Source organism: Schistocerca gregaria, chromosome 1, assembly GCF_023897955.1.
Source record: "Schistocerca gregaria isolate iqSchGreg1 chromosome 1, iqSchGreg1.2, whole genome shotgun sequence".
Lineage (NCBI taxonomy): Eukaryota > Metazoa > Arthropoda > Insecta > Orthoptera > Acrididae > Schistocerca > Schistocerca gregaria.
In genome coordinates this window covers 140120366-140192454 of record NC_064920.1, presented here as the reverse complement: position 1 = coordinate 140192454, position 72089 = coordinate 140120366, and the positions used below count along the sequence as shown (strand labels likewise).

Below are 72089 nucleotides of genomic sequence, written 5' to 3'. Positions count from 1 at the left end.
CCAGAGACCGCTGACAGTTGTAGAGAGTCGTAATGTGTAATAGGCAGACATCTATCCAGACCATCACACAGGAATTTCACACTGCATCAGGATCCATTGCAAGTACTATCACAGTTAGGCAGGAGGTGAGAAAACTTGGATTTCATGGTCGATCGGCTGCTCATAAGCCAGACATCGCGCCGGCAAATGCCAAATGACACCTCGCTTGGTGTAAGGAGCGTGGAGAACCTGGACAGATGAGGGGAAAAAGGGGGGGAGGCGAGGGGGGGGGAACCGACGGATGGAGATGATTCATAAGGGGGGAAGGGCAGAAGTGAAAGGGAGTGGGCAAAGGCAGTGGAGGGGAATGCAAAACGAGTCCAGGGAGAGAAGGGGGCAGAGAGAGGATAGGTGGGGAAGAAACAGTATGGAAGGGGGAAGAGGGAGCTCAGCAAAAGGACAGAGGAAGGGACGGCGGGTGGGGATCAGAGTTGATAGGAGGGATAAATGGAGAGAGAGAGGGCATCATCCGGGAGGGGGAATCAACAGAAGCCACCTTGGGAAAGGAGATGAAGGGTGTAGAGTTGGAGGGTAGGGGAGACCCAATGGTGAAGGCGCAGTAGAAGGCAGAGGTTAGAGAGGAGAGTAGGGGACGAGGGGGACCAAGGTGGTGGATGCAGATATGCTTGAGAAATAGGAGCAGATGAGGGAAAGGAATCAGGTCATAGAGGATCTGTGTGGGGGATGGGAGGCATATACAGAAGGCAAGGTGGAGTGCATGGCACTCGAGGATCTGGAGGGACATATAGAATTTGGGGGGGAGGGGTGGATATCCAGGCAGCACTGGCATAACAGAGGATGGGACAGATTAACGATTTGTAGGTGTGGAGGATGGTGGAGGAGTTCAACTCCCATGTCTGGCCAGAGAGGAGAGTCAGAGTTGGTTGTGGGCTTTGGGTTGGATACAGTGGAGATGAGGGATCCAGGTGAGGTGATGGTCAATGGTGAGGGATTTACTTCTTCTCTGATGAAGGTATTTAAGAGAACTGTGTTTAGTACCTCAGCTTCACTGGCGCTGTCACCTTTGTTACCTCGTGGAGAACGTATTGATTGCATATTGCTTCTGGTGTACTTAATATGTTTGACCAGAATATCTTTGGGTTTTCTGCTAGACTTCGATACTGAGTTTCTCTATGGCAACTATTACCCCAGATCACGTAAGAAACAGATTGGACAATCGCTTTGTCTAGCAGGCAGCCCTTGTCAGGGAATGGCCACTAGGGGGCGACAGCATCACACCCTTACTGATGGCACCAACCACTAGATGGCACTCCGTTCTCTCAAATATGTGGCAACATCGTCCGAACGCGTGCAGTCACTTGCAACCTGATTCGTTCCAGAATATGACTGTGAAAATGGCAGTCCAGGTCCTCAGCGACTCTGTTGCTGCAACTATCGGAACTTGTGTAACGACTAAAGAATTGCAGAGTGATACAGCAGAGAAGACAGCTACTTTCGTAGAACGTATGAACAGTTTGTTTGATGTGTTGGATAGCAGGACAGCAATTGCCTCTAATCCATATAGGTATGCATTATCCGAACAATGCCCAGTAATAATGGAAACGCTACAGAATGCAATGGATGTCTTAAGTGCCATAAATAAGATTTACAAAAAGACAGGCAAAATAACGTCACCACCATGCTGTAAGGGTTTAATAAGGACTGTTAATGCTATTGCTCAGATTTTTATTGAGGAATAAAATGTCGGCATTAAATTTTTACTGAACAGCAGATTGAATCATCATACTCTTGAGAATTTATTTTCCGTGTTCCGTCACAAATGATGCTACAACCGTAATCCCAGTAGTTAGAACACTGAGGTGGTTGTTCCAAAGAAGCACTATTAACTCATTAAGGAAGCCTTCTGACGCTTCAAATTGTGAGACTCACAACATGCAGTTACTGAACAATTGTGTGCTGAAAAAGGTGGGTGATGAACCTCAGCTGTTGGAGAGCTCTGGAAACTGCGGAATCCCGAATACCCCTGGTCCCTCTAGGGAAGAAGAAGGGAGTACCGTCTAGGCTGGCGAGTATTTTTCTTACTCACAGCAAGACCTTTCCTCTGAACAGTGTTCATTGGCATATTTTTCTGGCTACTTAGCACACATATGCATCGAAAGGTATGGTTGTTTGAGATGTAAGGAGACACTTACTTGTAGCAGTTACCTTCAAGAAAAGAGGAAATTATTTACTGTCCATAAAAAAATACGTAACTAGGAATTTTTGTCATTCTTCAGTGGGACTCAACGCTCACGTTGTTGAGTTTAGCAATATTTTTTTACAGTTTATTTATAAGAGAAATATAATGTTTAGGGTTGTTAACTACATGAAATCAAAACTTGAAAACTTTCACTGGCTCGACGATGAGGAATGTGGAGAACACAGATTTTTCATTTTGAATCATCTTCTGAAATGCAAATTGTATTAGAGCTGCAGAACAATGTTCAAAGACAAGTTTAGTAGAAATGTCTCAAAACTGAAGGTTATAAAAAATATGTAGTTCATTCATATTGTATTTAAGTGCCAAATAAAAATTCTCCTTTAGATTCCACAAATAAGATTCGTTGTCTTTCCTTGATCACTTTACCACCTATAATTAGAAAAAAGGAATGTTTTAAATCTGAGCAAAACAGTACTGATTGTGACAGTAGTAGATGTGCTGATCGCAAAATAATATGTTTACCGTCTCAGAATTTTTTTTTATTCGGGATATTTAAAGTCTCACAATACTTATTTTTTTCGTAGATATCCTTGTTAAGTTCGTACATGAAATGATATTCGTTAACTAATAGTAATCAAATGTTAAATGTGGTTGTACTTAAGAAGGCCTACAGAAATACTTACAAAGAAAGCAAAATCTGTTTCTTAAACTTATTTACAGTCTCAATGTGAAAAATTTATTGTCGTAATAACTCACCTATTCCCATTTCATCCCCATCGATGCGTGAGTCGCCGAAATGACGTCAAATCGAAAGGCTTACACTCGGCGAAAGGTGTACCCGACGGGAGGCCCTAGTCACACGACTTTTATATTTACCTATTCCCTATACATACTCTATGCAAAATAAAGATTTACGTCCGTAATGTCAGGACACGAAATCCACTGCTCGATGCGACTATATTTCAAAGCTGTTGAGAAGATTTTAAAAGCTTTCTAATGTTAACCTGCAAGTGTAGGTCTTTTTACCACCATAATCCATATCAGAAGAGCTATATAACAAAGAGAAGACAGACGGCATGGAAGGTGAGTGTGAAAACTATGCGACTGCAATGCAGTCTGCATTTAAATAGAAACAAGCGAGAAACGTTTGGTGTTACTTTTCAGCTGTGGTCGAGCTGTTCTAGGCGCTTCAGTTCCGAACCACGCGGCTGCTACGGTCTCAGGATCGAATCGTGCCTCGGACATGGATGTGTGTGATCCCCTTACGTTAGTTAGGTTTAAGTAGTTCTAAGTCTAGGGTACTGATGACCTCAGATGTTAAGTCCCATAGTGCTTAGAGCTATTTGAACTATTTCAACCGGTTTCCCACACTAACTCACAGGATCTATCTGCTTCAATTTCATTACGAGACAAACTCCTTGTGACGGCAATAAATACTCCACCACCAACTGTGGTGACACAGTTAGATCCTTTATAAAAATTTCAGCTGAACTTATTTCCGGCTTTAGACAGCTTTCCGTGCGTGTAACGATTTGAGGTTCAGTGCTTTCTATTAGCGCTTGGAGCTCTGGTACAACATGGTTGGTGACGCTGTGACCGCAGCCGAAATGGTAGTGCAAACGCTAAAAACCTGCAGTGATGATTGGCCCAATGATTATCTACACACAGCAAAAAAACTTTTGCATCACCTCGATTCAAAGAGTTCCAGAACCTGTACAGAAAATTGGAGCAGAGATCAACATAAACATCATTTCCGCCCTTTTTATTGCTCGTGAAAACCACAAATTGCATCTTGTATCATTATATAGCGTGACCTTCAGAGGTGGTGGCGCAGATTGCTGTACACACCGGTACCTCTAATACCCAGTAGTACGACCTCTCGCATTGACGCATGTCTGTATTCGTTGTGGCATACTATTCAAAAGTTCATCAAAGCACTGTTGGTCCACATTGTCCCACTCCTCAAAGGCGATTCGGCGTAGATGCCTCAGAGTGCTTGGTGGGTCACGAAGTCCATAAACAGCCCTTTTTTCATTTATCCGAGGCATGTCGATAGGGTTCATGTCTGGAGAACATGCCGGCCACTCTAGTCGAGCGGTGTCGTTATCCTGAAGCAAATTATTCCCAAGTTGTGCATCATGGGGGCGCGAATTGTCGTCCATTAAGTCGAATGCCTCGGCAATATGTTGCCGAAATGGTCGCACTATCGGTCGGAGAACGACATTCACGTATCGTATAGCCGCTACGGCGCCTTCCGTGACCTCCAGCGGCGTACGTCGGCCCCACATAATGCCACCCCAAAACATCAGGGAACCTCCACGTTGCTGCACTCGCTGGACAATGTGTCTAAGGCGTTCAACCTCACCGGGTTGGCTCCAAACACGTCTCCGTCGATTGTCTGGTTGAAGACATATGGGACACTAATCAGAATTTTCCTCTGACCAACTTTACAATCAAATATCTTTTGTCGGGATATTTTCTGTCAGTAACGTCTGCCTGATTTATATCGGCTATTTTAAGGTCCTCCTTAATCACAGCGATCCTTTAAAGTGGTACCAACTGCATCCCTATAAAAGACGTACAGAAACCTACTCTAGATTCTTGGAGCAGTTTAGAGTTTTTAGGGTGAAAACAATGCAGTGTCCACTAGTGATAAGCACTTACTCGTGTTTCCTCGCGGGATAGTGGCTCCGATACCATTACCTAGTTTTTTAAATACTACTTACGTGTACCCACGAGGGAACACGAGTAAGTGCGTATCACTAGGTGACACTGCAGTTTTCATCTACAAAAACTCTGAACTGATAAACTGTTCCAAGAATCTGTAGTAGGTTCCTTTATGTCTTTTTAGGGCTGCATTTGTTACCGCACGAATACCATAGTTATTCTCACCCCTCGAATATGGTCTTTCATAGATGCGGTTGGTCTTTAGAATGACCTCCTTGTATTTATCTGCATAATATTCATTCGTCGCTGAGTCGGCCGCACATTCAATTGTTACACTAAGTTATATAAGTAACCTCCACTCCTCCCCCTCTTCCCCCCCCCCCCCCCCCGCCCGAAAAAAAACTTGTTGCATTTGATCGTAAAGAACACGGCCAACGTCGTAACCAGATTTCCCAGAAACTTTGCTCTGTGGAAGAAGGATCAATATAAGCGAAGAAGTGTCTTGACTTATTCATAGATACCCCATAGCTTACTGCAGCTAAAGTTTTCGAGTTAGTTTATGCGCCTTTTAGCGAGCAGATAGTTCAACCAAATTGTTGGCGCAGTGGCTAGCGTTGCGACCTTATATTTTGGCCCCGTGTTCGAAATACGATTATTACTTTTCTTTTAGTTTTTCATTTATCTACCCATGTCCGCAGAAAACTTCTACACGACATTCACTCATCAAGTAAAGGCTGACGCAAGGGAACAGGAAGATAGAGGTTCACAATACTTATAACGCTATTGCTTTTGCACGCGCGCGCGCGCGTGTGTGTGTGTGTGTGTGTGTGTATCTATTATGAGAAAAGTGGGCAATGACATCAGGGTTATAAACTGATTGTCAGCTAACGACATAAATTGGACAGACTAAAAAAATTGAACGATGTTTCCTATCTCTCAGACTCGGAAATAGTAAAAATCAATTATTGAAATAACGTTGTTCTTATTAGTCCACTAATTGTACGTCTGGTGGATACATTTAAAAAAAGAAAAAGAGACAATAAATGAATGATATAATTATTTGAATTTATTTTCGGTGAAATTCCGGTTCTATATCTTGATTCACAATCAATTACAAACAACAGTTTTCGGTAAGGTGAACCGTTATTCTCGGTTTGCCTCGAAATTCTGGCAAACGAATGAAACCATCAGCAATGTTAACGACGTTTCTTTCTCGAGTGAGATTCATACGAAGAAATGTCACTTTGTCAAACGTGCTCATGGTGTTCGTAACTTCTACGATTAGAATGTTTTTATCATCGGTGTAATCAAAGGGAAAGCACCAAATCCTATGAAGAATAAACATAGAAACAAAATACACTCCTGGAAATGGAAAAAAGAACACATTGACACCGGTGTGTCAGACCCACCATACTTGCTCCGGACACTGCGAGAGGGCTGTACAAGCAATGATCACACGCACGGCACAGTGGACACACCAGGAACCGCGGTGTTGGCCATCGAATGGCGCTAGATGCGCAGCATTTGTGCACCGCCGCCGTCAGTGTCAGCCAGTTTGCAGTGGCATACGGAGCTCCATCGCAGTCTTTAACACTGGTAGCATGCCGCGACAGCGTGGACGTGAACCGTATGTGCAGTTGACGGACTTTGAGCGAGGGCGTATAGTGGGCATGCGGGAGGCCGGGTGGACGTACCGCCGAATTGCTCAACACGTGGGGCGTGAGGTCTCCACAGTACATCGATGTTGTCACCAGTGGTTGGCGGAAGGTGCACGTGCCCGTCGACCTGGGACCGGACCGCAGCGACGCACGGATGCACGCCAAGACCGTAGGATCCTACGCAGTGCCGTAGGGGACCGCACCGCCACTTCCCAGCAAATTAGAGACACTGTTGCTCCTGGGGTATCGGCGAGGACCATTCGCAACCGTCTCCATGAAGCTGGGCTACGGTCCCGCACACCGTTAGGCCGTCTTCCGCTCACGCCCCAACATCGTGCAGCCCGCCTCCAGTGGTGTCGCGACAGGCGTGAATGGAGGGACGAATGGAGACGTGTCGTCTTCAGCGATGAGAGTCGCTTCTGCGTTGGTGCCAATGACGGTCGTATGCGTGTTTGGCGGCGTGCAGGTGAGCGCCACAATCAGGACTGCATACGACCGAGGCACACAGGGCCAACACCCGGCATCATGGTGTGGGGAGCGATCTCCTACACTGGCCGTACACCTCTGGTGATCGTCGAGGGGACACTGAATAGTGCATGGTACATCCAAACCGTCATCGAACCCATCGTTCTACCATTCCTAGACCGGCAAGGGAACTTGCTGTTCCAACAGGACAAAGCACGTCCGCATGCATCCCGTGCCACCCAACGTGCTCCAGAAGGTGTAAGTCAACTACCCTGGCCAGCAAGATCTCCGGATCTGTCCCCCATTGAGCATGTTTGGGACTGGATGAAGCGTCGTCTCACGCGGTCTGCACGTCCAGCACGAACGCTGGTCCAACTGAGGCGCCAGGTGGAAATGGCATGGCAAGCCGTTCCACAGGACTACATCCAGCACCTCTACGAACGTCTCCATGGGAGAATAGCAGCCTGCATTGCTGCGAAAGATGGATATACACTGTACTAGTGCCGACATTGTGCATGCTCTGTTGCCTGTGTCTATGTGCCTGTGGTTCTGTCATTCTGATCATGTGATGTATCTGACCCGAGGAATGTGTCAATAAAGTTTCCCCTTCCTGGGACAATGAATTCACGGTGTTCTTATTTCAATTTCCAGGAGTGTATAATAAATGTATGACATTTATTGTGAATCTAAGCTGTAATGTTATGTATTGCACTATCTCTATAAGGAACGTTCGCGTTGTAGCTTCTTCGTAAATGGGTAGATATGTGAAAAAAAAAAATTATAAAAAATAAAATAAAATTAGAAAAAAATCAGTGAATACCGAACACACGGCGCAAAAGTGAGAGGTCGCAACCACACTACCACAATTTCAGCTGACTCCATCGACATCTAAAAGGCATCGATATTACGCTGAAACTTTGACCGCCGTTTTCTCAGAAATGGTAGAGTATCTACAGATAAGTCGAGACAAGTGTTCGCTTATTTTGATTTAACTTCCACAGAGTTATGTTTCTGAGAAATCAAGTTACGGCATTTGCTGTGTCCCCCTCGTTAGAGCTAATTACTGCTGCCTCAACCATCGCGCGCAATTTTTGTTACTGCCGCCATTAGACTGCTTACAATCGCTGTACAGCGCAAACCACTGTTATTGCCAGTAGTCAGCACTACAATCACACACCTACAGGTATACATATGCAAATAAAAGTAGACTAACAAGCAACTGGTCTGCCTGCAGAAGCGATATATCGAATGCTGCGACTTACCTGTTTGCTGAGCGTAGTCCGAGACGTATCAGTAATTTTCGAGCTAGCAGTCTCTCGAATATATTCGCTGTGGGTTTAAATTCTCTGTCATTCATTTTTTGCTGTCTTTCCGGGCATCGGCACAAGATTTCAAAGTTATAGATTATTTTAATCAGTAACAGTAGTATTGAGAGAGAGGATTAACACGGCTAGCACAGAGCCACACAAAGAGGGTACATATACATACTGTGTTCACTTTGGCACTGCAGTACGATCTCTGACTTCTGTAAGTAGGCTCTTAGGTTTTTATATTGGTAACGCCACGTAGCGCTCTGTATGAAAATCACTGGCTGTGCTGTGTGCAGTCTGTGGCTCGTTTGCATTGTTGTCTGCCATTGTAGTGTTGGGCAGCTGGATAAGCGCGTAGCGTTGGGCAGTTGGAGGTGAGCCGCCGGCAGTGGTGGATGTGGGGAGAGAGATGGCGGAGTTTTGAAATTTGTAAGATTGGATGTCATGAACTGATATATACATTATGAGTTTTGAACACTATTGAGGTAAATACATTGTTTGTTATCTATTAAAATCTTTCATTTGCTAACTGTGCCTATCAGTAGTTAGTGCCTTCCGTAGTTTGAATCTTTTATTTAGCTGGCAGTAGTGGTGCTCGCTGTACTGCAGTAGTTCGAGTAACCAAGATTTTTGTGAGGTAAGTGATTTGTGAGACGTATAGCTTAAAGTTAGTCAGGGCCATTCTTTTGTAGGGATTTTAGAAAGTCAGATCGCGTTGCACTAAATGTTGTGGTTGGCAGGAGAGCCAACCATATTGCTAAAGGAGGCCGAACTGCACGCGTTTTAGCTCACGCATACTGGCGTGAGGTCTAGAACATGGCAAGGGAATTAGAATTGAGAAAAATGGACGTAGCTGGTGGAATACTTAACTTTAATCCATTAATGGAGAACGTCGCTCTTTATGGTACATGATTCACAATATCAATAGTACGGATACTGGCGCCTTGCTAGGTCGTAGCAAATAACGTGGCTGAAGGTTATGCTAACTATCGTCTCGGCAAATGAGAGCGTAGAAGTCAGTGAACCATAGCTAGCAAAGTCGGTTGTACAACTCGGGCGAGTGCTAGGAAGTCTCTCTAGACCTGCCGTGTGGCGGCGCTCGGTGTGCAATCACTGATAGTGGCGACACCCGGGTGCGACGTATACTAACGGACCGCGGCCGATTTAAAGGCTACCACCTAGCAAGTGTGGTGTCTGGCGGTAACACCACACTAAAAATATTGCGTGTCAGTTTAAGCACAGTCATGTATAATTTTTCTAAGGGGACGTTTCACTTCAAATGACAATACTGTCTATGTATCGACGAGTTGATCAGTTGATCGCAGACGAGGCTGTCTGATTTCTTCTCAGTATCCACATTGTGCGACTACGTTAATTTCCAAGTATGATTGGCTATCGAACGCGCGGCCTCTAACGATCGAACATGGGACTCTATGTCGACCGCACATATCTGGCGGCGCGAATTGCGGTAAATTTTTAGTGTGTTGCCATTGGAACATAGTTCATCGTTTTCGGTTCTGAACAGGAATGAGTGAATGCGTTGCAGTTTCGAGTGCGGAAAATTCTCACACAGCGAAGTCCAACTCCTTGGTTATGTTGTGTGGAAACTTGTTTGAAATTTTGTTGCACTTCGGATAACAGACATTGTGTAGAATCCCATATACTCAACTGTTGAAACTCATCAAGAACGGTGCGGGTGCCGATTTTCCTTTGCAGTCGTACTGCGCTCATTGTCACAAAGGAACATCTATGAGAAAGAGCACATGGTGCGATAGTGGCAAGTTTCCATCGAGAAGAGCATCATTTTAGTTTCTTGTTGGATAGGAGACAGTACCTTACAAGCGACAGCTTCTGAAACACAATGGTCCACGAACACTGTGTGCGACTGTTACGGTTACGGTCGATAAGTCGGTGACGCCTTAATCACGAAATAGAGTGTTACAATCTGTGGACAAAATAAGGTTGTCTAGACAGACGAATCTCATGTATGTACTGAGAATCGTCACGTAGAATATGCTGTAATTAGATGAATGAAGACCACTAACTTCACTGGACGATAGTTATTCACGCACTTGCATGTACAACAGCGTGGAGCGAAGTGCCTCCGGCCAGAACACATACATTTTATATACAGCTACAGAACATTCCAGTACAGTGGTGCTTGACATTTGTGGATGCTTCTAGAATGTACTCGAACCGAATATAGAAATTAAAATTGTACAGTCCAGGCCAGTTTTGAACTCACGACTCTCCATTCAACAGTTTAGAGTAATAACCACTACAGCAAGGTGCTACTCACGCGGGAACCTCCCCGTCGCACCCCCATCCGATTCAGTTATAAGTTGGCACAGTGGATAGGCCTTGAAAAACCGAACACAGATAAATCGAGAAAACAGGAAGAAGTTGTGTGGGACTATGAAAAAAATAAGCAAAATATATAAACTGAGTAGTCCATGTGCAAGATAGGCAACATTAAAGAGGGGTAAGTTCAGGAGCGCCGTGGTCCGGTGGTTGGCGTGAGCAGTTGCGGAATGAGAGGTCCTTGTTTCAAGTCTTCCCTTGAAATAAAAGTTTAATTTTTTATGTAATCAACTTCGCTCCAAAATTCCAGGACATGTTCAGATTTGCTTGGACATATGCAGGGTTTGACGGTCTATAGACGGAGAAATTTGAAAACGTTAAAAGCATATGTTTTGACAGAGAACAGGGAAAACTGTGAGACTGTAAAACTGTTGCACTCATTCGTTGCAGTTTATGTGACAAACTCTTATGTTTTCATCACTTTTTTGGGAGTGATTATCACATCCACAAGAAAACGTAAGTCAGGCAAAGTAGAAGAATCTTTTTACCCAGTCGCCAAGTGTACAAGTTAGGTGGGTCGACAACATATTCCCGTCATGTGACGCACATGCCGTCACCAGTGTCGGATAGAATATATCAGACGTGTTTTCCTTTGTTTTGCTTATTTGTTCATAGTTCCACACAACTTCTTCCTGCTTTCTCGATTGATCTGTGTTCAGTTTTTCAAGGCCTATCCACTGTGCCAACTTATAACTAAATCTGAGGGGGGTGCGATGGGGAGGTTTCCTTGTCAGCTGATTGTAAGACAATATACCTCAGACGACGACCGTTGAGGAATGAAGTTGAATGAAGTCGGTGGCATTGAAAGAGAGTCCTGCAGGTGCTTCATATTTAGAGTTATTCAAAACTTCAATCTCTCTGATAAAGACACGAAAATGATAACGACGGTTTTTAGTCAAACAACACCTTAAAGAAATAAGGATCTCAGCATGAATTGGAGTTGAGAATCGTTCTATATAATTTCTGTCGTTGGACGGTTCATCTGTCCACACAAAGCATATCGAGCGCTTGTGGAAATCTCTCAAATCGTCGATAAAGAGATAGGAGTGTACAGGAGATATGGAGGAGCAGTACCTCCTCCAATTCCTATGTTGTTGTTGTTGTTATGGTCTTCAGTCCTGAGACTGGTTTGATGCAGCTCTCCATGCTACTCTATTGTGTGCTAGGTTCTTCATCTCCCAGTACCTACTGCAACCTACATCCTTCTGAATCTGTTTAGTGAATTCATCTCTTGGTCTCCCTCTACAATTTTTACCCCCACACGCTTCCCTCCAATACTAAATTGGTGATCCCTTGATGCCTCAGAACAAGTCCTACCAACAGATCCCTTCCTCTAGTCAAGTTGTGCCACAAACTTCTGTTCTCCCCAATTCTATTCAATACCTCCAAATTAGTAATATGACCTACCCATCCAAACTTCAGCATTCTTCTGTAGCACCACATTTCGAAAGCTTCTGTTCTCTTCCTGTCCAAACTAGTTATCGTCCATGTCTCACTTCCATACATGGCTACACTCCATACAAATACTTTCAGAAACGAATTCCTGACACTTAAATCTATACTCGATGTTAACAAATTTCTATTCTTCAGAATCGCTTTCCTTGCCATTGCCAGTCTACATTTTATATCCTCTCTACTTCGACCATCATCAGTTATTTTACTCCCCAAATAGGAAAACTCCTTTACTACTTTAAGTGTCTCATTTCCTAATCTAATTCCCTCAGCATCATCCGACTTAATTCGACTACATTCCATTATTCTCGTTTTGCTTTTCTTGATGTTCTTCTTAAATCCTCCTTTCAAGACACTGCCCATTCCATTCAACTGCTCTTCCAAGTCCTTTGCTGTCTCTGACAGAATTACAATGCCATCGGCGAACCTCAACGTTTTTATTTCTTCTCCATAGACTTTAATACCTACTCCGAATTTTTCTTTTGTTTCCTTCACTGCTTGCTCTATATACAGATTGAATAACATCGGGGAGAGGCTACAACCCTGTCTCACTCCCTTCCCAACCACTGCTTCCCCTTCATGTCCCTCGACTCTTATAACTGCCATCTGGTTTCTGTACAAATTGTAAATAGCCTTTCGCTCTCTGTATTTTACCCCTGCCACCTTCAGAATTTGAAAGAGAGTATTCCAGTCAACATTGTCAAACGTTTTCTGTAAGTCTACAAATGCTAGAAACGTAGGTTTGCCTTTCCTTAATCTAGCTTCTAAGATAAGTCGTAGGGTCAGTATTGCCTTACGTGTTCCAATATTTCTACGGAATCCTATGTTTCCACTAATTGAGGTTGCATGGAAAAATTGACCATCCTGATACTCTATCGATATTTCTGATTGACGCAGCAAGAGTGTACCGGGGTTATAGGAAAAAATGATTCCTGCCGGTGACTTATACAACAAGAGGAATATTGCGAGAAAAAGATCTGAGTGACGAGGAAAGTTACTACTTTCATTGGTAATTAATTGTAACTTAGTAAACGTTCGTCTTTTGTCGCTGCTCTAGTGAACGCTGTACGGTATTCATAGCTCGCACCACCAGAGTCGTGTGGTCGCGTAGAGTCGCACATCCGATATGTGTCGTTAGATGTCCTTGCATTCGATAGGCAGTCATTTTTGGAAATGGATGGAACGATATGATCGATATTCGACAAACAGACGTGAACACAGTGGCTTTTTTGCCTTGTACGGTGCTTGCTGAAAGGACAGTGAGGGGTGTGCGGAACCAGGTGACAGAGGAGGGTGGTACGCTGTGACGAATTGCCGACTGTCCAGCTTCGTTCGGTGTTGGCTCTAATACTGCAACAAGTGTGTACCAGGGTGCGTCGACGGCTGTAGTGACACACAAACCACTCCGTTTGCTTCCCCTGTGCAGAACGAACAGTAGTCTTATATGGACCCGAAAGTCATCGTTGACGTGCGTAATGGTAGCATGTACAGCTTTATGACAAATCATTTTCTATCTGTTGCTTTAACACAGGACTGAAAACACCACGCAACGAGAGTTTCATGGACAACTTTTGCCTGATATTTCCCATAGCTAGATAAAAATCGGAACAGCGACAAAATTACCAGTGTTCAATGAGTAGGTGATTTATCTTTCATTCTACACTCATGCTCATAAATTAAGGATAATGCTGATACAGGGTGAAACAATGCTTTGGTGGAAGGTTTGCTGGTTTAAATCACCTCGGGGTATGACCATGCGGTGCATTTGAGCTGCGGTCGTCGTACGGTGGCGCTGGCAGCATTCCGCAGGTGTGTCGGTGCAGATTAGAGGACGGCAGTGCGAAAATAGACGTTTTCAGACGTCCTAACGGTGATTGTTTTTTGAAAAAGGCTGAAAGAATACATGTTCGTAACGTTTTGGGGGTAGAATACTAGGGCGACTGGAGGCTGGTCACACACAGCAGGTCGTAGCACGGGTTCTCCATGTGGTACAAAGTGTGATCACAAGATTATGACAACGATTCAGCAGACAGGAAACGTGTCCAGGCGCTAAAGTACGGGACGTCCACAGTGTACAACACCACAAGAAGACCGATATCTCACCATCAGTGCCCGCAGACGGTCACGAAGCACTGGAGGTAGCCTTGCTCAAGACCATACCACAGCCACAGGAACAGTTGCCTCCAGACACACAATTTACAGACGACTGAACAGACATGGTTTACTCACCCGGAGACCTGCAAGGTGCATTCCACTGACCCGTGGTCACAGGAGGGCCCGTAAAGTCTGGTCTCAAGTACACAGTACATGGTCATTGGAACAGTGGTCCCTGGCTATGTTCACGGACGAGTCCAGGCATAGTCTGAACAGTGATTCTCGCCGGGTTTTCATCTGGCGTGAACCAGGAACCAGATACCAACCCCTTAATGTCCTCGAAAGGGACCTGTATGCAGGTCGTGGTTTGTGGTGTGGGGTGAGATTATGATTGGTGCACGTACGCCCCTGCATGTCTTTGACAGAGGAAGTGCATCAGGTCAGGTGTATCGGGACGTCATTTTGCACCAGTATGTCCGCTTTTTCAGAGTGCAGCAGGTCCAACTTCCTCCTGATGGATGATAACGCACGGCTCCACCGAGCTGCCATCGTGGAGGAGTACCTTGAAACAGAAGATATCAGGCGAATGGGATGTACTCGGTCGACGTATCGCTGCGCGTCTTCAAACCTCTAGGACACTTCAGGAGTTCCGACAGGTACTGGTGGAAGTATGGGAGGCTATACCCCAGCAGCGGCTCGACCACCTGATCTAGAGTATGCCAACCAGTTGTGCGGCCTGTGTACTTGATCATATCCCATATTGATGTTGGAGTACAAGCGCAGGAAACAGTCGTGTTTAGTAGCACATGTGTTTCTGGACGGTGTTCTCAGCTTATCACCAATATCGTGGCCAATACTGTGGACTTATAGATATGTGCCGTGTGTGTTCCCTATGTGCCTATGCTATTAGCGCCAGTTTTGTGTGGTGCTATGTTGTGTGGCACCACATTCTGCAGTTATCCTTAATTTATGAGCATGAGTGTAGTTGCAAACATATTTATGTGAAAAATTTACGTTAAAGTACTTAAATACACAACTAGCTGAATTAACGGATTTTTTTCCACTTAAGTCGGCTACTTCTGCCCTCTCAGAAGCGCTCTTTCTCTAATAACTGGTGACCGATTCCATGCACGACTCCAAGCCTTCCAAGAAAAGTTTATCTTATAGAATAGTAACGATCTTCAATGTTAGGTCGAATTAGATGTAAACTGCCCTCTGTCAACCAAACGATAAAGATTTTCTTGAGCAGCTCGCGAGTGCGTACATTAATTGTTCATTAAATTACCGTACTAACTGTGCGAAAAGGTTTCGCTTAAGGATCTCCGAAGATCTTTCTGTACTTGCTACCATTGTTCATACGAAGCTAATTTTTTATACAGTTTCTCAGCTCTAATATTGAATTCGTACTTATCTCAATAAAACATTACTTCTCGCACAGTCAGTGCGGTAATTTGATGAACAGTTAATTTACACACTCACTAATTGCACAAGAAAACCCCTATCATTTCGTTGGCACACTGCAGTTTAGTTCGACTTGAAACATACAAGTAATACCCGAGTAATACGTTATTCCGACGTAATAAAGGTGAAAACATTGTACTTGACAAAGGTGATGTCTTCACAGCAAAGCGAAAGGTTACTGGGTTGGTCGTGATTGGGTCGTATAAACAATTGGTTCGTTTCGATTTGTCCTCTGCCTGCGTTACATCATTGATGTCTTACTTTATCAGATCACTGTGGCTCGGGCAATAAAAACTCATTCAGTTAACTACACTCAAGCAAGTAACTTACTTACGTTAGGTAATAAATTAATTTATCATGCAAAGCATATATATCGAAGTTGGTGGTATTCTACACTACCGGCCATTAAAATTGCTACACCAAGAAGAAATGCAGATAGTAAACGGGTATTTATTGGACTAATATGTTATACTAGAACTGGCGTGTGATTACATTCTCAGGCAATTTGGGTGCATAGATCCTGAGAAATCAGTACCCAGAACAACCACCTCTGGCTGTAACAACTGCTTTGATACGCCTGGGCATTGAGTCAAACAGAGCTTGGATGGCGTGTACAGGTATAGCAGCCCATGCAGCTTCAACACGATAGCACAGTACATCAAGAGTACCGACTGGCGTATTGCGAAGAGCCAGTTGCTCGGCCACCATTGACCAGACGTTTTCAATTGGTGAGAGATCTGGAGAAAGTGCTGGCCAGGGCAGCAGTCGATCGTTTTCTATATCCAGGAAGATCTGTACAGCATTATCCTTAGGACGTGTAAGATTTCGCAGCGATCGAATGAAGGGTAGAGACAGGGATTGTAATACATCTGAAATGTAACGTCCCTGCCGTCAATACCAACAAGAGGTGACCGAGACGTGTAACCAATGGCACCCCATACCATCACGCCGAGTGATACGCCAGTATGACGATGACGAATACACGCTTCCAATGTGCGATCACGGCGATGTCGCCAGAAACGGATGGGACCATCATGATGCTGTAAACAGAACCTGGATTTATTCGAAAAAATGACGGTTTGCCATTTGTGCACCCAGGTTCGTCGATGAGTACACCATCGCAGGCTCTCCTGTCTGTGATGCAGCGTCAAGGGTAACCGCAGCCACGGTCTCCGAGCTGATAGTCCATGCTGCCGCAAACGTCGTCGAACTGTTCGTGCAGATGGTTGTTGTCTTGCAAACGTCTCCATCTGTTGACTCAAGGGATCGAGACGTGGCTGCACGATCCGTTACAGCCATGCACATAAGATGCCTGTTATCTCGACTGCTAGTGATACGAGACCGTTGGGATTCAGCACGGCGTTTTGTATTACCCTCCTGAACCCATCGATTCCATATTCTGCTAGCAGTCATGGGATCGTGACTAACGCTAGCAGCAATGTCGCAGTAAACCGCAATCGTGACAGGCTACAATCCGATCTTTATCATAGTCGGAAACGTGATGGTAAGCATTTCTCCTCCTTACACGAGGCATCACAATAACGTTTGACCAGGCAACGCCGGTCAACTGCTATTTGTGTATGAGAAATTGGTTGGAAACATTCCTCATGTCAGCACGTTGTAGGTGTCGCCACCGGCGCCAACCTTGTATGAATGCTCTGTAAAGCTAATCATTTGCATATCACAGCATCTTCTTCTTGTCGGTTAAATTTCGCGTCTGTAGCACGTCATCTTCGTGGTGTAGCAATTTTAATGGCCAGTAGTGTAGTTTTCCCGGATTATCCACATTTGTAGTCCCAGAGACAGATTTTCCCCTATGTTACTGTGCTGATATTCACACAGCACACTTTTACACGTAATTAGTCAAATTCAAAGAAAAATTAGGAATAGTTTTAAAAATTTACATACGAGTTCGGTTCAAAAAATTCCAGAACTTTGTGCACAGAATTTTTCTACCTTTTACTTATTGTGCGTGGTCCTCTTTGAAACACTATCCTCCACGATCGATACACCGCTCGCAACGCCGTTTCCACTTCCGGTAGTAGTCTTGGTACATCTCTTGCTGGATCACGCGAAGCACCGTCCGCGAGTTCTCTTTTTGTCTCGTCTATCGTTGCAAATTTTCGTTCTTCCAACGGGGTCTTTGAGTTTGGAAGTAAAAAAGAAAAATAGTCTGCAGTGGCCACGTCTGGACAGTACGGAGAATGAGGAAGCACAGTGATTTCGCCTTTTGTGGAACAGTCACGCACCTACACGAATGAATGTGCGTTATCGTGGTGCAAAAGCCATGAGTTGTCTCGCCACTTTTCAGGACGTTTCCTTCTAACAACTTCTCACAAGCGTCGCAACACGTTCCGCTAGTACCATCGATTAACTGTTTGTCACTGTGGCACGAATTCATGTTGAACCAACCCCTCAAAGTCGAAGAAACCTAGCAGCATGCTTTTGATATTTGACCTGACCTGACGAGCTGTTTTTGGTCTTACAGAACCGTTCTCCAGCCATTGTGAAGACTGAACCTTAGTCTCAACATCATAACGGTAGACTCATGTCTCATCATCAGTTATGTTCTCTTAAGGAACATCTCGTTATTATTTGCGCGATCCCGGTCTAGGGCTGTGGGACTAACTTGGCGGCGACGCGATGCATTCCAAGTTGCTGTGTCAGGATTTCAAGGCTTGATCCAACTGCACGAACAGTTTCATTGACGTTCCCGGCATGCACGTCGTCGATAGACGTCGATGGGTGTCCTGAACGAGGATCAGCTTTAACTTCCGGTTGTCCATTTTAAAACCCTCTGAACCATTCGTAGCACCGAGTACGGCGTAACCACTATCGCCGTAGGCTTCCTGCATCGTTTGGCGTGTCTCTGTAAAGGTTTTCTTGAATTTCGCACAAAATTTAATGCAGATGCGCCCCTCCTCTAACTCTGCCATCTTCAAATTCGCAAAATGTGCTAAACAACATTCTACTCAGTATGGCATTTCGCTCCAACACACTTTTGGAGCAAAATTACAAATGTTCTGGAATTTTTTGAACTGACTTCGTATGAGAGACACTCTGATCGAACGTATTGGCAGCCACTTTCTTTGTCCTGATTTCTAGCAACCACTGGTGATGTCTTCTGACTCGCACACAAATCGAAAGAGATCCCACACGAATACAACCAGATTAGCGCTTTGGATTGCAGCATGTTGAGAGTTCTCACCATATTGCCCTCTCATAGTGTAGCTGTAACCATTTTTGTTGCGTGAGATACATGATCTGTGGCATGAAATGTATAGTTTCATCAACATGTATCTTTGCCGCTATTACAGTTTCACAAAGTGGAGTTTCAATAACGTAATGATAACTTAAATCTATGACTAGCTGCGTAAGTAATTCACATTTAGTGTTTCGTTGATCACTGCATGTAAATGATACTTTTTAGTAGTTTCCATTTTATATGAGGTCTATGATAACTGATTTGGAAAACAAAATACATAATACAGCTATACCTGCTCAGGGAGCTACATGGCATTCTTTCGTGAGTATTGGCCCAAAGTCAGTAATCTTTGTCATGAACTAATTCCTTGTGAACCAGGAAGCAATAATGTCTGCTGATTCATACTAATGAGCAGAATAAATTTTTTCTGAACTGTTCTTCAATAATAAACAGTATGTAAGTGGTCTGAATTGCATTGTAACGCCTTACTGTAACAAAGTTCGTCACAATGGCAAGACCTTCATGTCTTCTATATCACACTATACGTAACCAAACCAAAAGATGTTCGATATAGGCAGTATGTAATTCGATGGCACCCTTTAACGCATGGTCTGTATCCACTATTCATAACTGTGAAACACTTGTGCTTGTGTTGGCCCGCGGTTTCTCGGTATCGCCACGCAAGGGGCTATGAGATACTTGGTTTAATTTTCTGCCACGAACTGTGGATCATGGGCAGCTGCTCCGCCATGGGAGCACACTTAACGACTCTCGCAACCACATCTCCTCCTCTTTCCTTTTTTCTAAAACAAATACCATCCTAAGTATTACAGTAGAGTTTAGAACTCTTACAATCATCTGTATCTCCATTGCTCTGATCCCACCTATCTTTCCCCTTGCCAATATCATCTAAATGTACACTCTCCCAAAATTGTAACGGTGGCTCCTAATTCTTGATACTCATGTAGTTCATTTTCCTTTCGCATCCGGTTACGCACTTCCATTAGAAACTTTAACCTGTTTGACAATTTGCCATGCCGCCCAAAACAGCCACCTACTTATCCTACTCGTCTCATACCAAGCAAACCTCGTTTCTCAAGTATTTTCTGGTCTCGAAAATATGTCGCACCTATATGGATGTATACCTCCAACTCTACAACTACGTGATCGTAGCACTCACACACAGTAAAATTTCAGTCACATCCCACTAGTCGACAATGAAATTCGTCCTGACGAAGACCCACACTACCGCTATAATCAACCATTAATTTCAATAAAGCATCACACTCTCTCATAAGAGTTGGTGACTGTATGCATTTTATGCATCTCCTCTGCACGATGTGATTTTAATAAGTGAGTAAAAGTTTTTGTACTTGTAATACTTTGGCAATTTTCATGGTTACTTAAACCTATAAATGTTTTTTCTTCTGTCTCAGTTATGTTACTAAGTTTTTTGCTAATGAAGGTGTCTTCCTATTCAGTTGTATTTTTGAATCTGATGAAGGTATATTTAGATATACCGAAACCGTGCTCAAGGACTGCAATATATCTTTATTCTCCAACTGTTTGGCTGTTATCATTTACCTTGAAGATTTTCAACTGTTGCTGCTTGAGCCATGTTTAAAATTTTGAAACACTGAAGACCTACGTCCCTGACCTGGTGAAGCTGGTGTGCGGTCAGATGACTCCAAACTATTGTTGAAGCGCCAATACTTGGCTATGGACGTTTTAATGTTTTATGTGTATGCAGCATTTTCTTCCATTACAAGGATTCGATCATAGTATCCCGGGTCACACGGGACAGTTTCTCCATCATCATGTCGACGAGATATCGCCTCTACAAAAATTGAGAATAACATAGAACTCTCATGTGTGAAGTTAAAAATGAAACTCTATAATCTGTATAGCATAACAACAGCATAGGAGTAGGAGTAACATTGCTCTGTACACTGTTTTGAGACGTTTCATAGTTCATAAAATTACTTTTGTATTCAAATATATTTGGTTGAGTCATTTCTACAAGCACTGAGGTGCTCACACAAAATCGGAGAGAGAAGTTCATATATTGTCTCAGAGATAAAGTGTTATCTCTGGGTCTGCCGAGAGCAGTCGTAACATGTCTTAAATTTTTCAGGTCGAACACTTGAAACTCAGGCCGTGGCACCACACACACATTTGCACTCTGTCTTGTATGATGGATGTCTAGCGACAGCACCAACCATTACCCAGTGAAAGCGTCTGTGCTGACGTGTGGAATCAGGTGCCATTCGTCCGAGCTGTCGAAGAACCGCTCATGATTCTTGCAGGCGACACCCTGGAAAAAGATTGCAAACGTCAGTCACTGAGTTTGGTAACAAGGCGATTAATCATGCTAAGAAGGTTAGGTAAACAAACTCTACTGGAAATATTTTGAATGACTCGTAGAGATCATATATAAATTTAACTGAAAATTTTTGCTCCAGCTAGATACCAAGAAAATATCGTATAACCTCTGTGTGCACCTCTGACAGGTAGTTCGTCAATTTACATAGAAACCATCGTTGAGTGCAAAGAGAAGGTGCTTCCGAGAAGGCGTTTAAGTTAATAATTACCTTTTGCTACACTTTATATTATATTGTAGTACATAATTCGCCGGTCCTTTAACGTCTTTAATAATATACTACCGTACAGAGATAGTCGCATGTTAATAACCTGTAGAGCGCAGTTCTGTTGTCAGACATAAAAGGTATGATGAAAGGTTAAGAGCGAAGTGTGTAGCCTTTATTAATATATTTTAGCGTTGCGGCAACTGAGGTGGAAATACTCTGACAGAATACATTAGCCTAGGTAACACATTTGAATCACTAATATTGCAAGATTATAAATTAATGCAAATTTGAAATGCTGGTGCATGGATAATTCCCATGCAATTCCTGGTGCGTAGAAATATGGTACGGGTGCAATCGACGTTGATGAAGCATTCTCAACACCAACCTTTTGGAGAGTCCCGATTCTCACGCAATTTGCCTGCTACTGATGTGCGGATTAGCCGCGACAGCAGCTGAAACACCTACTTGGGCATCATCATTTGTTGCAGGTCGTGGTTGACGTTTCACATGTGGCTGAACACTTCCTGTTTCCTTAAATATCTATCTAGCGGGCCAACCATAGCGCAATGTGGCTTCCCCTTTCAAGCTAGACGAGTTTCGTTCTTTGTAGTTTTTTAGTTTGATGCTCATTTTGTGAGATATTTCGCCCGGTCACTATCAATGGACCACCCTGTATACACACCAATTGACGAACACTTTCAGATGTATGTGGTGGCTTTAAGAGCTATCTACGTGGTAAATTTCTCAAGTTCATCTCTTTGAGTGCTGAAAAACCATGTCTCCTACGCGGGGATGAGAATGTGATGAGAAATATACTGTCATGGCAGTGACTGTGTCGCGGAATCTTCCCGCTTGTGTAGGAATGTGATAGGAGGCTCCCTCTGTTACAAAGACTCTAGTTTTTAAATTCCGATTCAAAGCTATGGAAGTGGATTGCTCGCGTTTGATCCTGATCCTGAATGTTAACGATGCGGAAGAACATTTCAAAAATCGTTTGGGAGTGTATATATTGCGCAGGGCCGTAGTTTTGTTGGAAAATTTGTTACTTATGAAAGGGAGTAACCTACATAACTTCACTGTACTTGAATAGCCCAGACAGTCGTTTGAGACCTATGTTACACACGATTGATTACCAGGTATTTTTTTCTTCGTTGGCGAATTTCATTTCGTAACTAGAGTGGAGTCTACATGCATGTATATGAGACGGGTGAGTCTATTTTCAATGGAACATTTGTTAATAGCGAGAGGAAGTGGTTCAAATGGTTCAAATGGGTGCGACCACTATGGGACTCAACTTCTGAGTTCAACAGTCCCCTAGAACTTAGAACTACTTAAACCTAACTAACCTAAGGACATCACACATACATGCCCGAGGCAGGATTCGAACCTGCGACCGTAGCGGTCGCGCGGTTCCAGACTGTAGCGCTCGGCCACCCCGGCCGGCGTGGGAGGATGTACCACACATAGCATCACTGTACTTAAATATTCCTGAGAGACCTTTGGAGGTTAAGTTACACGCATATCATTCCTCTGGGTCACTGGGTACGTCTTTTGCTTCCTAAGCAAATTACATTTCGTATGGAAGTATATAGCATGGAAGACCGTAGTGTTAATGGAACATTTGTTAATGGTGGAAGGGAGTACAACACACAGCATAACTTTACATAAATAGCCCTGTCAGACGTTTGGTAACTATGTTACGGACATATGATTCCATTCCTTGACTTGATGGGCTGTATTTTCATCGTAAGCAGATTATATTTCGAAATGAGGATGGCGTCTGCATGGACGTATATGACATGGAAGATTCTAGTTTTAATGGAACATCTGTTAATGATTGGAGGGACTGACTGACGTTTGGAGACAATCCGACAGTATTTGACTAATAACATTTTTTGTATGCTTTGAATTTCACATTTATTGCATGCAGCACCTGTCGGAGTAGGTACACCATCTTGCAATGAACTTTCGTTGATCTTGAGTGACCGAAATCATGACCAGCACATCTCCATATCAATGTTCCCACTGTCTCAAGTAAAACAATAACACAGATCTACTCTCGATGCACTGTAGCACATGCCACTACCTGCAGACCATGTGTGTTCACGGCACTTCGTTGCTTTATAAATATGTCCTGTGACGATTCTTGAGCTGTTAATTTTAACGTAGCAACACCAAGCACAGTGGGAATTGATGCACTGACACTGCTGCTGTCGAGGACAGTAATGCTGACACAGAATGTATCGTACAGCTGTTTGCTGCCCCAGTTTGCTGCTCAGCTTCCCCCACTGTACTTGAATGTACCATACTATACATTCTCAATTTGCACTATAACCTTGACGCCATTGTCAGCTGCTATCCCAACATTAACATGCTTAGGAGAGGATTTCTTGGTTGACCGCATCAGATTATCAGAGGACTAATGACTCAAACGGATTATAATAGAAAGGTAAGAGACGTATTTCGTGATGCACCTGTTGATGAATTTTATACTTCGATTTGAAATTTCTTTCCCGAGATAATGATGCAGCAAACGTAAAATCCGTGTTGGTCGTATACTGAAGAGGTGCACCTACAGCCCACTGCTGGAGTATTCTAGTTGTGAAATTCTCTTTAAATCGATCGAATATCTGCTTATTTATTGTCAGGTATTTGTCATATTAAGTCTCTCCTTTAAAGATATCAGTGTCCCACAATATTACTCCTTTTCGGGGCTTTGTTGCTGCCTTCTGTGTCAACAGCAGGGACCAAGCCAGACTGGGACAAAGGTCTCTCGTTCGGAGTTACAAAAGAGGGGACAGAGAGGGATTTGAGAACTGATGGTCCTTTCCGAGACGCCATTTTTACTGCTCCCTAGTACTAAAAAGAACCAGAAACGAGTGCTGTTCTGCTTGTTACTACTGTGTAGACGTACATCAGAAATAATTTCTTGGCGATATAATTTCTTATTGAATCACAAAGGCTGACCCACATTCAAAAATGATCAGCCAATAAATTGAGTGAAATTATCTCATCTTCTAAAATAAATGTGCTTCTTTATTTGATAATCATTTGCACAACACTCCTTCTTAAACGATAATACTACATTTTCTTTTGCCTCTGAAGCAATAATGCCTGTCAAGAATAACTAAAACAAAAAAAAGGAAATGGATTTTAAATGTATCGTTATTCTATAGCAAAGAAAAATAAGAAGATGTGCGACCTAAATTTTTGCTCTGGTGTACAGGGTGGAACCACTACCGATCGTGCAATACCACTGGTCGAAAATTTGAACAGCATCCAAAGCAACAGAGAGTACTTATGCTTTTCAGTCCTCCTGTTTCGCGTTGTCTGAGTCGTGATCATAGAGGGATGCGACGTTGACATGTATGTGCATAAAATGTCATAGCGTTCTTTTTGGACCATGCAGTTCACCAACACCATCCGTGGCACCTGAGAACAATTGTTGAGCGCCTTAAACATGTATCTGTACGCACAGAACCGGTGATGAGAGACTTAGGCACCTGCAGGCAGGCAAAGTTGCTGTTCCTGCGCCTGCTAGTAAGCCATCCAGAATCGGAGTGATGTCAAAGGGGTTGCCTGTCTGCAAGCATGTAAGGCTTCATTACAGGTCGTCTCTGTTCAGCTACACTTTTAAAAGTGGTGAGCAAAGGCGGATAGGTGGCACAGATGGTACTGCCAAACTGGGTGGTCTTAGAAGAATACCTTGTCATTTTTTTCATGCATTTGTCAGCGTTGCACACCACTGTAATCACAAGACAGGAGGGCGCAAAACAGGGGGACTGAAAAAAACATAATCACTCTTTGCTGCCTCTGATCCCGTTCTGATTTCGTCGAATGGTTTTGAACGGTCTGTAGTGGTTCCTCTCCATACACTATAACAGAAACTGTGGTCGTATTTGCTCCAATCTGGGGCGACCATGTTCACTGGCGTTGGGCGTTGCTGGGCCACAATGTCCTCCGAAAAGAGTTCAATCGTCCAGGGGGTCAGCTGTGTCAAAGTTTATCAGTAATGTGGTCCTGTCACTGTTCACACTGTGAACTGTCGTTGCGTGGGACTCTGTGCCTCTACGAAAGGGGTGGTTTCACTGATGTACTATATGTCAGCCCCTAAGGCCTCTTAGTGTCCATTCTGAGCTGCGATGTGTGAAATGTTTTCCTCGGTCACTCACAATAAAACAGCGTGGTTTTAGCGCTTGGCATTACTGTCCTGACCTCCATCGCAGTGGAGTGAATGGAAGGGGTGAAATATGGACAAGAGGGAATGATACGTCGACGGTGGTGTTGGCAGTATCGTGATAAAATTTGGTGCCAGAGTGGGAACCTTAGACCTCACAGGAGCTGAGCTGTGACCTTTTCTACGCAAGTGTCGACACCTTCCCGATTGAAACGTTTGCGAAACCGAGGGTGATGTCGCAAGACGCCATTCTTTTGGAGTACTACAGAGGAAGGTTGTACACATTTAAAAAAAATGGTTCAAATGGCTCTGAGCACTATGAAACTTAACATCTGTGGTCATCAGTCCCCTAGAACTTAGAACTACTTAAACCTAACCAACCTAAGGACATCACACACATCCATGCCCGAGGCAGGATTCGAACCTGCGACCGTAGCAGTCGCGCGGTTCCGGACTGAGCGCCTAGAACCGCTAGACCACCGCGGCTGGCGTACTCATCTTTGAGTCAAATTTCGAATGTATACGTCGCAACGGGAAATTATTACGGCGTTTCGAAAAAGTGATCCTGTAATTGCTTTGTGCAGCGAAGCATCGTGGTCCGAGGTTTTTCGTCTTATTCACTGCAAAGCTACACATTTTCAGGCGACCCATTTTCCATACCCCATTCATACAAAGAAAATTCCTAGTGAACATTACAATTTGAACCAGACTAATGTCGACTTTTCTGGTGCAGTCCGACAATCCTTACGAAGACTGTTTATTACTTGTAGAGTCGCTTAGCTAAGAAGAGGACCCTCACCGATTTGGTACATTTGACAGGATGAGTAGGGAATTACTAGGACATATATAAACAGAAAGTCGCAACTTTTAACCGTTTTCTAGAAAATCGAGTTCGAAATTTTTAGGTTGGCTTGTATGCTTCGTATTGTTGCTAGTAATCTAGGATTCCGCAGCCGAGTGAATAAGCTTTTTAGTTTCATAAGTACAAGGTCTGTGGATCGAATCTCAAATGGTTCAAATGGGCTCTGAGCACAATGGGACTCAACTGCTGTGGTCATTAGTCCCCTAGAACTTAGAACTACTTAAATCTAACTAACCTAAGGACATCACACACATCCATGCCCGAGGCAGGATTCGAACCTGCGACCGTAGCACTCGCACGGTTCCGGACTGCGCGCCTAGAACCGCGAGACCACCGCGGCTGGCTGATCGAATCTCACTGACAGTACTTTTCTTTCATTCTGACTTAATTCTAACGACAGATAAGCGTGGCATTCCTGAAAATGACTGAGAACCATTTACAAATGTAAGCCAAATTTGTTTTGCTGTTGATATATTAAATAAATAATGCATGTAAAAAATTATTTGTTCATTACAAGTGCTGTATACCGCAGTAATTGCTCTTTTGCATGTTCCGATGACCAGTATCATCCAGATTGGAGAAGTGCTCCACAGGTTACACACTGTACGCGTCACAAATGTGGATAGTAATATAAATAAAGAGACTGTAGTGATTTGATTGAAAGATCTTGTGTATCCTTTTCCTATTTCCAATCTCCTTACGAAATTCTTCCCCTGTTTACGAGATAAAGATTCTGAAAATAATAAATGAATCTTTAATTGCGATTATTTGCAAAATAATAATAAAACTTTTGTTAGAATAACGTGGGTTAGAATTGCGTGGGGACGAAAGAAAATAAAGAAAACAAGTGGCAGGAGGAGATTCGAACCATGGACCTCTGGCTTCCGAAACTAAGCGCTTAACTCAAGGCTGCTTAAAATAATAATAATAATAATAATAATAATAATAATAATAATAATAATAATCACCTGAGTACACCATGATACAACGAATTTTCATTTGCGTGAAGTATTGAGGTGGTGCTGTAAGTCCGGAATATATATATGAGAATCGTATAGGAATACCTCACATAGTGGATTGTAATATTAGAGGCATAAAAGTAGATGCATCCGCTGAGACTCGAACCTAGGCCTACAGCGTGACAGGCGAACATTTTACCCCTTTTTTTCTTTTCTCCTTCTTGAAGCGGGAGGAAAGAACGAACACAGACATTTTCAAGCTGGGTGGAGTCAAGGTGGGCATGGGTCGACTCCGGAGGCCAGTCACTGAGCTGGTCACTCACGTAACACTGGCCGTTTTTAATTTTTATTTTTTTTAGTTTTGCTTTGAAACCTTACAACGTGCTAGTCAAAAAAGAACGAAACAGAGTCGACGTTAATCCTACATGGGTTCTGCCACTGAAAAGACAAAAAAAAAAAAAAAATCATTTACAACTGTTGCATGCAACAATTTTTGTTTAGATTTTATTAATTAAAAAGCAAGACAAACAGGACCACAAAAATTGACTGTGTAACAATACACCTGAAAAGGGACCGTGACGAAAATACCAGAAAGACCGATTCATCCATCACTTTTATTTGGTTTTTACCAAAAGCAGGACAACAGGAATGAAACATCGGAACAGATAAGAGATTCCACACATCATCCAGTTCCTCGACGATTACATACGAAGTACAGCACATTCGCAGAAAGCGCGTTATAGCGTGGCACCCATTGCCATGTCCAGTGAGCCGTAACAGTATGCTGGTAAAAGGAAGAAGCATCCGAGTCATACCACCTCTCCACCACGTAATGAACATAACGCCCGACAACTCACATAATTTTACTGTTCATTGAGCTGGAAAAGAGCGGTGGATCGGTAGGCTGGAGAATCTCACCCGAGATTGCCATTTCCGTCGTCCTGGAAAGAAAGGCCAATTGACGGCGAAGCCAAATCTAATACCTGTGTCCGCAGGCGAACAACCGATGATATAATATATTTGCTTCGTGACAATGAGCGCATAGGTAGAAATGAAATGTCGTGTGACGAGGGCCTCCCGTCGGGTAGACCGCTCGCCGGGTGCAAGTCTATCGATTTGACGCCACTTCGGCGACTTGCGCGTTGATGAGGATGAAATGATGATGATTAGGACAACACAACACCCTGTCCCTAAGTGGAGCAAAATCTCCGACCCAGCCGGGAATCGAACGCAGGCCCTTCGGAAGGACAGTCTGTCGCGCTGACCACTCAGCTACCGGGGCGGACAGCGCATAGGTTAAGATCACTAAGACCAATGCAAGAAAGTTGAACGTTGGTGGGGACGAGACTATGAACGACTTGGTAGCATGAGAACGCCAAATCCATCGACAGTGGCTGACGTTGGAGCAAACAACCTTCCAATCGGTCTCCGGCGAGAGGGACTCCAAGGAGGTAGGGAGATTTGGAAGCAAATTGGAATTGTAAGTGATTGGGGGACGCGAAGACACGTTAAAATAGTGCCTCAAAGAAATAAACCAGACCCCTTGGTCCGAACATCAGGGAGGCCAAAACCTCATAGCGCTCCCGAAAAATAGAGTTTCACCAGATAAACGTGACCGATAATCTTTGTAACTTTTGCGATAACGTCACAGGAAGGGGAAAATTTGTACAACAAAATAGGACTTACTCTACACATAAGTTTGCGAGGTCTGAATCGTATTAATTAACGAGAGGGAGCACCCCTTGCGTTCAAGGATCGCTCCTTCAATCCTGTCCATAATGAACTTCATCGAACAACGATCGTTAATAATACCCAACGAACGATGATGTGCGACCGTCACAGCCCGTGAAATCTTAACCGCGTCAAATCCTCAGTAACTGAGTAATCGAGATTTCTGATCGTTAACCTGCGCTCCCGTAAGGCGACAAAACGCTCCAAAAACGCCTTTGATCATCCGTATGTAGTCATCATGAGTACGAAGAAGTATCATAACGTCACTGATATGCGCGCGGACGATAAACCTTTCTCCCAATACGGACGGGCCACCCAATCGAGTAACTATGGACCGCAGTAACGATTCCATAAATACCACGAATTACGACATAGATGGGGGACTTCCCTGTAGGACACCTCGATGCACTTCTGGGGGGGGGGGGGGGGGTAAGAAGATCATCCATGTCAATAGACGCCTGAGTACCAGTAATTAGCTAGCTGAACATCTGTCGTGCAGCACCATTAAAACCAACAGCAGTCAACACCCACAACAGAAAATCGTGTCTAAATCGGTCAAAAGCATGATTAAAATCAATAAAAAGTGAAGATCACTGCACAGTAGTGGAAGCAATCCAGATGAGATCACGACATTCACCAACAGCTTGAGTATTAGGGGCCGCACAAAATATATAAGCACGCGTGAAATTTTCAAACTTGATTTTATGGAAAACGTTTGAGAGTTGCGTCTTCCTCTTCACTTATCATCAAGTGCTAGTCATACCCTACACAACCGGCCAATATGAATAAAATCGGTGATGGGAAGTTCATACGGTCCCCTTCATAGACAAGAGAGGCGAAGAAATGGTAACAGATCAGGAACTATACTGGTATAATTGTAATGACTAACTAGGGAAGCCTCGAAAGACGTGAACGACAGCGATTACACCACCATCCACCTTCCATTAAGATACAATGGTCTTCAGAAATTATGATTTATCGTAAAAAAAGTCAGGAACATGATAAAAGAAATAGTTGTAAAAGTTCATCCTCTGCTGCCACAATAATGCTGCATAGAGCTACCCAGTCTTTACCAGTGGCGCCATAATCCTCTAGATTTATTTCCACATAGTCTTCAGTTGGTGCTCTGAAAGTAGAGCAGACAACTGGAACAGCCAGAATGGTCGAATGACTCCTATAAGGACGAACTGCAGCAATGGATATTTGGTGCATCAAACTCGGAGGTGTCCCAATGGTTAAAAGTTAAAAGATTGTTGACGAGTTATTGATATAGGATTAAGACATCGAAGACAAAGTTTATGGATCAGCAGGTCACTCACATAAGACCTGTTTCTTCTAGAACATATCGTTTTTATATGAAATGAGGTAACTGAGACCTATAAAGACGACTGGTAATCTTGGTACGTAAGCAGTCGTAGAATAAAATGCAATCTAGCCAAGACTATTTTGGTCCTGGGACGCAACGAACCGTAGCGAACTCGTAGTGTCTTCTTTTAGTTTTTGTTATTGTCGGTTACATACAGGATTGCAGTATGGCCTACAGATCAAGCCCTCTGCCAGTATTATATGTTGCTGAAAATGGAGGGGCGACAGAGGAGACTCTTATTGAATAAACGAAAAGAAGGAAGATGAGGGATTGCTGCCCCGTCGTTGAAGAGGTCATTAGAGACCGAGCACAAGCTCCAATTGATCAAAGACTGACAACGAAGTAGGCCGTGTCAAAGTACCATACCGGCATTTGTGCTGAGTAACTAGGGAAATTACGGAAACCCTAAACCTGGATGGCTAGACGGAAATCTGAAACCCCGTCCCCTAAAATATGAGTACAGTGCCTCATCCCTGCTCCACTTAGCTCGTCTGTACCAATGGGTTTCGATTTTTTAACAGAACACATCCGAACTGTAGGACTTTCACTGCCTCGATGCCCTTGAGAGAGAAATATTCGCCTCAACAATTTCGCTGAGGTCTGGTGTGAGAGCAGTGGAGATGCAGACTTCCGTTATAGACAGAAGTATGAGGGCTGTGGTCATAGGACTTATGGCCGTTGGAGAGTGCTGAAAGAGAATAATCTATATGCGTGTAGGTACAAGACACCAGCGCTAGCACCTTCTGGCTTCGCACCTCGTGTGGAACCTGTGTAGTGAGCTGTTCATCATAATGCTACTGAAGCTGTCTTTCTTTCTATCTCAACACACACACACATACACACACACTCACTAACTCACACCCACACAAACACACACACACACACACACAGACAAACACACACCAGCATCTGAGGCATAATGTGTTACTTACACGTTCCACTGTGATTCAAGAGAATGTGAAGATCAGACAGTCTGAAAGCACAGTACCGCGACATTCGCATGTGGCATAAATCCAGCAGAAACCTTCAGACTGTGGTAAAACCTATGTTCACCATCACAGTAGCGACTCCTTTAAGATTAAAAGCATGCATCTGTGGTGTTTGGAAAATAGGACAGAAATGGTGGGATGTTGAAGTTACGGATCTCGGCTGGCTCCACTGGCAATTCCGACGGCAGATAGAGCTGGGATTAGGTCCACGTCAGTTAAGCAGTTTTGACATAGGATGAAAATTGATCTGAACGTTTTGCGCCAACAGCTTAACGATGTATATAATAAAGTCTCGATAGTTCATACACTGTGAGTTACGCAGCCTCACGTTATGTACACAGACTCTCACTTTAATACAATGGTGTGCAATACTTAAAGGCGAAAGTAACTTTCGCATCATTTACAAGTAACATACCTCATGAAACTTTGAGCATACATAGAAGGAACTGCTACATCATAATACAGAAGGTAACTACATGAAATCGCAATCAGTGGAACAGAAACCGCCTTTTATTAGAGGGCAATAAAATACTGAATCACCACGATTACAATGGTCCCCCGAACATTATAAAAAGAGAAGCATGCTTATTAACAGGCTATGTAATCACCACAAACGGGAATGTATGCTCTGCAACGTGCTCCCGTCCTGGCCACTAGTTTGGTGCGTAGTTCCTGTGCCATTCCGCCATGAGCGCTGTTGACAACCGCTCGGCGTTCGCTGATGATTGTGAACCTGCTGCAGTATGTGTTCCCAGCGCACACGACACGTACTCGATGAGATTTAAGTCAGGGGAACGAGCAGGCCAGTGCATTCGCTGAATGTCCACTCGTCGCGAGAGCTCCTCCACCTGAGTTGCTCGATGCGGTCGTGCATTGTCATCTACCCTACTGGCCATTAAAGTTGCTACACCAAGAACAAATGCAGATGATAAACGGGTATTCATTGGGCAAATATATTATACTAGAACTGACATATGACTACATTTTCACGCAATTTGGGTGCATAGAACCTTAGAAATCATTACCCAGAACAACCACTTCTGGCCGTAATAACGGCCTTGATACGCCTGGGCATTGAGTCAAACAGAGCTTGGATGGCATATACAGGTACAGCTGCCCATGCATCTTCAACACGATACCACAGTTCATCAAGAGTAGTGACTGGCGTATAGTGACGATCCAGTTGGTCGGCCACCGTTGACCAGATGTTTTCAATTGGTTAGAGATCTGGACAGAACCTGCAACATGCGGTCGTGCATTATCCTGCTGAAATGTAGTGTTTCGGAGGGATCGAATGAAGGGTAGAGCCACGGGTCGTAACACATCTGAAATGTAACGTCCACTGTTCAAAGCACCGTCAGTGCGAACAAGAGGTGGCAGAGTCGTGTAACCAATGGCACCCCATACCATCACGCCGGGTGATACGCCAGTATGGCGATGACGAATACACGCTTCCAATCTGAGTTCACGTCGATGTCGTCAAACACGGATGCGACCATCATGATGCTGTAAACAGAACCTGGATTCATCCGAAAAAATGACGTTTTGCCATTTGTGCACCCAGTTTCGTCGTTGAGTACACCATCGCAGGCGCTCCTCTCTATGATGCACCGTCAAGGGTAACCGCAGCCATGGTCTCCAAGCTGATACTCCATGCTGCTGCAAACGTCATCTAGCTGTTCGTGCAGATGTTTGTTGTCTTGCAAACGTCCCCACCTGTTGACTCAGGGATCGAGACGTGGCTGCACGATCTGTTACAGCCATGCGGATAAGATGTCTGTCATCTCGACTGCCAGTGATACGAGGCCGTTGCGATCCAGCACGGCGTACCGTATTACCCTCCTGAACCCACCGATTCCATATTCTGCTAACAGTCATTGGATCTCGAGCAACGCGAGCAGCACTGTCGCGATAACACAAACCGCAATCGCGATAAGCTAGAATCCGACCTTTATCAAAGTCGGAAACGTGATGGTACGCATTTCTCTTCCTTACACGAGGCATAACAACGACGTTTCAACAGGCAACGCCGGTCAACTGCTGCTTGAGTATGAGAAATCGCTTGGAAACTTTCCTCTTGTCAGCACGTTGTAGGTGACGCCACCGGCGCCAACCTTGTGTGAATGCTCTGAAACGCTAATCATTTGCATGTCACAGCATCTTCTTCCTGTCGGTTACATTTCGTGTTTGTAGCAGGTCATCTTCGTGGTGTAGCAATTTTAATGGCCAGTAGTGTGTAAATCTAAAAGGGACGAATGGACGCCTGAAAGAACATGCATGAAGGAGTACAGTGTCACGATAACGTTGGGCAGTGAGAGTACCCATACTGTAACACCTGGACCTTCAAACCTACCATGTCCGGTATCATTAAGCGGTTCCACCTCTTGGCAAATAAGGATGCAAAATGCACCCAAGAACATTGTCGAACTAGATGGTTTTGGTGGTCCAGGTGTTGAAGTGTGGGGATGCATGATGTCACATGGGTGTATTGACCTCCAGAGGTTTGAACAGTGCACACTCAACGGCCAACGTTTTTGTGACACTGTTCTTCTCCAGGCGTGCCTTTTCAGGGTTGCATTCGGCTCTAACTTCAGTTTTGTGGGTGACATGTGCGACCACCTGGAACAGCGCAGGTGGATGAGCTCTTGGAGTGAGAGGATATTCTTCAAACATACTGGTCCGCACGTTCCCCCCAACTTAAAGCGTGTGGGACACGTTGGAAGGACCTACTGCAGCACCTCCACACGCGGAAGCGACCTTCCAGGAGTTGTAGAGGAATTGAACGCCCCACCAGAAGCACACCCTAACAACCTTGCATCCGGAATAGGACTGCCATCCATGGCTATCACAAACCCTATCGAGAACCTTTTGCCGGCCGCGGTGGTCTAGCGGTTCTAGGTGCTCAGTCAGGAACCGCGCGACTGCTACGGTCGCAGGTTCGAATCTTGCCTGGGGCATGGATGTTTGTGGTGTCCTTAGGTTAGTTAGGTTTAAGTAGTTCTAAGTTCTAGGGGACTGATGACCACAGATGTTACGTCCCATAGTGCTCAGAGCCATTTGAACCATTTGAGAACCTTTCACCACCTTTTGCAGCGTCCAGGGAAACAACATGAATCGCGGTGACTTCAGAGTAGGTTTTTGCTTGAATAGAAGTGTCACTCGTTCGTTTCAATCTGTATTTCAGTTACCTTCTCTACTCTACTGTAACAGTCCTTTCTATGTGTGATCCAAGTTTCATCGACCTATGTTACTTGGCGAATGTTACTTTCGCCCTTACGTTTTGCGTACCAATATATTTGACATATTGTGTCAAACCTTTAACGTAAAATGATACCTCTTAATGAGCATATTATGATAGGATCTTAAATTTTTAAATTCGGCAAATGATTATATGAAATACCGAAACTCCATTTTCTTTGCCTCTGGAACTCATTAGATAGGGAAGCTACGACTGAGATAGGGTCATCCCGCAGTTGTGAAACAATCTATGTAAATTGAAATGAAAGGAACCATACCGGCGCCCAACGGAAGGGGTGGGGGCGCAGGGTCCGCAACACGAGCCCTGGCCATGATGTCCCGTTCCCAGGATCCAACTAATGCGTAGGGAACGTGCAGTAGAGGGACAATAAACATAGTTTATTTATTTATTTTTCTTTTCGTTCTTTGTTTTTTATTTTTATTTACTTATTTTCGTTATTAATACCATCGAGAATATCAGCAAACCGGCGTCACGCGAGGAAGACGGCGCAGCAAGACGTCAGACTAATTGAGACTACCGACGTATAGTATTTCCGAGAAGAAGATTTCGAATACCAGTGATTATTCGGTTCTAAGTATCAAAGAAGCGAGGATCAACTTTTTATGACAGGAACACTGGGATGAACTGTGCATGCAGGGACACCTCAGCTCTGGGGTGCGTTAAAGAAGGCACTGCAGAGGACAGTGGAGGAAAAGTGTCTGCATTTTGGTTTGCGGACAACCGCACAATGGCGTTCATTAACGAACTGCCAAAAGTCAAGGACACATTCCTCGGCATCAGCAAACAAGTAGTGTGCGGCGTGTCCACAAATCCGCCTCACAGAGTTCGTTTTCGCTTGCGGGAAGTATCCCGCGTCCGGAAAGAGAAGCAGTTCAGTAGGTATCTGATGAGGAGTCGCACGGGTAATTACGGACAACATCTGTCGCACCAAGAAACAGACACGTCTTATCGATCTGCACACCAGGCGGTGCCCGCCTGTGTCCATAACGTCACAGTCGACACACAACGGGGTGTCTGCGAGGTGAATCCTGTGAAGGAGTGCATACTTGCTTCCCATTGAAAGTGAGGTACCACGCAGACTGGACGTTGGCGTCAAGATTAGGAGCGCACACCGATCGCCAGACGGCACGCCAGTCGACGTGGGGAAGCTTCACTTCAACCACAATCGGTGACCTGCGCTGCTGAAGGAAATAATAAATCGCGCCGGCGTTACCACAGTACGGACGTAGTTCAGTTCAAGGAAAAAGTGGCGGACGTTGGCGAAAGCTGGATAGGCGCCGAGAGACAGTGTGAGGTGCAAGGACCTCAGCAATAGGCTGGTAAGATACATAGGACTATGGCGCCAGGAGGTCATGTGAGAGCCAATGAAAAGGGCTACCGCTCTGTCAGGCGCATGATACAGACCTAAATCGCCCCTGCACAGCGGGAGGGTGAGTGTTTCGTACCCTATCTTGAATAGCAAGCCACGGCAAAAACGAACGAAATGCCGCTAACACGCGGCAGGCCATTGGTGGCGGGATAGGAAGTGTCTATGCTACTTGGGGGTACGTGAAGCCAAATATAGATTTACGTATTCCGTGCGTTGCAGAAGATCGAGTGCTCGTAAACGGCGGCCTGGAAAAGTAGACCTCGGCAGCTGAGGGCAATTGTCCGTTGCAGATCACTTGCGAAATCGAGTCCTAAGCATCGGGGAGGATCAGCTACACGCGAAGGAGCGGGTAGGTGGTAATCCGTGGCAGTGACTCCTTGACCTCAGCACAGGTACGAAGACCCATCATGAGTCAAGACCAGTGCTTCAGAATCCATGGTCACCTAGAGATATGGAGGCCGCATAGCATCAATTCCATGGCGAATGCATATAACAGTGCAGAGAGCGGGCAACCTTGACGCACTGATCGACGGGGCAATATGAGAGGAGTAAGACGGCCAATTATAGAGTACACCAGACGTACCTCCACTAAGGAGACGCATCACGACGTCGACAGTAGTATCAGGGCAGCCCATATTGCGGAGCATCCCTACCAAGAAGTCGTAACTGGTTCTATCGAACGCCTCACCTGCAGTCATGAGCTGCCAAAGGTCCAGGTATACGACAAGCGTGAGCGAGAGAGACTGTGTCCCGATAGCGGCAAAGGGCAGTGAGGAAGTTATTGGTACCTCCCAAAGATGTTTGACGGGGGAAAACCACGTACTGCACTGTCGATTTAAGCCTCGCAGCCAACAGCCGGGTAAAGGTCTTTGTACAGCTGTTGAGTAACGTTCAGTGCGGTAATCGCATATCCGCGAGGTACCCAGAGACTTGTGGATGGGAATAAGAAAACCATCGAGGGAACCGTCTGGCATCGCAAGAAAATTGACGAATTTCCGTCCACACTGGCGAAGGAAGAGGACGAAATGTCCGATAAAACCCCAGTGGGAGGCCGTCAGATCCAGGAGACCTGTTCGTAGAACCCGCCTGGATAGCGTCATTATCAATGTCCTCCGTGACGTTAGGAAACCGATCCACCGTAGTATCTTACTAGGCAGCAGGCGTAACCACTGTGCCATCCGGGACACAGCGTTAGCGCAACTGCACGGACTGTCTCGGTACGCCTCACCGGCCATCGACACTCCCACCGAGCGACACCTATCCACAATCCGTGTCCATTATACTCCTTCCGCTTAGTGTGCCGCTGCAGCTGATAGCAGTCATCTCCCTTCAATTTACATAATATATAAAAGATACAGTGTTATGGAGTCGGAAAAATGTTTTCGAAATACCTTGTACGGAATAAAATTAAACGTGAAACAATTTAAATACATAAATAAATAAATACGCTACTGGCCATTAAAATTGCTACACCACGAACATGACCTGCTACAGACGCGAAACGTAACCGACAGGAAGAGGATGCTTAGATATGCAAATGATTAGCTTTTCAGAGCATTCACACAAGGTTGGCGCCGGTGGCGACACCTACAACGTGCTGACGTGAGGGAAGTTTGCAACCGATTTCTCATACACAAACAGCAGTTGACCGGTGTTTGCTGGTGAAACGTTGTTGTGATGCCTCGTGTAAGGAGGAGAAATGCGCACCATCGCGTTTCCGACTTTCATAAAGGTCGGATTGTAACCCATCGCGATTGCGGTTTACCGTATCGCGACATTGCTGCTCGCGTTGGTCGAGATCCTATGACTGTTAGCAGAATATGGAATCGGTGTGTTCAGGAGGGTAATACGGAACGCCGTGCTGGATCCCGACGGCTTCGTATCACTAGCAGTGGCGAGATGACAGGCATCTAATCCGCATGGCTGTAACGGATCGTGCAGCCACGTCTCGATCCCCGAGACAACACATGGGGACGTTTGCAAGACAACAAACGTCTGCACGAATAGTTCGACGTTTGCAGCAGCTCGGAGACCATGGCTGCAGTTACCCTTGACGATGCATCACAGACAGGAGCGCCTGCGATGGTGTACTCAACGACGAACCTGGGTGCACGAATGGCAAAACGTCATTTTTTCGGATGAATCCAGGTTCTGTTTACAGCATCATGATGGTAGCATCCGTGTTTGACGACATCGCGGTGAACGCACATTGGAAGCGTGTATTCGTCATCGCCATATTGGCGTATCACCCGGCGTGATGGTATGGGGTGCAATTGGTTACACGTCTCGGTCACCTCTTATTCGCATTGACGGCATTTTGAACAGTGGATGTTGCATATCAGATGTGTTACGACCCGTGGCTCTACCCTTCATTCGATCCCTGTGAAACCCTACATTTCAGCAGGATATTGCGGCCAGGTGGAATAGGTCCACAGACAATACGCCAAACTAATAAAAGATTGACTGACGTCACAACCAGTATACACATCACTTAACTGAGTAATAGCAATCAGTTTGTCTATAGACGAATATATTTTACCATGGGTATAAAATTCTTATTTTTTAACAATTTTAGATTTTGCACGAACTTTAGGATCATTTCATGGACAATCAATGTGAGACCTTTAGGCTGACTGGTAATACCTCTCCAACCACCAAAATAAAACTGCGGCCTCGTACCATAGATTTGAGGTCCGTCATTAAGAACAAATAAGTAATCATTAAAACCAGCTGCATAGTGACTCAACCTCTCCTCTGTATTTTTCTTTTTTTCATTAAAATGTTTAACAATTAAATGTGCCTCGTCTGTCCCTGACGTTTATCAGCTGCTGTTTTCAGGAACACTGAAACTTGTTCAAAATCTTCAATACACACTTCAATAACTACACTGGGTACTGATTTCTCAGGATTTATGCACCCCAATTTCGTGAAAATTTAGTCACATGTCAGTTGTAGTACAATATACACTCCTGGAAATGGAAAAAAGAACACATTGACACCGGTGTGTCAGACCCATCGTACTTGCTCCGGACACTGCGAGAGGGCTGTACAAGCAATGATCACACGCACGGCACAGCGGACACACCAGGAACCGCGGTGTTGGCCGTAGAATGGCGCTAGCTGCGCAGCATTTGTGCACCGCCGCCGTCAGTGTCAGCCAGTTTGCCGTGGCATACGGAGCTCCATCGCGGTCTTTAACACTGGTAGCATGCCGCGACAGCGTGGACGTGAACCGTATGTGCAGTTGACGGACTTTGAGCGAGGGCGTATAGTGGGCATGCGGGAGGCCAGGTGGTCGTACCGCCGAATTGCTCAACACGTGGGGCGTGAGGTCTCCACAGTACATCGATGTTGTCGCCAGTGGTCGGCGGAAGGTGCACGTGCCCGTCGACCTAGGACCGGACCGCAGCGACGCACGGATGCACGCCAAGATCGTAGGATCCTACGCAGTGCCATAGGGGACCGCACCGCCACTTCCCAGCAAATTAGGGACACTGTTGCTCCTGGGGTATCGGCGAGGACCATTCGCAACCGTCTCCATGAAGCTGTGCTACGGTCCCGCACACCGTTAGTCCGTCTTCCGCTCACGCCCCAACATCGTGCAGCCCGCCTCCAGTGGTGTCGCGACAGGCGTGAATGGAGGGACGAATGGAGACGTGTCGTCTTCAGCGATGAGAGTCGCTTCTGCCTTGGTGCCAATGATGGTCGTATGCGTGTTTGGCGCCGTGCAGGTGAGCGCCACAATCAGGACTGCATACGACCGAGGCACACAGGTCCAACACCCGGCATCATGGTGTGGGGAGCGATCTCCTACACTGGCCGTACACCTCTGGTAATCGTCGAGGGGACACTGAATAGTGCACGGTACATCCAAACTGTCATCGAACCCATCGTTCTACCATTCCTAGACCGGCAAGGTAACTTGCTGTTCCAACAGGACAATGCAATTCCGCATGTATCCTGTGGCACCCAACCTGCTCTAGAAGGTGTAAGTCAACTACCCTGGCCAGCAAGATCTCCGGATCTGTCCCCCATTGAGCATGTTTGGGACTGGATGAAGCGTCGTCTCACGCGGTCTGCACGTCCAGCACGAACGCTGGTCCAACTGAGGCGCCAGGTGGAAATGGCATGGCAAGCCGTTCCACAGGACTACATCCAGCATCTCTACGATCGTCTCCATGGGAGAATAGTAGCCTGCATTGCTGCGAAAGGTGGATATACACTGTACTAGTGCCGACATTGTGCATGCTCTGTTGCCTGTGTCTATGTGCCTGTGGTTCTGTCAGTGTGATCATGTGATGTATCTGACCCCAGGAATGTGTCAATAAAGTTTCCCCTTCCTGGGACAATGAATTCACGGTGTTCTTATTTTAGTTTCCAGGAGTGTATTTGTCCAATGAATACCCGTTTATCATCTGTATTTCTTCTTGGTGTAGCAATTTTAATGGCCAGTAGTGTAAAATTTCATTAATTTTCTAGTAGAACTGTATCAACGGTACTGTTTTTCAAATGATATTACAGTGTGTCCTTACATTCAGTGAAAATGGAGCACGTTAGGAGTAGAAGTAATGTCTAGGTTCAACAGTAGAACCAACCATTGTTTCGAGAATAATGGATGTCACCGCGGTTCGAGGCACAGGTCATCGAGGCCGGGAGGCGGCGTCAGACACAGTGGCAGCGGCAGCGGCAGCGGGCTGTCGTCGTCACGCAGCCCCGGTAGCGGGCCGGCAGTCAGCGTGAGCAGCGACGAGACGGGCGGCAGCGCCCTCTGGGGCCCGCACTCCGGCTCCTCCGGCAGCTGCGCCGAGGACACGGCCTCTAGCGCGCGCGTCAGCTCGGCGATGTAGCGGATGGCGAGCCGCAGCGTGGCTATCTTGGTGACCTTGTCGCCGGCCTGTTCCTGCAGCTCCTGGGGGTGCTCGGGCGGCAGCGCGCGCCGCAGCGCCTCGAACGCGGCGTTGATCTCGCGCATGCGCTCCCGCTCCCGGGCGTTGGCCGTCCTGCGCCGGTACCTGCTGAGCGGCTGCGCCTGCCGCCGCGCCCGCCGCCCACCGCCGCCCCTCCTGCCGGCGCCGCCCTCGCACGACGGCGGCAGCTCCTCTCGCCCGTCTCCTCCACCCGCTGCCGCACATTCGTCGGCGACGAACTCGGTGATCTGCGGCCTGAGCAGAGAGCGCGGCCTCAGAGAGTACCTCCCTTTCCGCCCCTCTCCGACTGCTGCCTCCTCGGCAACCGAATCGGAACCCGACAGTCCGTTCACCAGTTCTTTCCCCTCGCTGCAGGCGGTCTCCGGGCAGATGAGGTTTTCTGGGGGGTTGTTGTTCGAGTCCAGACTCGACGGCGTCTCCACGCGGATTAAACTGTCCATGTCACTGCCAGTGGCGCAGGGGGGCATGGCGGCGGTGGCTCCCGCAGAGCCCTCTGTCGTCGAATGCTATCCTCCTTGTCTCCATCGGAACTCGTCTACCAGAACTCGCGGTCCGCCAGTGAAGAATCACATCTGAAACAAAACAGAGGTAAATTCTATTAATAGCGCACACGGAACAGAAAGAAATAACTTCATCTGCTGGGAGATTGCGAGTGGTAAGCTCAGTCATCCAACCCGATATGTTTCTGCCGAAGAAACATCTGAAACTGAACATTGTAGTAGACATTGAAAATACCGCTTGAGTTGCAAGCGTGGTTAAAAGACGACTCGTTTAGGGCCCTTACATGCCCATTATCAGATGTTATACTGAAAAGAAACGAGAGACCGGAGCTAATAACAGTTTTTACACGCTACGACTACTCGCCATTATTGTGCGTCATTATCTGTGTCCTCAGTCAAATTTAAACGCAGCCAAAACCTCTCAGACAAACAGAAGCTCAGCAATGTCAAAATTAGCGCAAGGAGGGCTATGCGTGAAGCGTTGAGTGAATTCGAAAGTAAAATTCTATGTACCGACTTGACATAAAATCCTACGAAGGTCTGGTCTTACGTTAAATCAGTAAGTGGATTGAAACAGCATATGCAGACACTGTGGGATGCTAGTGGCATTGAAATAGAGAATGACATGCGTCAAGCTGAAATACTAAAATGCTTTTTCCAAAGCTGTTTCACAGAAGAAGACCGCACTGCTGTTCCTTCTCTAAATCCTCGCACTAACGAAAAAATGGCTGACATAGAAATAAGTGTCCAAGGAATAGAAAAGCAACTGAGAGGAACGGAAGGTTCCAAATGATTGGAAAACAGCGCAGGTAGTTCCAGTTTTCAAGACGGGTCTTCGAGCAGATGCGCAAAACTATAGGCCTATATCTGACATCGATCTGTTGTAGAATTTTGGAATATGTTTTTTCCCCGCGTATCACGTCATTTCTGGAAACCCAGAATCTACTGTGTAGGTATCAACATCGATTCCGGAAACAGCGATGATGTGTGATCCAACTCGCTTTATTTGTTCATGAGACCCAGAAAATATTAGATAAAGGCTCCCAGGTAGATGCCATTTTCCTTGACTACCGGAAGGCGTTCGATACAGTTCCGCACTGTCGCCTGATAAAGAAAGTAAGAGCCTACGGAATATCAGACCAGTTGTGTGGCTGGATTGAAGAGTTTTTAGCAAACAGAACACAGCATGCTGTTATCAATGGAGTCTACAGACGTTAAAGCAACCTCTGGCATGCCACAGGGTAGTGTTATGGGACCATTGCTTTTCACAATATATATAAATGACCTAGTAGATAGTGTCGTAAGTTCCATGCGGCTTTTCGCGGATGATGCTGTAGTATACATAGAAGTTGCAGCATTAGAAAATTGCTGCGAAATGCAGGAAGATCCGCAGCGGATAGGCACTTGGTGCAGGGAGTAGCAACTGACCCTTAACATAGACAAATGTAACGTATTGCCAATACATAGAAAGAACGGTCCTTTATTGTATGATTATATGATAGCGGAACAAACACTGGTAGCAGTTACTTCTGTAAAGTATCTGGTAGTATGCGTACGGAACGATTTGAAGTGGAATGATCATATAAAATTAATCGTTGGTTAGGCGGGTGCCAGGTTGAGATTCATTGGGAGAGTCCTTAGAGAATGTAGTCCATCAACAAAGGAGGTGGCTTACAAAACACTCGTTCGACCATACTTGAGTATTGCTCATCAGTGTGGGATCCGTTCCAGTTCAGGTTGACAGAGGGGATAGAGAAGATCCAAATAAGAACGCCGCGTATCGTCATAGGGTTATTTGGTAAGCGTGATAGCGTTACGGAGATGTTTAGCAAACTCAAGTGGCAGACTCTGGAAGAGAGGCGCTCTGCATCGCGGTGGAGCTTGCTGTCAGGTTTCGAGAGAGTGCGTTTCTGGATGAGGTATCGAAAATATTGTGTCCCCCCACTTATACCTCCCGAGGAGATCACGAATGTAAAATTAGAGAGATTCGAGCGCGCACGGAGGCTTTCCGGCAGTCGTTCTTCCCGCGAACCATACGCGTCTGGAATAGGAAAGGGAGGTAATGACAGTGGCACATAAAGTGTCCTCCGCCACACGCCGTTGGCTGGCTTGCGGAGTATAAATGTAGATGTAGATGTAGAAATTAAAATTCGCATGTCTTTCATGACGTAAAATTTGTCTCAGTTCTTATCTTATGTGAGTCTCGTCGAGTCGTCGGCTTTTAGGTAGCAGCTTTTAAATTGATCCTAGTTTTAATGTGTCAGTTCTATTGCTGCTACGAGCTATTAATTGGCTTACCAGTATTTTACAGTGTGGCTTGTAAGGTTTGGCAACGTTCCATTTTGTTCAGAAGCGCGATAGCTTATAGGAGCAGCACATATGTATGTCCTTATTCTCGTGACTGTGGCGCTTTATTTCTTGTCGCCATACATACCTCCATTAAATTAAAAACTTGCATGCCACTCGTGGAAAGGGAAAATTTTCCATAGTGTTTTACGACATATACATAAATTATATGTCGCCGGCTTTGTGTTTGTTTTACTAAAGTTCTGTACTGCCCCTGTTCAATAATGTACTCTTGACGCTTTTCATGTAACTTTGTATTTCGTTTTGAATGTAAACCACTAATTCAAGCTGTGAACGGCCGGGCTAATTGGGCGCGCCTTGTTCTCCCCGTCAATAGATGCAGTACTTTTGCCACTCTGGTTTAATAGTTTGATTCCCCTCCACGTACGCTACTCCGTGCTCTGCGTTCGCTCCTAATACACCGCGTCCTGTACTCTTCCACCGCTGCGCTCGGGGTTACAGCACGAAATGCAAGTGTCCTGGTCTTCATTGCATATTTCTTTACCCAGGCAGTCGTCCGTAGTAATGCCTGGTGCCACTTTGCTATCGATTCAAGTTTTACAGCACCTGACCCGATCGCTGTTTCCTGAAATGGAACTATTTTTTTGCTTTTTTATGTGTGCGATTGCGTCTGGAAACTATTATTAGCTCCGACCTCTTGTTTATTTTCGTTATAACATCTGATGATGGGTATGTATGGGCCCGAATACTGTCATGCTCTAACTACTGAGAAAGAACCTTACAACTGGAGTGGTATTTTCAACCTATGGTAATCGGAAACGGTTTTGTTCCTCCACACACCCAGTGGCCTCTTTACACGCGACATATTAGAGTTGTCTCTTCAAGTGTATCTATTGACTGTAGATGATTATAACGTATGCCTCTTTGCTGTGATGCCATGTTTGTGTTTCATGATGATGAGAAAATGGACAGGGGGGAGCCCGATGGTGGAACGTAGACTTTGTAAGTAGGCTGTTTAGGTTTTCTTATTGGTAACACCGCTTAGCGCTCGGTATGAAAAATCACTGGCTGTGCTGTGCGCAGTCTGTGTTTAGTTTGCATTGTTGTCTGCCATTGTAGTGTTGAGCAGCGGCAGCTGGGTGCTAACAGCGCGTAGCGTTGCGCAGTTGGAGGTGAGCCGCCAGCAGTGGTGGACGTGGGGAGAGAGATGGCGGAGTTTTGAAATTTGTAAGAATTGGTGTCATGAACTGCTATATATATTATGACTAGTGAGATAAATACATTGTTTGTTCTGTATTAAAATCTTTCATTTGCCAACTATGCCTATCAGTAGTTAGTGCCTTCCGTAGTTTGAATCTTTTATTTAGCTGGCAGTAGTGGCGCTCGCTGTGTTGCAGTAGTTCGAGTAACCAAGATTTTTGTGAGGTAAGCGATTTGTGAAACATATAGGTTAATGTTAGTCAGGGCCATTCTTTTGTAGGGATTATTGAAAGTCAGATTGCGTTGCGCTAAAAAAATTGTGTTTCAGTTTAAGCACAGTCGTGTATAAATGTTCAAAGAGGACGTTTCACATAGACCAGTCTTATATAATAGTTCTAAGGGGACGTTTCAACTTCTACTCTCGATGAGCACCATCAAAGCCGCCTTCGTTTAGACAGACCGCTATCAACAGTGTCATGGATGTGTGTGATGCCCTTAGGTTAGTCAGGTTTAAGTAGTTCTAAGTTCTAGGGGACTGATGACCACAGCAGTTAAGTCCAATAGTGCTCAGAGCCATCTGAACCAACTGTCACACGCCCTCTCTGCATCAGGCACTGCACAGACGTTTGGAATTTAGCCGACGACGTTTACTGAAAAGTCCGGTGATCAGGAACTCTACATCATCACATTGCCTCCCTTTTTTCCGTCCAAATACTGCTAGAGAAAATTTCAGCCACCACAAGGAATGGAACTGACTTCCACCGAGTCGAGCGTCAACGACTTGGTAACATCGGCTACAGAGGTGGGTAATAGATACACAACGAGCAACACTTTCAATTCTCAGCAGACTCGCCGTTAGATAGTAGCGTGTGGAGATGACCAAGAGTTAAACAACGTGCAGATTGGTATGAAATGGCACTGCCTGACAAAAAAGGTGATCCACCCACAAGGCATGGTCGGATGTGAATATAACTACGTGCACATACAGGGTGTCTTTGCATAAGCATGCAAAAATGTAACAGGACGTAGAGAATGCTCCACTGAACAATTTGAGGTAGCGAGCCTGGAGTCGGAGAATCCAGCTGAAGCAGATGTGAAAGTAAACTGGGCTACCACTTTGTCTAGCATTACCGTTTTCCATCTTATTTACAACTAACACGCGTACAAGTTTGCACGTACTGTGCTGTTCATTTAATGAACATTCTTTATTTCCTGCAAGCAAACAGAGTCCGAGCCTGAGTACTAGGAAGTCATGATGTCGGATTTGTTTACTTTACTTGTCCATAAGGTGGCTGTGTTGTATCGCATTTACATTGCCCCATGACAGAATGTGCTATTAATCAATGACATATCCATTCATTACTCGGTGCTAATCAGAGACGTACAGAACAATACGATGGGGCAGTACCGGTACAGTTTCTCTGAACTGACTGACTTACACGTTCTGTATGGAGAAGTACTTTGCAGTGCTCTCGCTGCTGAAAGGTTGTACAGGGAACGATTTCTTAACATGGATTATCCGTCACGATGGGTGTTTATTTCACTCGATCGATGAATGCGGGAGACTGGTTCATTGGAAATAGGAAACGACGGATCTGGTAACATGAGGACTACTCGCCCACCCGATTTTGAAGAGAGGATGGTAGAACGTGTTGCAGCGGACCCCACTACAAGTACTCTTCGTATTGCACATGAAATGAGCGCTGCACGTACTAGAGTGTGGACAGTACTCCATGAACAACAGTTACGCCCATATCACCCGCAACGAGTGGATGTAATGTTTGTGACTGAGTTTGCACCAAGGTTCGCACTGTTTGAGGGATTGTACCAACAATGGATACTTCATCAAGTACGTTTTACTGTGACTGTCTGGGACGGCATTGTAGGCGACACATTAACTGGGTCATATCTTCTAGCTGGTCGTCTAAATGGCAACCTGTACTTGAGGCTCATGCAAACGTATGCCTTGTTATTTCTCCTCTATTTGCACCATTTAGATATAGAGAGTGTACAAAACAAACTTATTGAAGAGGCAAACATGACGTACGTGGCTAGAGCCCGTGTTTTTGTTTCGGTAATACCCTCTGTTTTATTTGCTCAATAGTGGGCCACACAACATGTATTGCCTAAGAGTGAACTTATTTCTCCCACATTCACTACAATCAGGCGACATGGAGTAGTGGTTAAACATTAGTCGTCCATCGCCACATTAAGCTCGGCAGCTGGGAGGTGAAGATCAGATTTTGGCCTAAACTGAATTAGTAAAGAAAAATATTGTAACTGAAAATAAATAAATATCGTTTTGTTAATAACCTAACATCTAATGGCATTACGTATCAAATGTTGATAGAATTCTTACTGTCAAGAACTGTTACAAACTTGAGTCTAACAGAGTCCACAAGGTATGAAAATTAGTTGTTTGACTTGTCATTCAAGAAGCACACAGTGGTTGGTCATTTACAATATCTAACAGACAGTTATTCGAAATGTGTTGATTGAGAAGTACTGTGGAGAATTAAAAATACTTTGAGAATGATGATTTACACTAATATTACAGTTCTGCCAGAGATTAATAACGGCTTTATAGGCTTTATCATTGACAGTTTTCGGTAAAATTAACATTTGTGACAGTGGCCTTTGGACGTTCGAATCTGCTTACTGCTTATCAGGAAACTAATTGTGGCTTACAACCTGGTAACACAAATCCGAACACGGCGAAGAAAGATTAAATCAAATATTTAGTTGAGCGCAGGGCTGGTAACTGAAAATCGAACTTCTGCTGCACTTAGACATCGGAACCAGGCGCTGTAATGCCACACCATCCTCCCCCAATGCAAGCTGATGCGCCGTCTCTTATGACCTGGTCGTCGGCGTTACGTTAAACCTCAACTTCCCTCATTCACAATCGAGAGACCGTAGTCAGACACTCTTCTGCACCTATTCTTTCAGAGTTGCAACACAACTCGAATCTTGTTTGTGGGAAGATTTTTGTAGTGCTTATAAGTTACGCGCAGGAAGAAAACACATACTCAAATATAAATCGATTAGTGAGACGTGCTTCGATGGGCCAACCTGAGGAGCAAGCTTGTCAAAGAGCATATATTCGATTTGAAGTTCATATCTGCCACGCATTTGAAACATATCACACATGACGAACGTAATACATTCTTTTTTGGTGTTTTTCTTGTAGATCCATCGAAGAGTGTCAGTATAATTAGAAAACTTGTTTTCAAACGGACTAATGTAGGAGATTTCCGAATAGACAGTTTATATAGGATATTAAGTAATATGTGGGAAATCTCTGGGGAATGGGCAGACTATATTTAATCAGTTCTTTGTACTGTCTTAGTTACAAACACTTTTTTTGTTTTTACAAATTTGTTCGTTTCTGACACTTTGTTTTCAAATTTCCAGCGCGTTTCTGCTGATAGTTTTTCTTTTCAACTGTTTTCTTCTGATGGTAAATGAAAAATTCAGACTATCTACAGTTAGCCCTAATGCAAGTATCTAAATGCGATATCATCGATTACCTTACTCGCTCGCACACGCCCGCTGTCTGCTTTGTACGCTGAAATCGTTTTTGAACACGCTGATGAAGAATGCCAACATTCATAATACGTCCTGAATACACTAAGTCCTTTAAATGCCCCCAAAAAATCCAGTGAATTGAGATCAGCATTTGGAGCAGGTGAAGAAGTTGCTACCCCATGACTTACTCTGTTTTTGTTTCGTAAAGGCTGATTTAAAATGGTTCTTGGTTGCAAGAAAATGAGATGGCACTCTATCGTGCACCAACCTCATGTTGAGACATAAGTGTAGTGGAACACCTTCCAGCAAAACATTTAAACAGGCCATTAAAAATTCGCTGTATGATGCTACAGTCACTATTCCATGAAGAAGGGAACATCCTGTTAATCTGTCACCAATTATATACGCCCACACATTACAGCTAAACTGTAATGGGAAACAAAAAGGCATAAATGAAGGAATCATCTCAAAACAAAGAATGTATGGAACTAAACAATTAGAAATAACATTGACCACATGCGTATGAGAAATCTTTAGATTCTTCTTACGTCCTCTATTCGTTCAGCGGAGGTTTCTCACTCATTAGTTAACACCCTGTATGTACAGAACGTACCTCAGGAGCAATTTTCCTTACGAAGTCTTGTTGTCCGTAACGTATCTGTTGTTTGTACCAGCTAGGATACCACTACGTGATTCCGCTAGACGCATTCATAGATTGTGTTCTCTGCTTAATCTCGTCTTACATACCTCACTTCACCATTCATTATTTATTGTTAATTTTCTTGTAATATTTTCCTAGTTGTCACTTTTCTATTAAAAGACCTCTTCTGGAAATCTGGATGGGGATATATCGATAATCTCTTTAAAACAGAGAAATCATCATGATACCTTTTAATAACAGGTGGCATCTTCATTAAACTTGCAGCCTGCCCATCCCCCTTAGAACAAGAATTGAAAGGAAAACGATGCACGTCCACACTTTGCGATAACGACTTTGCCAACAATTGTAACTGCAGGTAAGTGGCACAATAAAAGGTGTCCTATGGGTCCGTCGCTCGGTTTTGTCACATATCGGATTTGCCCGGAACGCTTCATATCGACTTCCCTGTTTTTCTTTCTTTTTTTTCCCTACCAACGCCAGCGGCCTAGCATTTGTTGAGTCAAAATTGCGTGGTGAAGCGAAAGGTTACAGTTTCTGTTGGTAGTGACAAGCACCGATTACGTCTAGGCCTACCGCAAAGATCAGTCTTGTCATTTAGATTTTTGTTCATCATTTTCAGCACTTGTTTTCGATGAACGCCGATGTGAAGAAATATTTTTTTTAACGCAAATACGTCCTGTTTCTTCACAACGGAAATCTTGTTGTTCCATTACCTCCGTTACCCCCTAGTGCAATGAGAATTCTTCTTTTGTGCCCATATACTTGCTTCACACAGTCAAAGAGGAAGACTGGGAGTGTTGAAAGCTCAAAAGGTTGTACGACTCCTTCACACAGTAAAACTAAAATTATATTCTTCTACAATTTCAAAAGAACAACTTCAAATCTGTACCGAAAATTGTGAAAAATGTAATATGAAATAAAAATATTGACACTCGATATTGACATTCTGATATCGGTATATCGATTAATCGGATGAGAAAACATTCCCGACATTCACTGAAGAGCCAAAGAAACCGATACATCTGCATAAAGGAAAAGGGCACAGGTCATCCCCGTTTTCAAGAAGGGACGTCGAACAGATGTGCAGAACTACAGACCTATATCTCTAACGTCGATCAGTTGTAGAATTTTGGAACACGTATTATGTTCGAGTATAATGACTTTTCTGGAGACTAGAAATCTACTCTGTAGGAATCAGCATGGGTTTCGAAAAAAAGACAGTCGTGTGAAACCCAGCTCGCGCTATTCGTCCACGAGACTCAGAGGGCCATAGACACGGGTTCCCAGATAGATGCCGTGTTTCTTGACTTGCGCAAGGCGTTCGATACAGTTCCCCATAGTCGTTTAATGAACAAAGTAGGAGCATATGGACTATCAGACCAATTGTGTGATTGGATTGACGAGTTCCTGGATAACAGAACGCATCATGTCATTCTCAATGGAGAGAAGTCTTCCGAAGTAAGAGTGATTTCAGGTGTGCCGCAGGGGAGTGTCATAGAACCGTTGCTATTCACAATATACATAAATGACCTGGTGGATGACATCGGAAGTTCACTGAGGCTTTTTGCAGATGATGCTGTGGTGTATCGAGTGGTTGTAACAATGGGAAATTGTACAGAAATGCAGGAGGATCTGCAGCGAATTGACGCTTGGTGCAGGGAATGGCAATTGAATCTCAATGTAGACAAGTGTAATGTGCTGCGAATACATAGAAAGATAGATCCCTTATCATTTAGCTACAAAATAGCAGGTCAGGAACTGGAAGCAGTTAATTCCATAAATTATTTGGGAGTATTAGGAGTGATTTAAAATGAAATGATCATATAAAGTTGGTCGTCGGTAAAGCAGATGCCAGACTGAGATTCATTGGAAGAATCCTAAGGAAATGCAATACGAAAACAAAGGAAGCAGGTTACAGTACGCTTGTTCGTCCAATGCTTGAATACTATTCAGCAGTGTGGGATCCGTACCAAATAGGGTTGATAGAAGAGATAGAGAAGATCCAACGGAGAAAAGCGCTCTTCGTTACAGAATTATTTGGTAAGCGTTACGGAGATAATAGATAAACTCCAGTGGAAGACTCTGCAGGAGAGACGCTCAGCAGCTCGGTACGGGCTTTTGTTAAAGTTTCGAGAACACACCTTTACCGATAAGTGAAGCAATATATTGCTCCCTCCTACGTATATCTCGGGAAGAGACCATGAGGATAAAATCAGGGAGATTAGAGCCCACACAGAAGCATACCGACAATCCTTCTTTCCACGAACAATACGAGACTGGAATAGGAGGGAGAACCGATAGAAGTACTCAGGATACCCTCCGCCACACACCGTCAGGTGGTTTGCGGAGTATGGTTGTAGATGTAGATGTAATATCGCGATGGGCTCCCGTGAGCACTCAGAACTGCCGCAACACGACGTGGCATGGACTCACAGTGAAATGAATACCCCTAGCTGCATACAGGCATTGATATACGTCAACGGGAGCAGTTGGAAATGTATGCCCCGACCGGGAAACGAACCCGGGATCTCCTACTTACATGGCAGACGGTCTCTCCATGTGAGCCACCGAGGTCACAGAGGATAGTGCGACTGCAGGGACTTATCTCTGGCACGCCTCCCGTGAGACCCACATTCCCAACTTATCGACCTGCACTATATTCATAGTGCTCCTGCCCATTATAGTCATTACTCGCGGCTTTTTGCCGATTCCCGTAAGAGTTTGGGCACTGTTCGTGCATCCGCACAGAAGGAGATGTCCAAATGACCGGTGAGTTTATATATATATATATATATATATATATATATATATATATATATATATATATATATATTAAAAACAAAGATTCCAAGACTTACCAAGCGGGAAAGCGCCGGCAGACAGGCACATGAACAAAACACACAAACACACACACAGAATTCGAGCTTTCGCAACTGGCAGTTGCTTCGTCAGGAAGGAAGGAAGGAGAGGGAAAAATGAAAGGGTGTGGGTTTTAAGGGAGAGGGTAAGGAGTCATTCCAATCCCGGGAGCGGAAAGACTTCCCTTAGGGGAAAGAAAAGGACAGGTGTACACTCGCACACACACACACATATCCATCCGCACATACACAGACACAAGCAGACATATTTAAAGGCAAAGAGTTAAAGGCAGAGATGTCAGTCGAGGCGGAAGTACAGAGGCAAAGAAGTTGTTGAAAGACAGGTGAGGTATGAGCGGCGGCAACTTGAAATTAGCGGAGGTTGAGGCCTGGCGGATATCGAGAAGAGAGGATATACTGAAGGGCGAGTTCCCATCTCCGGAGTTCGGATAGGTTGGTGTTGGTGGGAAGTATCCAGATAACTCGGACGGTGTAACACTGTGCCAAGATGTGCTGGCCGTGCATCAAGGCATGTTTAGCCACAGGGTGATCCTCATTACCAACAAACACTGTCTGCCTGTGTCCATTCATGCGAATGGACAGTTTGTTGCTGGTCATTCCCACATAGAAAGCATCACAGTGCAGGCAGGTCAGTTGGTAAATCACGTGGGTGCTTTCACATGTGGCTCTCCCTTTGATTGTGTACACCTTCCGGGTTACAGGACTGGAGTAGGTGGTGGTGGGAGGGTGCATAGGACAGGTTTTACACCGGGGGCGGTTGCAAGGGTAGGAGCCAGAGGGTAGGGGAGGTGGTTTGGGGATTTCATAGGGATGAACCAAGAGGTTACGTAGGTTAGGTGGACGGCGGAAAGACACTCTTGGTGGAGTGGGGAGGATTTCATGAAGGATGGATCTCATTTCGGGGCAGGATTTTAGGAAGTCGTATCCCTGCTGGAGAGCCACATTCAGAGTCTGATCCAGTCCCGGGAAGTATTCTGTTACAAGTGGGGCACTTTTGGGGTTCTTCTGTGAGAGGTTCTGGGTTTGAGGGGATGAGGAAGTGGCTCTGGTTATCTGCTTCTGTACCAGGTTGGGAGGGTAGTTGCGGGATGCGAAAGCTGTTTTCAGGTTGTTGGTGTAATGGTCGAGGGATTCAGGACTGGAGCAGATTCGTTTGCCACGAAGGCCTAGGCTGTAGGGAAGGGACCGTTTGATATGGAATGGGTGGCAGCTGTCATAATGGAGGTACTGTTGCTTGTTGGCGGGTTTGATGTGGACGGATGTGTGCAGCTGGCCATTGGACAGATGGAGGTCAACATCTAGGAAAGTGGCATGGGATTTGGAGTAGGACCAGGTGAATCTGATGGAACCAAAGGAGTTGAGGTTGGAGAGGAAATTCTGGAGTTGTTCTTCACTGTGAGTCCAGATCATGAAGATGTCATCAATAAATCTGTACCAAACTTTGGGTTGGCAGGCTTGGGTAACCAAGAAGGCTTCCTCTAAGCGACCCATAAATAGGTTGGCATACGAGGGGGCCATCCTGGTACCCATGGCTGTTCCCTTTAATTGTTGGTATGTCTGGCCTTCAAAAGTGAAGAAGTTGTGGGTCAGGATGAAGCTGGCTAAGGTGACGAGGAAAGAGGTTTTAGGTAGGGTGGCAGGTGATCGGCGTGAAAGGAAGTGCTCCATTGCAGCGAGGCCCTGGACGTGCGGGATATTTGTGTATAGGGAAGTGGCATCAATGGTTACCAGGATGGTTTCTGGGGGTAACAGACTGGGTACGGATTCCAGGCGTTCGAGAAAGTGGTTGGTGTCTTTCCTCGTCACCTTAGCCAGCTTCATCCTGACCCACAACTTCTTCACTTTTGAAGGCCAGACATACCAACAATTAAAGGGAACAGCCATGGGTACCAGGATGGCCCCCTCGTATGCCAACCTATTTATGGGTCGCTTAGAGGAAGCCTTCTTGGTTACCCAAGCCTGCCAACCCAAAGTTTGGTACAGATTTATTGATGACATCTTCATGATCTGGACTCACAGTGAAGAACAACTCCAGAATTTCCTCTCCAACCTCAACTCCTTTGGTTCCATCAGATTCACCTGGTCCTACTCCAAATCCCATGCCACTTTCCTAGATGTTGACCTCCATCTGTCCAATGGCCAGCTGCACACATCCGTCCACATCAAACCCACCAACAAGCAACAGTACCTCCATTATGACAGCTGCCACCCATTCCATATCAAACGGTCCCTTCCCTACAGCCTAGGCCTTCGTGGCAAACGAATCTGCTCCAGTCCTGAATCCCTCGACCATTACACCAACAACCTGAAAACAGCTTTCGCATCCCGCAACTACCCTCCCAACCTGGTACAGAAGCAGATAACCAGAGCCACTTCCTCATCCCCTCAAACCCAGAACCTCTCACAGAAGAACCCCAAAAGTGCCCCACTTGTAACAGAATACTTCCCGGGACTGGATCAGACTCTGAATGTGGCTCTCCAGCAGGGATACGACTTCCTAAAATCCTGCCCCGAAATGAGATCCATCCTTCATGAAATCCTCCCCACTCCACCAAGAGTGTCTTTCCGCCGTCCACCTAACCTACGTAACCTCTTGGTTCATCCCTATGAAATCCCCAAACCACCTCCCCTACCCTCTGGCTCCTACCCTTGCAACCGCCCCCGGTGTAAAACCTGTCCTATGCACCCTCCCACCACCAACTACTCCAGTCCTGTAACCCGGAAGGTGTACACAATCAAAGGGAGAGCCACATGTGAAAGCACCCACGTGATTTACCAACTGACCTGCCTGCACTGTGATGCTTTCTATGTGGGAATGACCAGCAACAAACTGTCCATTCGCATGAATGGACACAGGCAGACAGTGTTTGTTGGTAATGAGGATCACCCTGTGGCTAAACATGCCTTGATGCACGGCCAGCACATCTTGGCACAGTGTTACACCGTCCGAGTTATCTGGATACTTCCCACCAACACCAACCTATCCGAACTCCGGAGATGGGAACTCGCCCTTCAGTATATCCTCTCTTCTCGATATCCGCCAGGCCTCAACCTCCGCTAATTTCAAGTTGCCGCCGCTCATACCTCACCTGTCTTTCAACAACTTCTTTGCCTCTGTACTTCCGCCTCGACTGACATCTCTGCCCTTAACTCTTTGCCTTTAAATATGTCTGCTTGTGTCTGTGTATGTGCGGATGGATATGTGTGTGTGTGTGCGAGTGTACACCTGTCCTTTTCTTTCCCCTAAGGGAAGTCTTTCCGCTCCCGGGATTGGAATGACTCCTTACCCTCTCCCTTAAAACCCACACCCTTTCATTTTTCCCTCTCCCTCCTTCCTTCCTGACGAAGCAACTGCCAGTTGCGAAAGCTCGAATTCTGTGTGTGTGTTTGTGTGTTTTGTTCATGTGCCTGTCTGCCGGCGCTTTCCCGCTTGGTAAGTCTTGGAATCTTTGTTTTTAATATATTTTTCCCCTGTGGAAGTTTCTTTCTGTTTTATTTACATCGTCATTAATTTGAACCCAACAATTACGTTTGTTATTGTCTCTGTTGCATTTCGAAATCTTCTCTATCGTCTTACATTCTCTTTTCGTTTGTACAAGAAGTTCCACTTTGTATTCATCTTCCATTTTTCCGTAATCTACCATACATTTTATCCTGCCCAATTATACTCAATAATACGTAATTTACTTCCAAACCATAACCTAAAATTTTCAACGCTTTCAACATAACCGCTGCTATAAAATCCATTGTTCCAAGTTTACAAACATTTCGTGTAAACTCGTGAATACTATTTCACAGCTTCAATTCCTTTCACCCATTACACAACCATCTCAGTTTTTTTTTTTTCCAACAACTTTCGTTTTATTTCCATTCCCGTTTTTCCCACAAAACCGATCATTTTCTAGCAGCTTCCTACAGGTTTACACGTTATTATTTCTTCATCAAACAATTGTTAGCCTCATTATCATACCCTGCCAATACATAACCAGTCCTTTGAATACATTTACACACATACTCTTCGAGATTTTATTCGAAAATTTTTTTCGAATTTTATTTTTTCGCAAATTATTTTTTCGAAACTTTTTTCCAAAAAATTTTTTTGTCGAAATTTTCTTGAATTTCTCGAAATTTTCTTGAATTTCCCCACCCTTTAACGTGATCTGGAGACAACATAACTACCCAACCTTTGCACCCATTGTTGTTCACCAACCTAAGTTCAGCACATGATCAACATAGCTCATCTCAAACCAACACTTTTTCGACTTTTTTCACACCTTTATCTCTCCCTATATAAATCTCTCTTTACTTTCACTTTAACCTCATATTACCCTTTCCACCTACCAATACCATGTCAACCTCACAACATCCCTACAACGACCCCATTAAATTTTATTTACATTCCCTCCGCAAACATGCCTTCACCCTAGCCAGATTACGCTCCCATATTTTATTTACTCAGGCTTGTCTGACATTTGGCATTACTCCCAAAGGCCTCACACTTAAAGTTCCCATCTCTGGCTGCAATCCTTCTTTCCATCAGTCCTTATACCAGTTCCAAACAGCACAATCCATAGCCCTCACCCGCCTAATCCTTCACCTATACATCGACTCGGCCAATGAACACACCCGTCAACTCCTATCCCAAATCAAAGTCCTCAATCTTTCCTCTCCCACATCCACAGCGGCTGTACATAGCATCCTCCTACAGGCCAACCGCAAATTAGAACAACATGCCACCCTCCACCTCAAAAAACTATCCAATCTCCTGGTTTCCCACCTCCGGAAAGGCAACTCACTCACCCTCCACAACCTTTCCAACAAACCTCAACCTCCTCTCATTGCACACAGACCCAGTCTCTCCCATCCACTCAATCTCCCACTTCCAGCTCCACTCCCCCCAACACCTCAAAATTCTAGTCAACACAATCTGGAACCACAACACCCCAATTCAGTAGTTAACCTTTCCTCCAAACCCCTCTCCCAATCCGAAACCTCTGTCCTATCCAAAGGCCTCACCTTCAGCCCCACTCCCAGGTTCAACCAAACTGCCCTTGTCAAGGATTTACTGTCCTACACTCGTAGTCTCTGCTGGAAATATCACTTTGCCACGAAGAAAAACAATCCTGATCCCACTCCTAATGATCCAACTCCCCAAGACACTATCCAAATTGAACCCTGCCTGCAACAGTTCCGTCCTCCATCACAGCGGGACCCACCTCCTCTTCCTCAAAATCACCCTCTCCAAACCTTCCAGGAATTTCTCACTTCCAGCCTTGCCTCTCAATCTTTCTTGAAAAACCTTAATCCTACTCCCAACATCACCACAGCCGAATCCCAGGCTATCCGTGATCTGAAAGCTGACTGATCCATCATCATTCTTCCGGCTGACAAGGGTTCCACGACTGTGGTACTTGATCGTCGGGAGTATGTGGCTGAGGGACTGCGTCAGCTTTCAGACAACTCTACATACAAAGTTTGCCGAAGTAATCCCATTCCTGATGTCCAGGCAGAGCTTCAAGGAATCCTCAGAACCTTAGGCCCCCTACAAAACCTTTCACCTGACTCCATCAAACTCCTCACCCCACCGTCACCTCGCACTCCTACCTTCTACCTACTTCCTAAAATTCACAAACCCAAACATCCTGGCCGCCCCATTGTAGCTGGTTACCAAGCCCCCACAGAACGTATCTCTGCCTACGTAGATCAACACCTTCAACCCATTACATGCAGTCTCCCATCCTTCATCAAAGACACCAACCACTTTCTCGAACGCCTGGAATCCGTACCCAGTCTGTTACCCCCAGAAACCATCCTGGTAACCATTGATGCCACTTCCCTATACACAAATATCCCGCACGTCCAGGGCCTCGCTGCAATGGAGCACTTCCTTTCACGCCGATCACCTGCCACCCTACCTAAAACCTCTTTCCTCGTCACCTTAGCCAGCTTCATCCTGACCCACAACTTCTTCACTTTTGAAGGCCAGACATACCAACAATTAAAGGGAACAGCCATGGGTACCAGGATGGCCCCCTCGTATGCCAACCTATTTATGGGTCGCTTAGAGGAAGCCTTCTTGGTTACCCAAGCCTGCCAACCCAAAGTTTGGTACAGATTTATTGATGACATCTTCATGATCTGGACTCACAGTGAAGAACAACTCCAGAATTTCCTCTCCAACCTCAACTCCTTTGGTTCCATCAGATTCACCTGGTCCTACTCCAAATCCCATGCCACTTTCCTAGATGTTGACCTCCATCTGTCCAATGGCCAGCTGCACACATCCGTCCACATCAAACCCACCAACAAGCAACAGTACCTCCATTATGACAGCTGCCACCCATTCCATATCAAACGGTCCCTTCCCTACAGCCTAGGCCTTCGTGGCAAACGAATCTGCTCCAGTCCTGAATCCCTCGACCATTACACCAACAACCTGAAAACAGCTTTCGCATCCCGCAACTACCCTCCCAACCTGGTACAGAAGCAGATAACCAGAGCCACTTCCTCATCCCCTCAAACCCAGAACCTCTCACAGAAGAACCCCAAAAGTGCCCCACTTGTAACAGAATACTTCCCGGGACTGGATCAGACTCTGAATGTGGCTCTCCAGCAGGGATACGACTTCCTAAAATCCTGCCCCGAAATGAGATCCATCCTTCATGAAATCCTCCCCACTCCACCAAGAGTGTCTTTCCGCCGTCCACCTAACCTACGTAACCTCTTGGTTCATCCCTATGAAATCCCCAAACCACCTCCCCTACCCTCTGGCTCCTACCCTTGCAACCGCCCCCGGTGTAAAACCTGTCCTATGCACCCTCCCACCACCACCTACTCCAGTCCTGTAACCCGGAAGGTGTACACAATCAAAGGGAGAGCCACATGTGAAAGCACCCACGTGATTTACCAACTGACCTGCCTGCACTGTGATGCTTTCTATGTGGGAATGACCAGCAACAAACTGTCCATTCGCATGAATGGACACAGGCAGACAGTGTTTGTTGGTAATGAGGATCACCCTGTGGCTAAACATGCCTTGATGCACGGCCAGCACATCTTGGCACAGTGTTACACCGTCCGAGTTATCTGGATACTTCCCACCAACACCAACCTATCCGAACTCCGGAGATGGGAACTCGCCCTTCAGTATATCCTCTCTTCTCGATATCCGCCAGGCCTCAACCTCCGCTAATTTCAAGTTGCCGCCGCTCATACCTCACCTGTCTTTCAACAACTTCTTTGCCTCTGTACTTCCGCCTCGACTGACATCTCTGCCCTTAACTCTTTGCCTTTAAATATGTCTGCTTGTGTCTGTGTATGTGCGGATGGATATGTGTGTGTGTGTGCGAGTGTACACCTGTCCTTTTCTTTCCCCTAAGGGAAGTCTTTCCGCTCCCGGGATTGGAATGACTCCTTACCCTCTCCCTTAAAACCCACACCCTTTCATTTTTCCCTCTCCTTCCTTCCTTCCTGACGAAGCAACTGCCAGTTGCGAAAGCTCGAATTCTGTGTGTGTGTTTGTGTGTTTTGTTCATGTGCCTGTCTGCCGGCGCTTTCCCGCTTGGTAAGTCTTGGAATCTTTGTTTTTAATATATTTTTCCCCTGTGGAAGTTTCTTTCTGTTTTATTTGTATATATATATATATATATATATATATATATATATATATATATATATATATATATGTGTGTGTGTGTGTGTGTGTGTGTGTGTGCGTGTGTGTGTGTGTGTGTGTGTGTGTGTGTGGCATGGACTCGACTAATGTCTGAAGTAGTGCTGCAGGGCTGTCAATGAATTCGAAAGAGTACGAGGGGGTGGAGATCTCTTCTGAACAGCACGTTCCAAGGCATCCCAGACATGCCCAACAATGTTCATGTCTGCGGAGTTTGGTGACCGGTGGACGTGTTGAAACTCAGAAGAGTGTTGCTGCAGCTACTCTTGAGCAGTTTTGGACGCATGAGGTATCGCATTGTCTTGCTGGAATTGCCCGTCGGAAAGCACAATGGACGTGAATGGAGCAGGTGGTCAGAGAGGATGCTTATGTACGTCTCATGTCAGAGTTGTATCAAGACGTATCAGGGGTTCCGTATCACTCCATCTACACATTCCACACTTCATTACAGAGCCTCCACCAGCTTGAACATTCCGCTGCTGACATGCAAGGTCCATGGATTCATGAGGTTGTCTCCGTACCCGTACACGTCCATCCTCTCGATACATTTTGAAACGAGACTCGTCCGACATCAACAGCCCAATGTCGGAGTTTACGTGCCCAGGCGAGAAGTAAAGCTTTGTGTCGTGCAGTGATGAAGGGTACATGAGTGGACCTTCGGCTCCGAGAGCCCATATCGATGATGTTTCGATAAATCGTTCGCACGTTGAAACTTGTTGTTGGTCCATCATTGAAATGTGCAGCAATTTGCGGAAGGATTGCACGTCTGTCACGTTGAACGTTTCTATTCAATCGTCATTGTTCATGTTCTTGCAGGACCTTTTTCGGGCCTCAGCGATGTCGGAGACTTGATGTTTTACCGGATTTCTGGTATTCACGATACACTCGTGGCATGGTCATACGGGAAAATCCCCACTTCATTGCTGCCTGGGAGACGGTGTGTCCTATCGCTCGCGCGCCGACTATAGCGCCACTTTCAAACTCACTTAAATCTCGATACCCTGACATTGCAGCAACAGCAACCAATCTAACAAATACGCCAGACACTTGTTGTCTTATATAGGCGTTGCCGACCGCAACATCGTATTCTGCCTGTTTGCTTCTGTGTATATCGATACTTTTCGGAAGTACTTTCGATATATTGATATTTTAGCAACAGCCCTAGTTTTGACGCATTGTGTTTGTTCTATCTTTAAGGGACTAAGGATGTCAAAAGAGCCTTAATGCGATCACTAACCCGGAAACATCGCGTACCTAGCAATGTAAGACCAAAGTCGTAGATGCTCTGTTATAATAAAAAAACTGCTGCTTATTAATGTTATCCAACTGTAATTGAACGTTATAAATGTTTATCAATATTTCTGTCAATATGTCCACGTTCCGAGATACAAAAATCTTTTCAAGCTTATTCTTACTCGATTTTACGTAGGTTAGTGTTTGTCATGTATGACTTTGATTTCTATGTGGTGTATATGTATCCATACACTAAATAAGGTTTGTGGTAGTAATCATCTGACTACTATATCAGTGGCTCTGATATAGTTCGTCTACTGGAAACAATAAATGACTAACTATATGTCATTTATTCAATTACCTAACCTAATCTCTAGGTATTTCAGTTTGATATATTAGCTAATGGAAAGGTAGAAGTTACTAAGGCGTAATAGTCAGATGTGTTCCTTAGAGGCAAATTTCTACAGTAACGACGAGCTTTGCCAAAGTTGAAATGGCTGTGAAGAGTATAAAATTTTATAGCATTTAAACCTGAAATAACCCTATAAAAGGAAACACTTAACTAAGACAATCATTATGGGCGTTACACTGCCGTTAGTGTGTGATGGTCTTGTTAACCTTATTTCCAGTAAGAGTTTCACAAGATTTTCAAAGGCCTACAAAATTACTTTATAATGTCTCTCAGCATCACACTGAATCGCCAGTTTGTACACTGTCTTGCTTTCCCAACAGCAGCTTGACGAATTTCGCAGCGGCGCTCTCAGCGTGTACACCTGACGAAGGCGTTAGATGTTTCTCATAGCCCTAGGACTTTAATGCTATGTTATTATATTGCCGTCAGAACTACAAAAAAAAAAAAATTGAAACTGATTTATTTCTTCGTTGACGTCATAAGTTTGGTACACATGGATGATAACAACTCTTTTCTAGAGCGCTTCCAGAAACACTGTTAGGTCGTGATTTGGTCTCTGTTCAGATACAGAATCACAACACTAGGGGTACAACAATAGTTTTAATCTGTCAAATTTCAGGGGTATAGTTGAAGTGTGGTTGTGTGAATAAAAGGTATGAAGGAATTTCCTCATCTGGCAACACTTCGCGCGAATAGAAAACCTCAACAAATAAAGAAAAGTCCCTGTGTCAAATCCAAGAAAAAGATGTACTACTTTTTTCGGTTTTGTTTAATTAATATTATAAATATTATTCTAATTAATGTTAAACGAGTCGTATCAAATACAAACAAAATAATGTGAGGAGATAGAACGTAAGAAGCATGAAAGGGATGAGATTGATTTAAAATTTATTTCGTTAATTGGTTAGTTATCATTCCACTTTAAAATAACAGCAAGAGAACAGACAGGTACCAGTATAAGAGGATGTATTAGATGAAGTATTATATTTTTAAATAAAATTATGAGGTCAGATTGTTCAACTTAATAAAATAAATGGCAGTTTGCATCTCTTGTGCCATGAGTACAGTTGTCAAGTGTGTGTACACTTAAAAGTGTGCAATATATTCACGATTCTTCGTTTAAGACGAGTCTGCGATTTGATATAAAAATAAACAAAAAATGTCAAAACCTTCTTAAATTAACAATCGTTTTCATAGAACAATATTTCTATTGTTTACGGTCAATGATACATATAAATCATTCATGAATGAGAAGCAGTAATGAATGAGAAGTAGTAATGAGGTGTGAAGATTCCCATGGGTGGAGAGGGGGAGGGGATTTCAGCTCTTAATACTCTTGTGTTTCATGTCCTTACACGTTAGTATGATAAAAACATGTCTGTACAAAAAATTTACTTCCTTCGAGTACACACTTCATTTTCTGCAGATCACTCCCAGAATGAAGTGAACGGCCGGCCGATGTGGCCATAATGTTCGCACATGCATTGACAATGAGCTGACGCATGTTGTCAGGCGTTGTCGGTGGATCACGATAGCAAGTATCCTTCAACTTTCCCCGCAGGAAGAAATCCGGGGACGTCAGATCGGGTGAACGTGTGGGCCATGGTATGGTTCTTCGACGACCAATCCAACTGTCATTAAATATGCTATTCAATACCGCTTAAACTGCACGTGAGCTATGTGCCGGACGCCCATCATGTGGGAAGTACATCGCCATTCTGTCATGCAGTGAAACATCTTGTAGTAACGTCGGTAGAACATTACGTAGGAAATCACCAGATATTGCACAATTTAGATTGGTGCTTCACTCCGGAACAGCGCGACTGCTACGGTCGCAAGTTCGAATCCTGCGTCGGGCATGGATGTGTGTGATGTCCTTAGGTTGGTTAGGTTTATGTAGTTCTACGTTCTAGGGAACTGATGGTCTCGGATGTAAAGTCCCATAGTGCTCAGAGCCATTTGAACCATTTTGAAGTGAGCGTACTGGTCTTCCCAATTTATTTGGCAGCTTCGGTGCAGCGGTCAGGCTATCTAAGTGTCACCTTACGCCTTGTTAATAAACGCCTTTGATAATTCGTTTTACTGTATGGCGTTCGGAAGTGATATCTGTGCAACAGGTGCTACAAAGAAACGACATTCCTCAGTAAAAAATTCCAATCTTTATTTCTTGTTAATTGACCGCTCCATTAACAAGGAAGGTTTCAATCGGCAACACTAACAACGGGAAGAAGTTACGCAAATGCTACTATTCTTCGCGATTTCTCACCACTTCGTTGACTGGTACTTACTCTCCCTTATCTTGTGACATACAAACCTCTAAGGGTGAATTCGTTTGCAAAAGTTTCATATCTATGATGCGTTCCTACACCTTGCATTTCATAAAGTCCGAATAAATTGTGATGCCGTTCACTTCGAAAACGCTACTCTGCACTATGAAAGCCGAGTAAAATGTACAAACACTTACATGCTTGTATATTCAGTCCATTTCTGTGTCCAACTTCGCTAACACACTTGTGCACGTTTTATCCACACCGTGTCCACTATCAGAAGGAGGCCGCACTCGTAAATGCAAGTAGGTTACATTGCCTTCATTAAAAGATGCGAATGAATAATTGTTGGTAGTTGTATGTAGCGGATTCATTCACTCTGTTGTAGATTCGTTTAGCCTCATCTTAGGCAGGTTTCTCTAGACTGCTGTTTTGCTATTACTCTCCTTTGGGAGAGAGTGTTAATTTCTGCATGCACATATATTATCCGCAAGCCATTGGGCAGTGCATGGCGGCGGGAACTTCGTAGCAATTTTACAGATTATCTTTCACATTCCTTTCGCATATTGATTGAAGGAAAATTACTATCCACCTACCTCTGTACGCCCTCATCCCCCGTATCTTATTTCATTTCTTCGGTAGATACACTATTGTGCCAGCATAATAATCACGCTGCATTTTTATTTTTGAATGTAGGTTCCCTGCATTTAGCCAAAAGACTTTGACGAGAATTAAATCGACATTCTTCCGAGGATTTCCATGTAAGTACACTGACCATATCTGATCCTCCTTCGCATGGTCTGTAGCGGCCTGTTACGAACCCAGCAAAGCGTTTCTCAGTTGTCATGCCTGCTTGATGAGTATTGCAAACACTAGAATAATACCCTACAACTGTTCGCACTGGCGTCTTGTACGCAATTTATTTTATTGATGCACTGCGTTGTCCCAGAATCCTTCCAAGAAATGATTAATCTTCCTACTATCTCTTCGTTATTAGAATTCTGGGCAATCGCAGTGCATCTGTAAAGATATTACCTGTAAGGCGAAATTCTTGTTACCTGAAGCCACAGAGAAATAAGAAATCTAATAATGGATTACCTACAGCTCTACTATCCAATTTACTGTACCCTATATGTCCTGAAGCTTAAAATGGTAATATTAAATACAACAATATAGAACTGTTCCAATAGTTTAATTTTGCTATCCAGGTAAATGTGTACATTTTCCTCTAAAACTCCAGTATACATACAGCGTACTGCAATACCAACTGTTATCTTACAGATTACACAGCATTTATGATACAGAGAGGCGGCCAATGCAAGGAGGCATGTTAGGAACAGTGATAACACGCAGAAAGTTAAATAAATGATGAAGAGAAAGAGAGGTGCAGAGCGTCTCACAATGATATTTGTTCGATGTGAGCTGGGCTTGTGAGATTGACTAGCTACCTGATTATGGATTAAGAAAATGTTTTGCCGGATGCTCGGGATTAATGCTGTAGTGTAGTGCGTAGAGCTGATGATCGCAAAATTTGTAAATAGCAGACACCTCGATGTAGCAGCAAAAATATGAAAATGTGACTAAAACAGATTGATGTGTTAGTGATAAGACGAATAACATTCAAAAAATATTGGTGGATGACCAACATGAACAACCACACGACATTGTTTATATAAGAGTAGTGAATGAAGAGGCACAGGATTATTACATGGTAATGCTTGCCTGCAGGATGCTTTTGATTTCAGTGTGAAGCTCATGAGCTGCCTGTCGAACGACGCTCATGAGGCAATTATAGAATTACTGTATGGCTACCATGCTCGATTCAGACAAACAAGCGTAGAAATGACCACGAATATATAGTAAAATGTTATGAATTCGGCTTCTCCAACAACTGAGACTTAATAGTGGCACTTCGCAATATTTATCAAGAATATTTCTGGAAGATGATAACATATCAGTCGCTCATAGTATAACACGCTGTCGGCTCTCAAGTGAGAGGCTTAAATATCGACCTGCTAGTTTGCAACAAGCGCTTGTGTGAACAGGAAGTGTGAAGAACGAACACAAATCATGTTTTCAAACAACTGTTTACATCATTACATCATTATCTTATTTGCGTCGTGCAACATGAAGTTTTGGAAACCCTCTCTCAGATAAGACGTGAATCATTCAGAGAATCAAAAATTCTGACTCCTCTCACTATATAAACCTCCTTGGTGGCAATTGTAATCATCTGTATTGCTAATCAAACTTCGTAGTAAGAAATTGCACTTTATTTTGCTTTTTCATTGAAGGGAAATTCTTTGTAGAACGTTTCCATATGATTGGAATGCGAAAGTAATTGATCCGTGAATCTTATTAGACAGCAGAAGGCCACCTGCCAGCAATGGGTTTCATCTTCTCTCTTCCTTTCATTCCGTATCTAACTCAAATACAAATATTGGTGAAAGTGTTCCGCAAGAGTCAGTAACACATCTGACATTTCGCCAGCAGGTCGGAAGAGAATAGAAGAAAGTCACATCTACTAGGACATTCCCATCAACGCTTTGTGGGCTACTTGACTTCAGTTATAGGGTATATGGATGCAGCTTCTGTAGAAAGTAAGCCCATTTGTATGGTTATTTTTGGGGAGATATGCACAGGACCTAGAAAGGTAGCTCAGAGGTTAGGCTATGTGTCACTACCCCAGTCCCAGCCTGTCCATACAAACTCTAGCTTTACGTGCTTTCTCTAAATCGTGTAAGACAGAAACAGTCAGAGTAGTTCTGAAAAATACACGGGCTATTCATTATTCATTCTTGTCTAATACGAGCTTGTGCTTCGTCTCGGTGACTAAAACACTTTAATACACCTTCATTCCTTCCGTTTGTGATAGCAATAGCAGTTTTCAGTTGCCTGCCAGAAAAGGTTGCGCCGGCAGCTGTGACCGAGCGGTTCTAGGCGCGTCAGTCCAGAACCGCGGTGCTGTTACGGTCGCAGGTTCGAATCCCGCCTCGGGCATGGATGTGTGTGATGTTCTTAGGTTAGCTAGGTTTAAGTAGTTCTAAGTCTATGGGACTGATGTCCTCAGATGTTAAGTCTCATAGTGATTGGAGCCATTTTTGAACCATTTGAATCTGAAACGTTTCCTGGGTATTTGATGTTATCGTAAATCCTATGCTGATCTCAGAAATTTTGGTTTCTGACTTCCTCCCAAGGACTTTGCGTGGAGATTATTACAGTATGGATATGCTCTCGACACATAAAATGAGCATAAACTGCCAGTGTGCCCATTAAGGTCGTCCAGTGCTGTGTGTCGATTGCTATCAGGAGTGTGGTTACAATCTCGCTGTTCGATGGACCAGTGAACTTTTCAGACTGCCCCAGTTCAGTATACGCCATTTGATAAGAACGTGAGAATTTCGTGCAGTCCAGTATCTCTGACTACCAACAGGAGTCATTCATATGAATTTAACATTTGGTAAGCTATGCAGGAGTGTCGCAAACAGTCTGAAAAGCTTGAGAGCGTGTTGCAGTGTACGCTGTGATGGGAAATAATTATTATGGAAAAAAGTCCCTACGTTGCACCGTTTCCGAGTTAATTAACACTGAAGTTAGTCAATCAGCCGCAGCGTGCGCAGATTAAAACGGCCCGCCTGATACAACATGTGTCAATTGTTCTCCCAGCGCATACAACAGCACACGAATCTGCTCTGGCTTTGGTTCGGATACGATCCTCACTACCATCTTAAATCCAGTTTTTAAGTGCTCTCTTGTTCGTTTTTAGGAAACCAAACCTCGAACACATTTGGAAACACCGTTTCTAGCGGAGCACTTGAATTTGCGAGCGCAAACTTCAATTCTAATTAGCTCAGAAACGGCGCAAAAATCGAGCGCTTTTCGTAACAATTATTTCTCAGAAATACGTACCCTGCAAATCACTAACAAGCTCTTCAGACTGTTTCTGACCACGCTGTATAATATTAAGAGTACGTAGATATAACGAGCATAATATATGAAGAATCCTGCTGGTACATATCCCAAACAATTTTGACTCTGGACAGGCAATATGGAAAACTGAGTTCGTAAATAAATACCTAAAAGAATTTTACTCATTTTGACTCTGGACAGGCAATATGGAAAACTGAGTTCGTAAATAAATACCTAAAAGAATTTTACTCATTTTGACGCTGGATGTCCATATACTTAAATGAATCGAAACAACATCATGAACTCCTTTAAACCAGAAAATGGTACTGTACAGACGTCATCTCCTAAGCCCCCCCCCTTTTCCCCTTTACAATGTTTGGTTGATAATGTTACACATGTACGACTAGTACACAGACAAATAAATCTATTTTGGACAATTTAAAAGTAAAAATGTTCGTGATATGCTACAATAAAATAATGTGAGACCAACCATGCACTCGACTACATAACGCAATAGTACAAACAGTGACACAGAGAGACAGTTTTGATAACTTCTTATCCTTGTATGACTGAGTGTACCGAAAATTTCGCTCCAGGATTTATGACCGAATATGTACTTGCTTCGTATTATTATCGAATAGCTTATGCCAGACACTGCTTAACATACCTTTAAATGCGGCAAATACATACTGCGAATTTTCCTTTTTTTTTATAATTCAGAAAGGTCACCGAAATGTAAAACACAGACAACAGCCCCAGTAAGTTCTCAGTACTACTAAGATTTCTTGTCATATAATAATTGGTGCAGGTTCCGATGTTTCTTCTCCGTCTTGAGGGAGAAAGGAACGAGTATAAATTTGTGGAGGTGCTTTCTATGTAAATGTCTGAAGTTATTTTTCCGTTGAGGTACTTTTCCTTATATTCGTACGCTTTACTTACGTTCCTTCCCAACCATCTAAGTGTAAAATCATTTTACTTGAGATACCTTCCTGATGCATTATTGACTTTTTATTCTCAGAATTTAGTGAGACTCTTTAACGATTGTCATAATAACGATTCTTTCGTCTACTTTCACATTATTAGAAGTGCTTCCCTTCAGAGAGATGCACCTGAACAACCTTATCTGAAAGCCAAAAAGAAAAAGTGCATTCGTCGGTAAATTCACTTAAAGGTGTGGATTGCACACTTAATTTATATTATTTTAATTCTAATACGTATTCAGTGGAGTATCAATTCCTGCTGTAGTGGTTTGACAGGGGTAAACAGCACGACTCTTAAGTGAGAGTTCTTGGTATAGGCAACAGAAGGAGATGTATAATTTTTGTACCGGTGAGTAACTTGCTATGTGTAGTTGCGTGAAATGTAGCACTTATTGCTAATTAAGATGATGTAGTTCTCTATGGATTCGTGCAAGAAGTGTGTCTAATTTACAGTTCTTCAGCAGTTTTTGACTAAAAAGATCCGTGATCAGGAGACCGTAATTTTTCATATTAATATTTCGTCCGTAGTTTTCATTCTAATATAAGTTACTTTTTTATTGTAACCTTATTTAACTGTTAATCTAATTTTTAATCTCTTTTTTAGTACCAAAAATATTTTCGTAGTTTTCCACACACTGGAGACTTAACTTTATTCTGTGTTTTACAGAGAGATTTTAAAGGTTCATTGAGCAAGTAGGGCATCTGTGCGTTGTAAACGACGTTTGTTTAAAAGTAACTGCAATAACGTAAGAAAAACGATACTAAAGTGTAAATACTGTACAATACAGATGAAATGAGAAACTTGTGTCATAAATGAACACTTACCTTAAAATGATTTCGCTGACTGCTCTGGCCACTAATACACATGAAATGTGACAGTAAGTGGCGGAATGTCCGCGATACAGTTCAGATATTTGTGGTGCGGTGTTGTCGGCTAGACTACAAATTCGGTTCAGACTGGTCGCTGATCAGTTACTATGGCGGACAACGATTGATTTTGTTAACAAGTACTCTTGCAGCGACATTACAGTAAAGCACGTCATGAACAACTCATATAACGGATACTGAGCAAGCTGTGGAAGTCTGTACTTTCTCATGTCAATCATATATTTTTGAGTGCTGAGTACTGACACAGTGCAAGCGTTCCGTAGAAGTTATTATTTGCATGGTTTCTAGTTTTCAGATCATACGTAAAAAGTTCTTTTCACCACGAATGTCAATAAATTCTTCGTTTGTTGGTCTCATCACATCATTTTGGAGTGAAAAGGAGTTAAGCCAAATGATATCCACAGTTCGCTGAAGCAGGAATCTGTAATCCGATTATCAGTATCAATAAGTGGATGTCATGTTGATGATCCCGTATGATTGAAACGTATATGACGCTGTACGAGAGTTCGTGTTCTAACCACGCATAGAAGTCTCCGTGTGGCACCTGCGGCACTCGGCAACGCGACGCACGGGCTCTCCTGCGACGTCTGCAGCACGTGTTGCCGTGGCGCCTGCCCCAGCGGCACTGCCGGCCGGCCGGCCCGTCGCACGCGCCGGCGTCCAGGGAGGCGCGCCTCCCCACCCTGTCCAGCGGCAGAAGAGGCTGCGCCTCCAGCCAGCTGGAGCTACCAGCTACCGGCCGCTGGGCACGAGCCGGGCAGGCTTCGCCGCCGTTAACTGTTACAGTTACGAGACTGTTAACCACACATAGATGACCACCCCGTAAAATTTATCGCCCTTGCGCTGTATTTGATTTTCAGCGTTTCTTAACTTGGCAGAAAAAACACCGAATACTCACTTCCTCGTCGCTTTTCCGTTGTATGCTCATAACTACCTTTTCCAGTCTTTGACGTATCAACTGGGACCACGTAACAACTTCAGTTTCTCTTGTTTCTTCGTCGTTTCCAATTTTTTTCAGTAGTCCTTCATCTTCTACCCAAGTTGTCTTTTCATTTCTAGCGTCCATCTTGTCCCTGATTTCTTGTATTTTCGCCTTCTCGTATTTCTACCGTTTCTATCGTTTTAGAGTTATATTCATTATGGCAACTACTGTCATACTTATAATCAATAATATTTTGTGTAGTTATCATCGAGGAATTACGTTATTTATATTTCATGCGTTGCTATACTTTTTACTTTTCTCTTAGTTTCTTCTGAAGACTTAAGCTGGGTAGGACATCAAACGGGCCGACTTGGAGCACGAGAGGCATCACAGGACATTTTAATTTCCACTGTCTATACTTTTACAAATAAATTTATCAAACTTTGGCAGCATCACCATGACGGATTGAGGATTACACCCATTGCAGTGTAAGTTCGAAAACATAACAAAATGAATTATTTTAGGTGCGAAATTTCATCATTTTTTTCACTTTCTAATGGCTGCATTTGATGTTATAGGTACACTTTTCTTCATAAGTTAGAGAGATTCTTCGATGAATTTTGCACAGCTGTATGAAACTCTAGAATTTATTTAATTTACGAAAAGACAAATGAACTATTATATTTTAAACATCATGTTTAGAAAAAAACGCAAATTTTATAATTACCTAAATTTTTACCAAAGTTTATAATAAATTTGTAAAATTCTTGAGTTTCATACACCTTTAATTATGGTTTGTATGCTGTGCAAAATTCATCGAAGAATCTCTTTACTTATGAAGAAAAGTGTACCTACAGCAACAAATGCTGCCATTAGTAAGTGAAAAAATGAAGATATTTCACATGTAAAAAAAAAAAAATATTTCGTATGCTTTCAAACTTCCACTGCTAAGAGTGTGAATTCTGAATCCTTCCTGGTCATGCTGACAATGTTTTATGAATTTATTTTTAAAAGTATAGACAGTGGAAAATAAAATGTACAGTGGTGCCCCTCCTGCTCCAAGTCGGCCCACTTGACGTCCTACCCCCCTTAACTCAAGCTAGGTACGTTTTTTTACCGTTGTCATTCAAAGAACATAAGGTAATGAAGTAAGTTTTTTTTTTCGTAGTGGAACGCAACATCCACCACAGAGAAAATCTGCACGACAGAGGAACAGAAACGCTTTCCCTGTCACAGATACACCCGCTGATTCAGCTGCCCGTAACGGTTTTATGCAATCCGCAATGCCTTCAAAACCCAAAAATTATTAGTCCTACATTAAAAATGAAATGAAACTTTTTGTAGAAAATTTAATATACTTAAATTCTGTACTTTGCCGCAATGGATACACCGGTTCCCGTAAGATCACCGAAGTTAAGCGCTGTCGGGCGTGGCAGGCACTTGAATGGGTGACCATCAGGGCCGCCGTGCGCTGTTGCCATTTGTCGGGATACACACAGCCTCGTGATGCGAACTGAGGAGCTACTCGAGCGAATAGTAACGGCTCCGGTCCAAGAAAAACATCATAACGACCGGGAGAGCGGTGTGCTGACCACACGTCCCTCCTAACCGCATCCTCACCTGAGGATGA

At 44.3% G+C, this 72089-nt stretch overlaps 1 protein-coding gene across 1 annotated transcript; it reads right to left on the bottom strand.

Annotated features, from left to right (window-relative positions):
• Positions 1-20746: 20746 nt before the first annotated feature.
• LOC126284990 (helix-loop-helix protein delilah-like) lies at positions 20747-70149 on the bottom strand. Its single transcript, XM_049984284.1, has 3 exons — positions 69475-70149; positions 40769-41673; positions 20747-21187 (listed from the first exon to the last, which is right to left on the bottom strand). The coding sequence occupies exon 2, from the start codon at positions 41566-41568 to the stop codon at positions 40792-40794; it is 777 nt and encodes a 258-aa protein (XP_049840241.1). The 5' UTR covers positions 41569-41673; positions 69475-70149; the 3' UTR covers positions 20747-21187; positions 40769-40791.
• Between the last annotated feature and the right edge of the window lie 1940 nt (positions 70150-72089).

Excerpts from the sequence above, each read along its gene's own strand:
- LOC126284990 (XM_049984284.1), bottom strand. The coding sequence starts at position 41,568 with ATGCCCCCCTGCGCCACTGGCAGTGACATGGACAGTTTAATCCGCGTG.